Source organism: Heptranchias perlo, chromosome 25 (genome assembly GCF_035084215.1).
Source record: "Heptranchias perlo isolate sHepPer1 chromosome 25, sHepPer1.hap1, whole genome shotgun sequence".
In the NCBI taxonomy this organism is placed as follows: Eukaryota; Metazoa; Chordata; class Chondrichthyes; order Hexanchiformes; family Hexanchidae; genus Heptranchias; species Heptranchias perlo.
Window position 1 is genome coordinate 10,153,083 of NC_090349.1, and position 60,948 is coordinate 10,214,030.

The window sequence follows — 60,948 nt, forward strand, 5'->3', positions numbered from 1 at the left end:
TTCTTGGTAGACATCGGAGCAACCATGTCATCTGTCCAATCGGAGCTCAATCTCCCTGAGTCCGGGGAAAAACAGAGTCTGTCTGGTTTTCAGGGACAAGTGAGCCAATACCCGATATCTGAACCAGTGGAAGTACAATTTGGAAATGAGTCAGTAAAACACCAATTTGTAATTACAAGTGGATTAGACTGTAACCTCATGGCTAGAGACTTGCTATGTGCATTCCGCCTGAGCATTGAATGCGGGGACGAGGGACTGACTGTGAAACCATGGGCCCCCAAAATGCAGTGTTATGTTTCCATCACCCCACAATGGTGGTCTCTAGACTTCAAAGATGAGGGTTCCCTTCATGTAACCTTGGCTTACGATATGAGTGGGAGAAATAAGGAATTGGAGGACTTTTACCGAAGCTATGTAGGAACGGAATGGGAAGTTATCCGTCGGGCTATGGTTACAGGTCCAGAAGGGAGAGCAGAGTATGTTGAGATCCCCTCAGAGTTATGGAAGGAAGCACCTACTACAGGTCACATCACTCGGGGTGCTGTGAAGACAATGGGATGGGATCCAGGATACTTTGAAATAAAGGGAGCCCCACATATCACCCGGGAGGTGAATTACACGTATCATGCGAAAGATTTAGGACCCATGGTAAAACAGACAGTCGAACAAGCTGATCCAAATAACCGACAGAAACAGACCCTGTCATGCAGCCAGACTATTCTGTTTTACCAGACACCAAGGGTTAACAGGGCACAATTGCGCCACCATGTGGGCAATGAAAAACCAGAATATGTTAATCCGCAAGTGTGGGCAGAGGATCCCACACAGGTAGGATGCGTTAAAATGACTCCTATTCATATTGCCCTGCAGGAAAATGTTGTATTACCCTCTATTTGACAATATCCACTAAAGCAACAGGCGATACCAAGCATTGACAAACTGATCGCTGGGTTGTTAAAGCAAGGGATCTTGATCAAATGTCAGTCCCCGTGTAACACGCCCATACTGGCAGTTCCAAAGCCAGGCAAGCCAAACCAGTACAGATTAGTACAGGATTTGCGATCAATCAATGCCATTGTACAGCCGCTGCATGCGCTAGTGCCCAATCCAGCTCACATTCTGGCTCAAGTTCCTGCAGTAGCCAAAGTCTTTGCAGTAGTCGATCTCCAACACGCCTTTTTCACCTTACCGCTAGACCCATCAAGCCAGTACCTTTTTGCCTTCACTTACAAGGGACAGCAATATACGTGGACTCGACTGCCACAAGGCTTCGTTAACCCCCCAACGTTATTTTCTAGATGCTTACAGGAGCAATTACAGACATTGACTTTAAAGCAAGGGGCTGCTCTAGTCCAATATGTGGATGATCTGTTGATAGCCAGCCCTGATGAGCAGAGTAACCGAAAAGACACTGCTCAACTGCTAAATCACTTATCCTCGCTAGGGTACATAGTATTCCAATCGAAAGTACTGGTGGGCCAACATAGGGTTAAGTTTCTTGGAGTCATGCTCTCAGCAACCGAGCGAAGCTTAGAAAGAAGCAGGATTGAACCAATCTGTCAATTCCCTGTACCTCGCACTGCAAAGGAGGTACGGCAGTGGATGGGAATGGTGAACTATTGCAGACAGTGGATCGCTAACATTGCCTTGGACACTAAATTATTAACGCCATACACCAGCATAGAGGGCGAATTTCAACTAGATTACGACGCCTTGGGAGCATTTAAGAGATTAAAGGAAGCTTTGTCACAAGCACCCGCATTGGGGAGACCCCTGTATGACAGACCATTTCAGTTGTACTGTACTATCCTCACTGATTGCTCATCTGCTGTTTTAACTCAAAAACATGGAGACAAGCATAGACCGGTAGCATACTACTCTTCGAAGCTAGATCCGGTAGCACTAGGACATACAGTTTGTACTCAGATTTTAACGGCCATTTACAATAGCCTACAGTCGGCTGCTAATCTGACTTCACAACAGGACATTACAGTATACAGTTCTCACTCAGTAACTGCATTATTGGGCCAGCTGCAGACTCAACGTCTTACCATGGCTCGACAAAATAAGTATGAGATATATCTGCTGAATAATCCTAAGCTGCGATTTAAACATTGTACTACCATCAACCCAGCATGTTTTCTCACAGAGCCACCCCTTGAACAGACTGATCCAGGACACGATTGTTTATCTTTAATTAAGGACGACACTTCTGTCAGAGACGATCTGTCTGATGTCCCAATAAAGGATCCGGACATAACTATGTACGTGGATGGGAGTGCCTCTATTGGTTCCTTTGGAGAGAAACTTTCTGGATATGCAATACTGGACCAGGACGGTAAAACTGTCGAATCTGCAGCTATTGAATTTCCATATTCTGCCCAACAGGCGGAGCTGTTTGCACTGATAAGAGCTTGTGTCCTCGGAAAAGACCAAAGGGTTAATGTGTATACAGATTCGAGATACGCTTTCAGGGTAGTTCACGATTTTGGACAGTTATGGAAAGACAGAGGGTTTCTGACCTCTGCAGGTACTCAGATTTCCCATCAGAAGTTAGTCTCAGATTTGTTACAAGCCCTTATGCTACCAAGACAGATCTCAGTTATAAAATGCTCCGCCCACACGACAGGACAGACCCCAGTAGATATAGGGAATAGATATGCTGATCAGGAAGCTAAGGAAGCGTCCCAGACACAGAGGGTGGTTGTCCCTAGAATGATGAGTCAGACTAAAAGCTCAAACCAGAGCAAGTCTCCCTCTGAAAAGCCAATGCCAACCATCCAAGACGTCATTAAATTACAGGAGGACGCTCCTGACTGTGATAAACAATTGTGGAAACAACTTGGTTGTACTTATGACTGTGTATCTAAATTGTGGGTTACCCCTGCGGGGCAGACCTGTATGTCAGATGAATTAGCAGTATGGGTTATTGAATGTGTACACTTTGCAACTCATTGTGGTGCCAAAGCTGCTAGTGATACGCTGCTGGCCACTTGGTGGCATCCTAGGTTGCAAGTATTAGCCCAGGGCATCAGCAGTCATTGTCTCGTTTGTCAACAACACAACACTGGGAAGGGAGTGCCTTGCGAATGGGGAAAAACCCCTTTGCCGGAAGGTCCCTTTGAGACCCTCCAGATGGACTACATTGAGTTGGAAAGATGTCAGGGTTATAAATATGTTCTAGTTATTGTTGATGTATTTAGTAAATGGATAGAGGCCTATCCGACTACGGATAACAAAGCCTCCACTGTTGTAAAGGTTCTGATGAAAGAGATCATCCCTAGATACAGAATCCCAAATCAAGTGAGTTCAGATAACGGCCCTCATTTTGTGGGTCAGGTGAACAAGGAATTCTGCAACCAGATGGGCATTAAACAGCAGCTACATTGTGCTTACAGACCACAGGCCGCTGGATTGGTTGAGCGTGCTAATCAGACTTTAAATAATAAACTGGCTAAACTGCAGGCAGAGGCTGGTACTACTTGGCTCAAACTTCTTCCTATAGCCTTATTTCAGATACGTACTACTCCGGCTGGGGTAGCACGATTAAGTCCTGCTGAAATTATATATGGTAGACCCCTCAAGACCCCGTGGAATCAAAACGTTCCGAAAACTGTCCACTTTCACCACATGACGACAGAAATGACTAACTATATTTTGTCATTAACTAAGGCATTGAGAAGCCTCCACTCTTGGGTACGAGCTGCCTACGTCGAACTTCCTCCTATAGCCAGTCCATCTAAAATCGAACCGGGAACGTAAGTGTTAATCAGGAATTGGACAAGGAAAGGACTGGAACCTCGTTGGGAGAGGCCCTATCAAGTCTTACTCACCACCCCTACCGCTGTGAAGGTAGAGGGGAAGAGTGCTTGGGTTCACCTCCACCACTGTAAAACTATCAGTCCCACGTCTCAAATTTAAAATGCTAACTTCTCTCTTCTTCCAAGAAATCTTCCCTATACAGGGATCGTGACCAGCCATGAAAGTCTTCCCTTGGATCTTCTGCCTTGAACTCTTGCTGACTCCGGGAGTAACCAAAAGGAGAACATGTCGACAGGACCAGCCTAAGCGCATGCACCACCTATGCAGAGGAGACGTACTTCGGTGCAACGATAATGACCCAGATGGATTCGGAAGGTGGAACATCACCCGGATAGACGGATGTGCCGGGCTCCTGAGGCAGCCCCACCGCTCGATGGAGTTAGGAATATCGCATGGAGGAATACCTTGTTATTGGACTGAGTGTAAATATGATTATGTTTGTAAACGTGAAGGGGAAAAGACCCCTGAGCTGTGTCAACAAGAGAGAGATACACAGAGGCACGAGCGGTACCTGAGATTTAATCAAGAGAGACAGCGTAATAGGTTAGCCCCCATGGATATTTTTGACTATCTAAGATTAGAGGGTTCTCTGCCACAGAAAGGTAAGAGAGATCTCCAACTCCAAAAGCGTGAACTGCACGTTAACACCTTCCTGTACATGAGTTATGTGTATGCCAAACGGCAGGGTATCTCTAGCTGCTGGGTGTGTTCCCACATTTCTATCCATTCCAAGGGAGGTATCCCTTTAAAGCCGATTCCCTTTATGTCCCATGAATCCGCGGAATGGGTCATAAGACGAAACAATTCGGGAAATGCGATAAGAACCCCGGAAACAATAGAATGGGCATCAGCGGGGTATAGCCTTAATGAGTTTAGAGGATGGTACCAGCCTAATTACAATCGAGCCCATAAGCTCCCGTTCCTGCTCTTGACCAACACGTCTAGACCAAACGGGACGGTATGTTGGAATAAGAATGCCCCAAATAATGGCCCTTTTATGGGACAAAGTAATTGTAGCACCACCCACTATTGGCTACCACCAATAGTCAACCTGACTACCCAGGGCATGTTCCAGGGCCAGTGGGCCCCAACGCTTAATAAAACCAGTGGGTTGCCGTGTAATCACCTTGACTCTCGGCCTTTTATATATATGGCTAAAGAGGGAAATTTAACTGCATATAATGGTACGTATTTCATATGCGGCCATAAGGCATACCCATGGTTGCCTCAGAACTGGATCGGGTCCTGCTATTTAGGATATGTAGTACCATATGTTCATCACTTGCCTTCCCTAGTGGATCACCACCATTATAGGCCAAAAAGGGCAATTACAGAAACGGAGCAATATTTTGCTATTTTGTTCCCCGGGTATGGGGTAGCCAGGACAATCAAGGAAATTCGGCAGGTGGCTTCGGTATTAGAAGAAGTAGCCAATGACACCGCAGTAGGATATTAATGCAGAAATGATAGCCATTCGGACAGTGGCCTTGCAGAATCGCATGGCTCTAGACTACCTGTTAGCCGCAAAAGGGGGAACATGTGCACTGATTGGATCAGAATGCTGCACCTACATACCAGATAACTCAGAAAATATAACTAATCTGGCTGAGCATATACAGAAAGCCGTAACAAAACTACACCAAACCCCGGGAGAAGGTTGGTTAGAATGGCTTCTCAGTGGCTCATGGGGATCGTACTTGATGCACGGATTAGTTATTCTAATTGTAGCAATACTTACTTTTGGTCTGATCGTTGCTTGCATCAAAATCTGCTGTAAGGTAGCAATGGAACAAATTCGAGTATGAGACTCTGCTCAGTCAGAACTGCTGAGTGAGCAAAAATTAGTTATCATGGAATGATAAAAGGGGGGGATGAGAATGCCTACGTAGTCCCCTTTAATGAAATGCCTATATAGTCAGTTTTCAGTAAAGTATTAAAATGCCTACGTGGCAAAGGAGCAGAATGCAAAATGGTTAGGCAAGGGTTAATTAGTTGGTAGCTGAGGTTGGTACAGGGGCCCCCCTTCTAGGCCATATATTTGCGTAGTCAGCAGGCCTGCATTGTCTTATCAACGTAGGAGTCTTTGATGTGATTCAGGGTCTGGTCTGAGTGTCTCCATGCAGCGAGCTAATCAATATCGGTAACAGCTTAGCAAGACCAAAAGGACATTCCAAGTTGGAAGATAAGGAGGTATCCCCTTTGATGTCTAATTGCAGCATGATCAGCACATGGACTATCTATGATTGGCCGGCAACCTATGCCCAGCTTATGATTGGTGTTGACCTTTGTGTTAACGATGTTCCAACCCCTATATAAAGGTATGAATTTCTGTATGTGTTTTTGTCTTCTTACTCTGTCAGAATCGACCGGACTCCCTCAGGAGTCTGAATCGAAGCTGCAGACTAAGTCCTGCTATTAAAGTTGTGTTGAACTTTAAAGGTGTATTCGACTCAGTGTTTGCTGAACCAGACTGAGGGGAAAAAAAGAATCCAGTTCATCAAAACCACAAGCAGGGACACTCTTCTGGGTGACATCACACCGACACATCCACGTGCCCTTGATTAGGGTACTGCAAGATAAATGGCGACTGGTCTCTCTCTCTCTCTTCCGTCCTGTGCTTCTCAAAAATTGTTATTCACATTGCTGGACTCCTTATGAGACATGACCAAGGTGTACATATTCTCAACACAGAAGACGTTGCCCTTGTCTCGAAACCTGCAATGCAAACAGCTTTCGGCATTACGTTGCTCAGCCTGTCGTTCTGCATTCTGGGTGGTTTTAACTTGGCTATTTTGTGATCCTTAGCTGCTCTCCTACAATACCTAGCTATCTCCTGTTTATAAGCATGTGCTGTTTCTGCATTAAGATGCCTAACCTAAACGTGAATAGTTTATATAGTTTATGTGTTAAAAAACACTTAATCTAAACGTAAATTTATATGCCAAAGGAACTAGTTCCTGACCCCTTATCCTTTAATCGAAGCAGCCAATTCCAAGTTCAGGGCTTTCTGTGGCAGTCTCTTAATTAATAATTTGAACCAACACACTGTACCAATTAGAATTATGCGGACAATTATCTGGGCTATGACTAAAATTATTGATAGTATTCTAGCCCATCAGTGCTTCCCTATGTTATAAACCATCTCCCAACATGCAGGAGTCCCAAGGTTAAATGTCACCCTATTTTAATGTCAGCATTACGTTATTTCATATGCATGTCAGTCTTTCAATATTAGGGTTTTTAAAATACAGAAGTAATCCAAGAAATGGTTTCCTTTACTACTTCTCAGTCTTAATCTTCACCGGCCTTTGGTTACCCCACATGGCCTTATCTAAGGTCCTAACCTTGTTTGCATCTCAAAAGTTTCTCCAGCCATTTGCTCTTTTAATCTAACTTTCATTTGGTCAATTTACACATCATGATACAAACAACGAAAATCATAATACAGCTACAGTGTACCATATTATCATGGAAGTAAAAGTTTCTCCAGCTCTCCTTTCACCATTATCCATCTTGTGGATAATTCCTGCTAAACATTATTTCTTCCTTGCCCTCAGTTGTCCCAATTTCATTTTTAGCTCAAAAGAAACCAACCCTGAATTTTGGAAATCCAATTTCTATGTCCCTCTTTTTAATTATTCGGTTTCTCTATGTAGCACGTGTCAATGTCTTAATTGAAAGGTTTTCTCACTCTCCTGAGCCACATTAACCACTTCATGTCACGCTGTTGTCAAGGAACTGAGCATGTCTGAGACCCGTTCATTGGTATATCTTCATCATGCATTTCTGCATGCTAATTGCCTCACATTTGAACACACCGATATCCCAAGATCATGCCACACTTGACATCAGATACAAACAATTTCTGGGCTTTCAGGTTATCTTATCAAAAGATCGGGGGGTGTCTGAACGTCTTTGCTTATCTCCCTCTGCATGGTCCCGATGTCTTGGTTCGTGGCAAGGCTATCCAATGTACTTACTTATTGTTCAGTATAGGCAAGGATACAAACATCTCCAAGTGAAAGCTATCAATTAACTACTCTCACCTACACGTTCCTGGCTTTACTCGTGGGTGCACTCACACATCTTTCATTCACCTAGGGCAATGACCCTAGACCTATTTGGTGCTGTGCTTTCTCTGCTTCTGTCACATACCTTCAATCAAGTCCTCGTACCACTTTACACATCCCATTAATTTCCATTCTACTCATTCATGAATCCTGTCCAATACAATATTATTATTAACCCTTAAAACACAGATTAAATGTAGCCAACTTGGTCCAAGTTGTACTTAACCTCTTATTGTACCTTTTATTTCCCAAAATTTCCAGCTATACGTGCTTGAGTACAATTATATCATTTCAAAATTATCCCAATTCTAGAGAGCAGTATTGTTGGACTGACAGCACTTGTTAATGTTCAATTGTATTTCCCCAAAATGCTTGCTTCCTTGATACACAGCACTGGGAAGGAACCACTTAGACGGGACTGTTGGTTCCAAGTAAAATATGATTTTCTCCTTAAATTGCAGGTGAATTATCCCCTTCAACTGCAGGTAATTTTTCCCTTCTTGAGTGCTTGAACAGAAACTCATATCAATTTATCTTATTAATTCCAATTTCAGAAACAAATTATGTCCAGGCTTGGTGGTTTTACAGTAGAGGCAGAAGTGCTTGTAATTACTTTTGGGGGTAACTCCCATATCTCCCCCGCACCCCAGCCAACTACCGCCCCACCCCCCCCCCCCCCCCATACACACACACATACCACCACCACCACCACCCCACCCCCACCAACCCCAGGGCTCTGTCTCAGAAGATAACAAATGAACTTGAATCGGTTAAATCCGAGCCATTAAGAGGCAAAGTCTTAATCCAAATCGTCACCATGCTGTAACATTTGATATCTGCCCATGTCTGCAGATAAGGTCTTAAATTCTTAACACCACTGGATCTCTGCCTGCACCAACACTTATCAAACAAAGGTTGTTCTGTAACTTTGTGAAGCCACCTTTATGTCAAAGAATTACTCTCGGTAATCCTACACCATCAACACTCATGTGGTCCTGAAAACCATGGTCCCCTGTTTTAAAAAGAAAGAAAGACAGAAAATCTATTGTGGCTCTTCTTGAGAGCCCAAGTGGTTCATTTTTCAATTGATGATTTCCTTCTGTCACTGTGGGGAAATATCCACTCAAATTAAGAAATTTAAAATTTAAAAATGCCCAATATATGTTTACATTCAACAATGTAAAGGTTGTTGCTTGGTGAAGTGATTAACTTCTTTGCAGAAAAAATTACGACGGAGCCAGCTATCATCAGACTCATGCAGCTTTCACGCAAATTTCTTTCAAAGCCCAATAAAAAAGAAACAAAAAAAGTCGTTGTGCCATTAAAATGTGCACAAAGATCCTAATACAAATAAATTCTCGATAATTCTAAACACATTCGTGTCAGGGAAGATAATATTTCAGTTTGTTCATCTCATTTTAAAAGTGTAGGTTGTGCCTGGCCTTTTTATCTACAAATTTATTAAAGCAGTGTCCAAAATTTATTAACTCTTATTTATTTAGTCCAACTACAAGATTTCTTCAGATTGTTACCATAGAGACAGCATGAGATCCATTAATCATCCTTTTTTCCTGGACACTTTATTTGACCACAGAGTGGTTTTAGTTTGCGAACAGCTGTCACGTTCCAGTATGACCAAATGATTAAGAAGTATTTCACCTCAAGCGTCCCAAAATTTTGACACATCAAAACACGCTCTCCGATACTCAACACAACTCCAAACACATCAATTACACTCGACACTAACCCCTTATCTAATTCAAATCATTAAGCATTTAAGAAATTCAAAATGTCAATTTTATAAGTGATAATCCCATGTCCGGAACTAGGGATTCCAACATAATTTACAATAACCAGAATTTCACTGTAGGCACAATAAAAGTCTGGAATTTACAATTTAATAGGTTAGATAGCCTTAATGACTCCAATTTTAATTCAGCAATATCTTAAACTAAACACAATCCAGAACAGATAAAATTATCAAAATATCACCTGCTTACTAAAACCCAGTAAATTACATCATTTTTCATTTTGATCTTTCTCCAGATGCCTTTCCAAATGACTGTAAAAATGCTGAATATAACTAAACATAACCTTAGCCTTCAGAGCTGAATAAAATCTTTGTAACATTACACGAAAGGGAAAAACACATAACAAGCATTGAAAGGGAGCGTAGCCCAGCTACAGCGAAAAGAGAGCACTCACACAGGCTTTTGAACAGACAGTACGCTGAAAACAAAGGAACTTCACTTATAACTAGAAAAAGGGCAGGATCTTTCCCTTTCTCCTTCTGTGTTCCATCATAGACTCCTTTTTTGCTTAAACCAACTTTCTATATCTGATGCTTGCTACTTAACCTCATTCTGTGTATATTCAAAACTTTAAGCTCACAGTCCATATTCTAGTTAAGTCCCTTTTGACTCTCCTCTCTGTCCTTTTTCGTAAGGTCAGCCATTGTTCTGGTGGCCGCTGTCAGTTCATGTTGTTTACCCTCGGGCTCCCTTTAATTCCTCTTTTCGTCCTCATCTTTCAACCTCCTTTCTCAACCACCCTAACCCTTGTAGTTGAAACAACAAAACTCCTCTTTCCAAACAACCTCTTTAATTTTCTTCTTTACCATGTCTTTCTTCTCAGTCTCCATTTCCCCAAAACATTTGCAGGCCTTCCATATCTAGGCGCAAGTTCTTAATTTTCCTTGTAAGTATTTCACTGTTCTCTCCACCATTGTTTAAATGGTGCTCCCACAACTAGCAATCTCATCTGCCATGGCTAAACACACTCGCATCTTTTTTAAAAACTTTTTTTTGGCAAAATCGTGAGTCCGTGTGAGGATATAATCTCTCGCCAGTTTAGCAACCCCTCTTCAAAATCGTGAGTAAACAACTCACACCGGTACAGCCCCTGGACTTTTACGCAGGTCTCTTATGACCAAAAACATATAACAACACATGTCTTCCATGGCCAAAAACGCATAATCCCCACTTTGCCCATTAAGAGGTACATCAACCGAGACACCTATACTTCATACAAAACATAACCTCCTGTCCCTCATTGGAGTGACAAATGTAAGTTGTGTGTTTGTGGTTCGGTCTTTAATCAAAAAGGTGGGGAGTGAGTCTTGGTTCAAGCATAAAGTTTTATTAAGAGTTACAATACAAGATAAGTATCAAAAGATGTTAAAATACAATAGTACAATTACAGGTACAATTATAAGGTGTTGGTATACAACCTGGCCAAAAGGTTTACACCGACAAGTTTCCTGAGATGATCAAACTCGACCTGCGATAAGATATTGAGCTGTCCAATTGTTCCAAGAATATTCTAACGAGTACATTTAAGTCTCTCTCTCTCTATATATATATATATATATGTTTACAACCACCCATTAGTTCTAACAGGACCTCGAGCCCGCTCTCCTCCCTTTTAGGCCCACACATCAATCAATCTGTTGACTCCTGCACATTCCATGCCAATACAGAAACAGGCAACTAATGGTTTCCGATGACATGATGCTCCATAAACATTAGATAATGATGGAGACATGAGGCTCAATTTTCAAATTCATAAGGGGTGTGTTGGGGGCGGGAGGGCATTGAAAATTGCCACCTTTCTGTCCCGCCAGCAACCCGCCTCCAACCCGCCCATTTTCGGTTTTCACTGGGTTGGGACGAAGAGCGGGTGACCAGCCCACTCCCAGGAGGCGGATCGGGTCTTAAAACTTCTGAAGGAGGCATTAGGCCTCCATTTTTCACCAATTCCCGATTTCAACCCTGGCGGGCAGGGAATCCCCGGACTTTTGTTTAATGCCTCGTGAAAGGAGGTGAGAAGGCCTGAGACCAACAGGTAAGTGCCTAGAAAGGCACAGCTTGTGGGCCCAGAGGAGCAGGAGTGCTTTCCCCAGACCCCCCCAACAATCACGGACACCTGACTCCCAATCATGGATCCCCCTCGATCACGGACCCCTGACCCCCAATTGTGGACCCCCCAACCCCAACCCTCCCCTGACCCCGATCCCAATCTCCTGACGCCGGACACCCATCCCCCGACCCCGATCCTTCCCCATCACTCCAATCCTCCAAACTCCGACCATCCCCCTCAATGATCGCAGACCCTCGCAATGAAGCCTGATCCCGACACCCCTCCCCCTGTGACTGACTCCGATCCCTCCCCCCATGAATTGCAACCCCCGTGCCAACCTATGCCCACCCGTGCCCACCCATGCCCCCCTGTCCCCCTCCTCACATCCATAAAAACAAAGTCTTACCTGCAGACTTTCCTGAAGACCTCCTCTCCCTGGCTGGTCTCCCGTCCGACTGAGACCAGCCTGTCTATCAGCCAGTCAGTCGGATAGGAAACCGACAAAAAAATAAAAGACATCCTTATGTCAAAATCTTACGGACATCCGGGAAACCCGTACAAATGGGTTTCCTGACCTCAATTTGACCTCCCCACTTCCCGGCTCTGTTTTAAAATCACCCCCATGGTGTCTCATGATGCACTGTTATGACAAGATTTAAGCAATCTTTAACTGAAGTTGACAATTATGGAGACACAGTTTTGTTCATGCTCTTAACAATCTTTAACGAAATGCTTCCAAACATGCTTTTCATAACTTATCTACCTGGATTCCTAATCCATTTTATGTGGAGCAGCGTATTCCCATTTAGACTGTACGCTCATCCGTTATTTTAGTATCCAATATGTCCGACTTCACACTGTTACCTTAAACAGCATCTGTCATGGTTCCACCAATTCTTTCTATTTACATCATTTTGCAAACTACTGCTCTCTTCTTCACAATTCACCATAGATTGTAGCTGAATATCATATGTAAACCGGGTTGTAGTTCCTTCTTTTAATACAAGTCATTTATAATGTGGTCAAAAGCTGGGGCCTCAGCTCTAATCGCTGTGGAACACAATTTGCCTCTGTTCACCAATGCCAGGACCATTTCCATTGTAGCAGAGAAAGTAACAGGGAGATTTACAAAAGTTTTTTTTTAATTTATAATTTTGAAGGGTTTTGATAGAATAAATGGGGAAACATTATTTCCACTGGTTGGGGAATGAGTGACAAGGGGCATCAATTTTATATTGTCACAGGGAATAAGGAGAGAGGTTCTTTCTGCAGAGGATTATTGAAGTATGCATAGCTTTGGCCATCAAGAGTGGTTGAGAAAGAAACCATTGCATCTCTAAAGCGAAAATTGGAAAAATATTTGAAATGCGAGAGATACAACGCGGTGTGGGAAGAAAGAGTAGTGGGATCAGTTGTTGAATTGGACTGGCAAAGAGCTAATTACGCCCTAAACCTCTAAATAAATCCAGAAAATTACGAGTAGGACAAGGGGACACCGATTTAAACCAATACAAGGGAAATTCAGGATTGATATCAAGACGGTTTCCTTCAGAGGAAGAGACTTTCAGATAGAATAACAAAGATGATAACTCTGGAATATTTTAAGGAACAATTGGATCGGAGCAAGAATTTAGACTCTTCAATCCTAAAAGGATAGTAAAAGAGGTCCTTTCCATTTATGTAAGATGATGTGGAGATGCCGGTGATGGACTGGGGTTGACAAATGTAAAGAATCTTACAACACCAGGTTATAGTCCAACAATTTTATTTGAAAATTTGGTTATAGTCCAACAATTTTATTTGAAAATCAAATTTTCAAATAAAATTGTTGGACTATAACCTGGTGTTGTAAGATACTAGCATTAAAGTTTCAACTACAGCACGACTTCAAGTTAAACCATCACTGCAGAGCAAAGGGAAATGACTGAGTCTAAGGTTGTCAGGAAGAGATTGTTCACGCAAAGAGTAACTAATGCCAGTAATGATCTTTTGGCTAATGGATGGCAAACATCTGGAATCATTCAAAAGGCAGTTAGAGGCTGTGAGAGTGGGACAGTTAGTTCGTATGAAAGAATGAGCTAGACTGGTTCAATGGCCTCTCTCATCTTTATTTATCTTTGTGAGAAAAAACATGGAGATGGAGAGGGGGAGAGTCTGAGAATTGTAATATGAACATATATTTGGGTTCGAAGAGAAAAAAAGCATTGGCTAAAGTGTAGGAATGGTTTAAGAAGTGAATGATGAGATGAGTTGGAGAAACTTGGATGACACCAAACACGTGAATGGAGAGAGGGTCTAGAGAATGAAAGAAAGGGTGGGCTTGGGCATATAATTAGGCAAGAAAAGAAGAAATTGAAGTCGATATAGGCAACAGATTGGGAAACAGGTGGTTAAGGATGAAAAGAAGTTTTTATATTCGGTAAAGACATAGGAAAGATTTTGCATTTATATAACGTCTTTGACGACCTCAGGACGTGCCAAAGCGCTTCACAATGAAATATTTTCGAAATGTAGTCACTGTTGTAATGTAGACAATTATTATATAGGTGTAAAAAGAGAGAGCAGGTTGAAAAGAAATTAAGGCACAGAGAATAGGGATGAAGGCTGCGCAATACGAATGTAGGAAAACTTGATGAGCTAGAAAGAAAGTATGAAGTACTGGTGAACACAAGAGACGGTGAGAAGTAAAACATTAGCGCTTGCATTATGAAGAACTTTGTTGAAGAGATTAAGGACAGAGGTGGATCGGCATAGAATAGAAAGATAGATGCGAAAGATTGGATTAGGGAGATGATGGTTGGTCTGGCTAGAGAGCTGACATAAAACGAAAGCAATGATAGAGTGGGATAATGGAAAAGCACAAGTTACGAAACAGATCAGACAAGACTGGAAAAAGTACAGGGATGTGTGAAGATAGGAGGTGGTAGCTGGCGAAAATAACAGGGCGTGGTGCCAACTGTTATCCACCCCTGAGAAATCTAACTTGTGGACTTTCACTGAGATGGTAAAGGTGTTTCCGTATGGTCTGTGAGGTGTTATAATTACAGAACGGATTGCTTGTTCATTCTAAAGCAAGGCTTCCACAGCTTTACCGTTTTATTGTCCAGCCTTTGTTTGGTAGAGTTACTTGCAAATCCAAAATTTTCAACCGAAACTCTGAAATGCCAAATATTAACAGTTCTGGTCTAACTACATGCTAATATTTCCCTTCTAGAAAAATACAGGCAAGTTTTAATAAATTGTCACCATGCCATTGCCCCATCGGAATGTCGAAAATATTGACATCCCAGTAATGCATAACCTGTGTACGTTAGTAGGTTATTTTGTCAGATTCTGGGATTTTGCTGCAACGTATGAGATAGAGTAGAATTTCTTAAGCTTTTCTCTCTGTGGGCCACATAAGTGCGTCGATGGAGCTTGAAGGAGAACAAAGTTTAAATGGATGTTCCCATTAATTTGCATATATCGCAAGTTACTGATAGTAACAGAGCTTGGTGTTCTCATTAGGATTTCTTCACTAATCAAGCAACAGTTCCACAAACTTCCAGATCCACAACATCCAAACAAGACAAAACAATAAATAAGAAAATAATCACAAATAAGATTGGATTGCCTGAGCTTCAGAGGCCTAATTACGACCTTGACAATGTTAAGCGAGGGAAAGAGAACGGGAGACAGAGGAGGGAGAGTTACAGGGATGGACAGAGAGAGCACAGAATAAAGGACATGTGCGAATACAGGAATGATATATTGGTGCAACGAAAGTTGCCAGACGTTTGCGTAAGAGGGGTAAGTCATCAAACAAGAATGGGAAGGAAAATACTCGTGTGGCCATGTAGGATAATAACAAGAAACTGCTGCATTTCATGACTATCCATTCATGTTGTTTAAGCATCGTTGCCTAATTCAAAATGCCGCCAGAGTCGATATTCAAGCCAGTTTCCGCTGTGTGACGTTTACGTGCCTACTGGGTCAACGCCTCTCCTGGCAGATTTACCAGCTACAGCCGTTGTGAAAACCATTTCCGCTCGGTCAGGCCTTCTTACAATGCATCACTCATTTCCTCGTGGGGTACAACTATGGATAGTTTTTTTTGTCATTTGGTCGGTTGATTTGTCTGTTGTGTTATGTTTACTGCTTCCTGTAGCTTATGTGAGCTCTTCACAAACGAAAAGTACAGCACAGCGATCTTACAATAATCAATAACGCAATAAGATAAGGGGATCGAGGCAGTAATACTGTATTCCACCACAATGTATCCTTACCTTGAGGGTGATTGTACTGGAGTAGAATCCATGTGTAAAGCAGGGCAACAAAACTACCACAGTAAAATGCAAAAAATGCCATAATTGCATTTCATTTGATTATATGATAAAGGTTGTAAGGTGTAACGTTTATTAATTTTTCTTCAAGTTGTTCGAAAAATAATTCTTATTTTTCAAAGTACGGATTGCGCAGCTGAAATAACTGACATCAACGGAACAACGTTAGAGTAACTGCATATATATATTATTTGATTACTTCTGCATTCACAGTGAAAATTGGATGTCTATTTGTTAAATATAACTACAGTATTTGCCTATCCTCTTGATCCGCTGTTTTACCAGAAGCTCACGGCAATGCTTATCTCTGAACAGATGCTGTCCAGGGTGTTCCCCTAACCTCAAAATGGATACAGTTGCAGCAAATGGACTGCAGTAGGTTCGGAACCGAAACATCAAACATTCGCAGATGTCATTCGTTTTAAAATAATAATATTATTAGTAATTTTTATGTATCCAAATTCTCCGTTTTATTCAATGTTCATATATATATATATACATATGAGAAGAACCTCGTCAGTGTTAATAAATTGGAAACTATAACTTGGAGAAGTTATACAGTGAATCACTTAAACGATGGTTTGTTCAATTCAAAAGCCAGATTTTTTGTGTGTGATGACCAATACACGATTTACAGCAATTATAACATTTGTGTCGCATGGATTATTTTCGAGTTTGCACTAAACATCTAACCTAAACGTGTCACTTCTCTACCCTTTCTCTCCATCAGCGGAAGATCTGTGTTGATCTATAATACCTTGTGAATGTTACATCAGGACATCTGTGAAACGGGATCAGATAGTATGAGGATTATCATTTCTGAGATTATTAATGCCTGAAAGCCCAGAAATTCTGCAACTCATTTTTTGGTGGTAATATATAAATTCAAGCAAAGTCCAGCATTGTCACAGCAAGGGAATATTTAGGGAAAGCTAACATAGTACATACTCATAACATCATCTGTGTTTCTTATCTATCCAGTCATAACCAGAGAATCACCTACAATGGCTCTTCTTCTGGTTTCCCCACTGTTACCTCTGGAGTCCCCCAAGGATCATCTACATTTTGCCCCTCAGTGACATCATCCAAAAACACAATGTCAGATTCCATATGTACACTGACGACACCCTGCGCTACCTCACTATCACCTCTTTTGACCCCTCCACTATCTCTCATTTGCCACACTGCTTGTACAACATCCAGTACTGGATGAGCAAAAATTCCCTCCTCCGAAATATTGGGAAGACCGAAGCTGTTGTCTTTGGTCCCCACCGCAAATTCTGTTCTCTAGCCACCGACTCCATCCCTCTCCCTCACCACTGTCTGCAGCTGAACAAGACCATTCGCAACCTTGGCATTCTAATTGACCCTAAGATTAGATTCTGACCACATATCCACTCCATCACCAAGACCATCTACTTCCACCTCTGTAACATTGCCCATCTCTGCCCGTGCCTCAGCTCATCTGCTGCTAAAACCCTCATCCATGCCTTTGTTACCTCTAGACTCAACTATTACAATGCTTTCCTGGCTGGCTTCCCATCTTCCACCCTCTGTAAACTTGAACTCATCCAAACCTCTCCTGCCCCTATCCTAACTTGCACCAAGTCCCATTCTCCCATCACCCCTGTGCTCGCTGACCTTCATTGGCTCCAGGTCCAGGCACGCCTGGATTTTAAAATTCTCATCCTTGTTTTCAACTCCCTTCATGGCCTCGCCTCTCTCTATTTCTGTAACCTCCTCCAGCCCTACAACCCTCCGAGATCTCTGCCCTACTCGAATTCTTGCCTCTTGTGCAACCCCGATGTTAATCTCTCCACCACTGGGGGAAATGCCTTCAGCTGTCTAGGCCCTAAGCTCTGGAATTCCCTCCCTAAACCTCTCCGCCTCTTTACCTCTCTCTCCTCCTTTAGGACGCTGCTTAGAACCATCTCTTTGACCAAGCTTTTGGTCACCTGTCCTAATGTCTCCTTTTGTGGCTCGGTAACGCTCATGTGAAGCGCCTTGGGACGTTTTACTACGTTAAGGGAGCAAGTTGTTGTTGAGTACATTCCATCCGTTGACCATTCTACAGCAGAAACACCGGAGCGTCTAAATGAGAAAATAATTCCCTCGCGTGCGTGACGCTTTGCTTCAAATGAGTGCCAGCTGATTTAACAGAAACTTTATATTTTGGAGTTTATTTAATTTCAAATGAAGACTATATGCATTGATTTACACTTCCGCAAAACGGAAATAACACACTTAATTGTGTTTACTGAAAAATGAGTAGTTTAAATGTGCGTTAAAGACAGCTAACATTTATGTATATTTTTTCTTAAAGACAACGATCAGCATGAATGAATTAAATGATTAAAGTTTCTAAATACACTGTGCGGCTGCAGTTACAAATTCAGAGCAAAGAATCGTCTGAGATAGTTGATGTAAGTGGCCACTCTGTAAAATACATTTGGTCCAAATTTCAATAAATATGCTTTCTACAATATTAAACTATTTGGTTTTAACTGAATGCAGCATCGATACCTAAACTAGAAATATCTCATGCAGTTTAAAAGGCCAATTCTGTGATCTGAATTGTCCTTACTTCCTGCTTTGAAACGTTGTGGCTGACGTAATTGGTTACTAGTTATCGGTGGTAGTCCAGTCGTCCAATGGGCACTTTCAGGAGGAAAGCAAGTTTGCATATCTAATGAGAAGGCGACATTTCATTTGTCTAGCCTTCGATATAAAGGACATCGAACAATCTGAAAGATAGCATTTCCTCCTTTCATCGGGACCTTTACGATGGCAGCTGTTGCTCTTGTTCTCCTCCTGCTAATGATTGATCTGACGTGTAAGTGTCTTGGAGATATTTGTAATCGTTTTTACCATAAAGAATTGTTAAAGTGGATAAAAATTATGAAGCAAAAGCTTGATCCAAACCTTTTCTGATCTGAACGAAATGTTCTGTATCAGTGCTAAATTGTGTAAGCCCTCGTTGATAGGTTGATTTTTAATAACAACATATTTTTTTTTAAAGATACGAGCGCGCAGGTCAAATTGATACAACCAGATTCAGACTCCACTACACCAGGACGAACCGTTATCCTAAACTGTACAGTCCAAGGAATCAGCCTCTCAAGCAGCTATGTGTACTGGTACCAACAGAGGCGTGACAGTGCCCCAAGGTTTGTCCTGAGAGGCACCGATACAAGAGGCGACGGCATCCCAGACAGATTTACTGGCCGGGAAGATGAAAGTACCAACGTTGGATATTTGACTATCTCGAACGTGGAATCGAAGGACGCCGCTGATTATTACTGTGCAGCATATGACAGCAGCAGCAGCAGCCTCACACGGTGGCAGATCCACTGGCTCCTTCAATACCAAAATTCTCCACAGAACGACCTCTAGGATTTACATGGACTACTGACATTGTGGTCAGCAGCTGACCCAGTTACTTTACCTTTATGATTCTCTCTTGTTATTACTATTTTTTTTAAGCTGGTATAAGAATGTTTGTACCCACCAAGTATGAATTCGTCCTTCCATGGACCTCCCCTGAGTTGCACAGTTGGAACGGTTTTATACGGCGCTGTACCACCGTGGGTGGTACTTCGGTAGCGGGACCAGGCTGAATGTTCTGGGTAAGTGACATATTTATCCTTCATAAAGTAAATTGCTTGTAAGATGGCGAATTTAAATGCGGAGTTTACATTACTTTGTTCTTTTTTCAACTAAGTTATTCTTTCCGAGACCCGACCAGACCCCGAATGGCCTAATTTAGCTGCTTTCAAACACGAATCAAACTATACTCAGACACTTCCGTTGGTCTTTTCAATGAAAAGTGCCAAATTGAAATTCTATAAAAAAGAATAAGTCCATATCCAATATACTTTCGATGTAACCGTTCCCCTTTGTTAGCTGTGCCCTGTGACAGAATCAGGGTGTAAAAGCGGCTTATCAGTGGAGGACGCAATACTAAGCAATCTTAGCCACTTTCCAAAACCCCTTCTTCGTGCTCCCCAATACGCAATGTACATATTTGGACTATAACCTGGTGTTGTAAGATTCCTTACATTTGTCCACCCCAGTCCATCACCGGCATAGATAGACCCGAACTGTTGTGAACCGAAACGTAACTTACAGCGTGAAATGAATGGGCTGTAGTGTACATAGGGGCTAACAATCTATCCTTTTATCACCAACAAATGGCATGGTAATGCCACTGTACATTCGGGTCTCTTCCCTAGGCAGAAAAGCACCATGCTATCGGACTATGTGGTTCAGGCTAAAACTCTTCATTGATTTTAAGACAGACAGGTATTGCAGAAGGAACAATTAACCTGCAGATAAAATATCAGTGCAGGACTTAACTTTCCCTGATACTTTTAACCATTTCCAATACTAAATTCTTACGAAGTCCCTTTTTGGAGTCCTTACAACTGTTTCCCAGAAATCAATAACGTGGGCAAGTCTAGCTCCAAGGAGTTCCATCTGACCGTGGGAGGCTGGAAAATGTTAATTCGAGAAATGGCCAATGGCTTTTGTAATTGTACTGGGTCCAGGCAACTTCTGATACGTCAGTTCAAACCAGTCTTTTACTCGTATTACAAGGCTCTTTCAATTAGCCCAGATCTTTTCTCAGCAGGCGGTTAATCATTAGCATTTATTTCTATCACGGGCTGAATGGAAATTGGTAAATTGGCTGTTTGATGAGTTTTTTTTACATCAAAATGCAACCAAACCCCATTGGAATGTCACGTCAGGGCAGCCTTTTATGAATCAATATCCTCAACCACCCGCCCCACTTCATCCTATTGCCCACAGACCGTATAGAATTTCTGTGGCAATTGGGGTAGAATTTCCGCGGAGTTTGTCCGATCTCCGCCTTAACCTCGGCGGAAGTTCAACGGAAAAGCCGTAAACGTTTCTCCGGCACTTATGCCGATCCTGCACCGACGTTAAGGCGGGAGATCGGGGCAATTCCAGGTGAATGACTCCAGACAAACGCTAATAATTGTGCCACAAGCGAAAAGGACAAAGGAACGTGTAACAGAAGCAGCAACTATCACTGTTTTGAATACAAGAGGCCTGGCCTAGCTACAATTTAAATAAAAGGATATAACAGACATTTTATAATTGAAACAGAATAAACCTCATTCCGTCACTGTTCCTCTCGGGCAAAACGTGCAGATTTCTTTTTCTTAATGCAAGATCAATCTGACATAGCCAATCAGTTAAAGCTCGAGGAAAGCTTCACACTGTCGCCCTTTTTTTCCTGAATGGCAAAAAATTTCCTAACTTTTTTCCTGCTTCTCAGACACATACCGGTGAGAGGCAGTTTTGTTATTTATCTATTGAGGTAGCTGTCAGCTCATAAAGATACCTCATTGCTGAAACCAATGTATCCAGCTTTCTCGGTTCTCTCAGCTCCTCTGCAAAGTTTCTTTTAATGCGAATTATAATAACCGTGTTTGAAAAGTGTTGGCGAATCCCACCGTTCAAAAGCATTGCATTGCTCGTACAAGGCTGATCGTTGGCGTAACCAAAATCCGCCACTAAAGCAATACGGGCTGTGTGGCAGCGGGAAAGATTTGAAGCTTCATCCACAGGTTAATCTTCCTGCGACAGCACAGGGGCTTTTTAAAATCTGTAATGTTGATGGGGCAAAACCGATTCTTGGATTCTCTTCTACGGTAGGTGTCGAGTTTCCGCCGGAATTGTCGCCGTTTCAGCGGCACTTTCGCAGGACGAACGGGGACAACCCCAGCGAAAATTCACCCCTACACCCCAGTAACTTATGCGAAGGTTCTCCTGATCTCCCGCTGTGATTTCGGTCGAAATTAGGGCGAGAGACTTGGGCAACCGCCAGGAAATTCAACCCTTAGCAGAATTTGACAGTAGTTGTATGATTCGAATGGATAGTGTCCCATGCAGCTTGCTTAGGAATTTTCTACATTTCCTGGCCAGTAGGTTGCATTTGAACATATTACTGTGCGGGTACTGAGTTAAAGAGCTTGGCCCTGAAATTACACCATGGGATATTAGCAGTAGAAAATCTCTGCGCTATTTTAGCGGAGGTGTTAACCCAAATATTTTTAAAAGGCGAGCGACTCCGCTAAAGCAACCGATGGAGGAATTTCAAACGAACGCATTAAAAGCATTTCTCCTGGACCTGCGAGAGACAGAGGCAGCCATACATAATTGAAAAATCCGCTCTAGGTAACTATTGCAAACATTTTACAGAGATTGCTGCCAGTAATCTTAGTGGACATTCATCAAACTCATCTTAGCGAACTGAACAATGCATAGAAAATTCAGTCTAGAACACATAATAATGATAATAACTTAAAAGATTTCAGACCCTTAAAGGATACGATATTTATAGTATTCTTTGATCAAAACCACTAAGAACACATTTGTTACAATTTACGTTATGTTTTTGCCGAAGCCTTTGGAAAACTGGAAACCAACGCTCAGGACAATTCTGAATTGGTGTCTATGATTATATCACATGCTGAAGCAATCCTTGAGTTAATTGTTCATTCAACGTCAGACTGATGAAGAATTCTATATAATGCGCAATTAATAATGATTGCAGATGTCTATAAAAGTCTGGCCATACAATAAAATTAATTAAAGGATATATAACAAGGTTAACAGGAATAATACAGTAAAGCACAAAGGATTTCCCTCATGTCAGTTTAAACTGCCTGGACTAAATGTATATTAAATGAGCAATGTAGAGGGAATTTGCATCAGTTTTCAAACAATGCTAGGCCTGAGGAAAGTAAAATGAAACACACCTTCAGAAACGGGACAGACATGTTTAAAATAACATCGCTGCGGTAGAAACGAATTTTCTGCTTGAAATGTTTCACAGAAATAATCAAAGTGTTCATCGGGAAACTGGCAGGGGTTGAGTTTCCGCAGGAATTGTCGCCGTTTCAGCGGCACTTTCGCAGGACGAACTGGGAGAACCCCAGGGAAAATTCACCCCTAAACCCCAGTAACTTATGTGAAGGTTCTCCTGATCTCCCGCTGTGATTTCGGTCGAAATTAGGGCGGGAGACTTGGGCAACCGCCAGGCAGCATGGGCCCCGGGTGTAATAATCTTTTTCCTATTCATATTCCTATGTTCTGCTTGCACACGCTGTCAGTTGTATCAAAGAACCATCTATGCGTCCAGGTGCAATTACTTGGAAAGGTAATGACGCGTAGGTACAGGACCCACACACCGCAACACGTTGAATCACACACATTCCGTATTTAAATGGTGTAGTTAAAACATAATTCAAATACACTGGTCTTTGTAAATCAACCCAGAATTAATGCGATCCTTTCTCTTTTAGGTCGTCAGCCAGCCAGTCCCACTATGTCGCTTCTTCCTCCAGCAAAGGATCAGATCGCAGCCAACGCGGCGACCCTGGTGTGCTTGGTGAATAATTTTTACCCGGATTCTGTGAAACTTGTGTGGAGTGTTGACGGCAAAGTCAGAGACGCGGGCGTCCAGACCAGTCCGACCTTACAGGACTCTGACCAGACGTTCAGTGTGAGCAGTTATCTGACCCTTTCTGCCTCCGAGTGGAACTCACACGAGCTTTACTCTTGCGGGGTTAAACACGAAGCTCTCGGATCCAAACTTGAACAAAGTATCAGGCGATCAAGCTGCCTGTGATTAAGAAATGAAATGTATTTAAAATAATCTTCTAACGCATCTGTATTACTGTTTAAAAGAACTAGTGGGTTTTTCTTGTTTTGAAACTCATCCAATGAAATATCCATTTTGATGTTGATTCTTTTTTTTAAAATAGTGATACCCTTTTTGCTTTTTGCATGTACGTTTTACCAATACATTTGTGTGAAATGTATCAGTGATGTCTTACTTTTAGTCCTGAAGAAATAATAAAATATCAAATACAATATGTTGCAATCCATTATAACGTGATGGCCAAATTCATGATGAAAAATACTCACCTGTCTATCTCAGTACTGACCTGATGTATATCTCCAGTGCTTTCTGTTTTTATTTCAAAGATATACAATAGTTTTATACATTGGGTTCCCGATGTTATCCTACACGTTCTTCTCTCCCCCGACTGGGAGAAAGGGTTCACCGGTACTAGTGAAAATACATAAAAACTTCATCAAACATTTAATAGACATTTTTGGCTTTTACACAACAAAAATTAATTTTTGGGTCTCTTGGTGGAAGTCAGGCAGATCCATGAGAGGAAGAGCTGGCAGAGGATTAGAGCTTTTATACTGCTGGCAATTCCGGGGAATTCCGTGCTCCCTGAGCTGGGATTACTTTTTAAATATTGCAGTTCATGCTGTAATACTGCAAGGTCCCCCATATTACAGTAATGATATTTCTCAGAAGTTGAGTACTTTATTACTGGAATATTAAATATATATATATTTAATATTCCAGTAATAAAGTACTCAACTTCCAATATATATATATATATATATTTAAAGTTCCTGCTTTAAAAAAAACTTTCTATTTTTGCTGTTTGAACATTGACATTCTGTGTTAATAATGCTCTATAAATTGACTTGTTTGTATCAATGGAGCAACTGCGTCAACACTCTTGCCTCTGAGTCAGAATGTTGTGGGTTCCAGCTCCCCGGAACAGTTTGAACACATATTCTCGGCTGACACATCAGTGCAGTACTGGGGGAGTGCTACACTGTTGGAGGTGTACTTTTTCAGATGAGATTTTAAACTGAGATCCCGTCTGCCCCCTCAGCTGGATGTAAAAGATCCAACAGCACTTTTCAAAGAAGAACAGAGTTCTTCCAGATTCCTGGCCAACATTTCGCCCTCAACCAACATCATTAAAAGCAGATTATCTGGTCGTTTATCTCATTTATCTCATTGCTGTTTCTGGGCGTTGGCTGTGTGGAAATTGGCTGCCAGGTTTCCCTACATTACAACAGTGCCTACTGTTCAAAAGTACTTAATTGGCCAGGAGGCAGACATAGAGCAGTGGGTCAGTGGAGCCTGACATGCCCTCGGCTGAATTGAGGAGGCACATGGTGATGGAGCACCAGAGGGGGATGATTTCCCTGTCCTCCATCAAGGACATATTGAACAACCTTGCTGGCCTAGTCTCAGAATCTGCTGTGCAGATCTGTGACATCATTGGACAGGCGGCAGTTGTAGCCCAGGAGCCCATCCAGCAGTTGACTCACCAAATGACTGCTGCCTTGGGCCATCCAGCAGGTCCCTGCAAGAGGACAATGAAATAGAAGCCACGGCTCCCAACTCGATGTAGGTTCAGGCTTCTGCGGTTCAGGCCTAAAGAGACAGACTGGAGTTCATCATAAGAGATGGCTTACAGTCCAACAATGAGACCTTACGGGCATCGGAGCTGCCATCATTCCACCCATCGCGCAGTTGGTGAGCTTGTTGATGAACTCCGCATTGGTGGGTTGGCACGTAGGGTCCATGTGGCTGATGCTTCCATCTCCATGGGTGGCAGCATCACCCTGGACTCCAGCCTTACAGCAGCAGGCATGTTGCCAGCTGTACATGGTAGGCCACATGAAGCAGCTCAGATTTGCAATCATGGCATGCAGGCAGCAGCATCTTTGCTCCAGGAGCAGACGATTATAAGAGTCGGTGCGTTACAGGCACATGGCTCATTTCTTCACCACACCACAGGTAGACGTGCCATCCACAGTGGCTGATGGACAGCATAGGGGGGCAGCAGGTAGACGAGCTTGTCTGGGAATGGCGGCCAAGCAAGGTGCCTTGAAAGAGCAAGGGGATTTTATTTCCTGTGTCTACCACCTCCACTTTCTCCTTCTTATCGTCCAGGTGGGGAGTTGAGAGAGAGTTGTTTGCACGTTTTTAAATTTATAGAATTTTTGAATAGTTATTTGTTTATTTGCACTTTTCTTGTTTTTGAATAATTATTGAATTTTCATTTTGCACTTTCTTAAAGTTGAATAAATTTTGAACATTTTTGTACTTCTCCATGTGTACATTTCTGAATAAATATACCCATGTTAATTTTTTTAATACATATATGATGTAACAAATATGAGCAAGAAACAAATTTAACTATATTTTTGAACTGCAAAATTCTATTAATTTAATGTTAACAGTTAACAATTGAAGATTGTAATAAATCTCTTTTGATTTTTAAAATGACAGTCTTCCTCTATTCTCAGTACGGGGAAGGGGGCATTTGGTGGGGCTCATTATGCAAAGAAATGTTGTATAAGCTGAGCTCTGACAGCCCTGCCCTGTTGCGCATTTGCCTCTTGTGCAGACTCAGCACCCCTCGCCTCCAATTCCTGAGGCACAACATTTAGCTCGACCAGCTCCTCTTCTGGGATGTCCAGGTCCAGACCTTGTTCGAGAGTGAAATTATGCTCGGCATACTAAAATGATCCTGGCCACTCTCCCTCTCCCTCTCACGCCCCCAGATATGTCCAAGCACCTGAAGCAGCTCTTCAGCACCCCAACAGCTCTCTCCACGACCTGTCCAGTGGCGACATGGGCGAAATTGAATTTCACATCTGCCTCAGTGTGTTGTGTCCCAAATGGTGTCATCAGCCATGGGAGTAGGGGATATGCTTTGTCCCGCATTAGATCACCTTCCCTGACTATGTAGGCAATATAAGAGTTCCTCACGATAAAGGAATTGTGAGTTGAACCAGCGTCCATGGCATTCACGTGTAGGATTCATAAACGAGCATCACAAACTACCTGGACATTAAGCGAGAGGAATCCCTTCCTATTTAGTTGGCTGTGTGAGTCCTCACGCGTAACCTTCAATGCCACATGCCATTGATTGCTCTAAGCACCTTTGGGAAGCCAGCTATGTGCTAAAACTCCAGTGACCTCTGCCATTGTACTCTGGGAGTGTTAAATCAAATCTAATGAAGTCATTCATCTTGGGGAACAGGGCATCTGTCACCTGCCGGATGCTGGCCTTCTCTGCCTCTTGGCTGATCCAGTACAGCTGTCCCGTTGAAGACTAGAATGAGCCACTCCCGTAGAAATTTAAAGCCATTGTGAGCTTCATTTCAAAAGTGATCGCTGTGGTGGGTGATGATCGAGACATGATGTCCTCCCTCAGTAAATCGCAGAGCTGACTGATTGCTGCTTTGGTGAAGCATAGACGGTGCATGACTAGCTCCTCCAACATCTCCTTGTAACTCAAGTGGGGCCTGTAAACACTAGAGTAGAGAAACTACGGATGGCATGAACTCTCTGCCTGTGCGACCTCCCCCATTGAACCTCAAGTCTATGTGTTTCGAGCCTCCACAGCTCTTTCTCCTCCTCCTCCTTTTTCTTCTCCTCATCTTCCTCCTCCAGCATTATAAAGAAGGGAGGGATAGCGAGAAAATGCACCATTTTAAACTCGATCATAACACAAACAAATGGTCAAAGTTGAAAGTCCTAGCACTACAATAAGCTTATAATAATGTAAATAAAAACTATATTTAACTGTTTAACTATTTCTCCAATGTATATGGTTCAACTTAAGTAAACTATTTGCTGCAGGCCTATACCTTGTTGAAATGATTGCTGGTCACTGCAGGAAGGCTGAAAATGACATGACATTGAGTGCATGCTGGTGCCTATGCACCGAAAGAAATGAGCGCAATTTTATGACCCTTTTCAACCGGCTGAAAATGCCCGCAATCGACAGATACTCGCCATCCTCATTATTTTGATCTGGGGGCATGGCTAGTTTTGTGGGTGGGGCCGGCTTCGAGCGCAATGATTTTTAAACCAGTTTTAAAGATCATGGAAACAAGGTTTATACTTGACATAACTTATGCTTGAGTTTCCACAATCTTTTGCACTGGTTTGTCCAGATTGCATTGATAAAACAAATGGAAACTAGTGGAAACTCTAGGACATTATTTTTAGCACAATAAAGAACTTTGAATTCACAGGAGCAGACCATACATTGACCACTTTGCCTCCAAGGGGCCTGGAAAAAATAACATAAGTCTGAAGATAAAGAAATAGAAGATGAGAGTACGGTCAAGATAAGGAACAGGGATAACATAAACGGTCAGGCTATTAAAAATAAAGTGAGAGGAACAATAATTAAAAACAAATTAAATTGCCTGTACAGCAATGTGCACAGCATCCAAAACCTACCGGGGGAACTGGAAGCAGTAATTTGTAGCGAGGAGTCAGATGTAGTAGGGATAACTAAAGAACAGGACTGGTAGTTAAATATTGCAGGATATAACATATTTAGAAAAGATAGGGAAGGAAGAAGAAGGGATGGAGTAGCAGTATTAATTAGACACAACATAGTGGCAACAGAAAAAAGGGACATAAGAAATATTAAGGTAGAAACATAATCCATATGGACTGAGACAAAGAATAACAAGGGATCGATCACATTAATAAACATATTCTACAGACAACCTAATAGTGGAAGGGAAGTAAAGGAAGAAATATGTAGGTAAATCTATGAAATTAGTTTTAAAAAATCAAATTATAATCATGGGAGATTTCAACTATCCAAATAAACGGGCAAGAAGAGGTAGCAAAAGTGGAAAGGGGGAATAGAGTTTTTACAGTGCGTATATGATTCCTTTCTTACCCAGTATGTGAGAAGCCCAGCTAAAGAGGAATCACAGCTGGATCTAGTAATGGGAAATGAACCAGAGCAGATAAGAGAAATAAGCGTAGAGGAACATCTAGGCACTAGTGATCATAACATAATAAGGTTTAAAATACTGATTGAGAAAGATATATGTAAGACAAAGACCAAAGTAATAGATTGGGGAAAAAAACTAATTTTGAGGGGATGAGAATGGATCTAGGGAAAGCAATCTGGAAGAAAATGTTGACAGACAAAGAGATAGAACAGCAGTGGGAAATATTTAAAATGATGACCAATAGAGTTTGGGAGAAATATATTCCCTAAAAAACAAGAACAAACTAGCCAATAATGAAACACCATGGATGAATAAAGAGATAAGGGTAAAATTCAAACTAAAGAAAGAGGCATACTCTAAGTACATAGACAATAAAGGAAAGGATGAAAAAGGGGAATATGAAGAGGTTAGGAAGAATGTGAAAAAAACAATTAGGAAAGCAAAGAGGAACTACAAAACTAAATTATCAAGGAATATAAAAAGAAATAGTAAACCATTCTACAGACACATAAATAACAAAAGAAAAGTTAGGATAGGGATAGGGCCACTCGGGGATGCACAAGATAAACTCACAGGTAATGACAGCGAAATGGCAGAAATATTGAATAGATATTTTGCCTCAGTATTTACCAGGGAGAATAACAAGGTGAGTATGACATTAGGAGAGGAGATCAAAAAAGGCATGAAGACATTTAAGATAGAAAGGGGGAAGATAATTGACAAACTAATCAAACTTAGAGGTGATAAAACCCCTGGTCTGGATGGATTGCATCCACGCATATTAAAAGAAGTTAGGGAAGAGATAGCAGAAGCACTATTACACATATATAAAAATTCATTAGATAAGGAAATAGTGCCAGAGGACTGGCAGACAGCTAATGTTATTCCTATATTTAAAAAGGGGGCTAGAACAAGTCCAGGAAACTATAGACCAATTAGCTTAACGTCAGTGGTAGACAAGATAATGGAACCTTTACTCAAGGATGTAATAGAGAAACATATAGAAAACGAGAACATAATGATGCTGAGTCATTGAGTCTATTCAAGACAGAGATGGATAGATTTTTGGAATCTAGGGGAATCGAGGGATATGGGGATCAAGCGGGAAAGTGGAGTTGAGGGTGAAGATCAGCCATGGTCTGACTGAATGGCGGAACAGGCTCAAGGAGTCATGTGGCCAACTCCTGCTCCTATTTCTTATGTTCTTATGTTCTTATAATAGAGTAGTGTTGACCAGAAGTCACCGGTTAACGGTTTTAGCTTAGTACACAGAGGAAGAGTCAATTCTCTCTTAATTCTCAATTCGCTTTATTAACGTTATTAGATCATGTACATACTGCTTATACGTCTAGTTAGATATAGGCATGTAGTTTACAGCAGGTTATACAGGTTTATACTCAAACTAGGATTTAAACGCACACCCACTAGGTTTCTCTAGTAATACTCCCCGAGTATCAGGCTTTAAACGCACACCCACTAGGTTTCCTGACGACACTCCCAGAGTGGTCCCAGAATAGAAAGGATATTATATTACCCGGAAAAGAGAGATGCTGCTGGCCAGGCAATTCTCCCTCTTACTCCCGACGTCGTCTCCACGTCCTCGACGCAGTCTTTACGTCCCTGACGTAAGGTTCCCACTTCCACGAGGGTTAGTTTCCAGAGTCTCCCAGAGTCTCCTTCACAAACAAAGACGCACCAACAAAAACACACACACACACACACTCTCTCTCTCTCTTGCTCACAAACAAACAAAGACACACACTGAGCCCAAGCCAGCAACTCTTCAGCTTTTATTCCCCAAGTCTGTCTTTTCGAACGATGCTGTCTTCTCCGGTTGGCTCAAAGTTGCTGGAGTGACCGATGTCATCCCCTGATTGGCTCTGTTCCAAGGGCTCAGGTAGCATCACCGTTTCTTTGTCTCTGTAAGAAGCGGAACGAATTCAAACCGGTTCTGGCCAGTTCAGACCAGTGACTGAACTCCAGGTCACCTCAGTTCAAAAGGTCAGTGTCTTTGTTAGCACTTTGAATTCAGCTCAGCAGTCTTCTGCAGCCTCTGGCCAACAGTAGCCAACACAGATTTCAGAAGGGAAAGTCATGCTTGACCAACCCTTGAAGAAGCAACAGAAAGAATGCAGTAGATGTATATATTTGGATTTTCAAAAGGCTTTCAATAAGGTACCACATTGTAGCCTCATGACCAAGGCCAGAGCATGTGGAGTCATGGGACAGGTAGCAGAATGGATAGCAAGCTGGCTGCAAAACAGAAAACAGAGAGTAGGGATTAAGGGTAGCTACTCAGACTGGCAAAAGGTGGGAAGTGTGTTCCGCAGGGATTGGTGCTTGAACCACTGTTGTTCACAATTTACATCAACAATTGGACTCGGGAATAGGAAGTACAATTTCAAAGTTTGCAAACGGCACAAAATTGTGGGATATAGTTAATACAAAGGAAGAATGTGTTAAAATGCAAGAAGACATTAATAAACTTGTAGAATGGATTTGTTATTGGCAAATGAATTTCAATATAGATAAGTGTGAGGTGGTGCATTTTGGTAGAAGGAATAAGGAGGCCACATATCACTTGGCTAATAAGAGTCAAAATTGGATAGAGGAACAAAGGGATCTAGGGGAATAGATACATAAATCACTACAACTAGCGATGCAGGTTATTTAGGCCATAAAAAAGCAAACCAGGCACTGGGGTTCATTCCTAGAGGGATAGAATTGAAAAGCAGAGAAGTTATGTTAAACCTGTCTAGAACCTTGGTTAAACCACACTTGGAGTACTGTGCACAGTTCTGTTCTCCATAATATGAAAACGATACAGAGGCATTGGAGAAGGTGCAAAAAAGATTCACAAGGACGTTACCAGAACTGAGAGCATATTCGTATCAGGAAAGACGAAACAGGCTGGGGCACTTTTCTCCAGAAATGAGAAAGCTGACGGGTAACCTGAAAGAGATCTTTAAGGTAATGAAAGGGTTTGATAGGGTAGAAATAGAGAAAAAATTTCCACTTGTGGGGGTGTCCAAAACTAGAGGTCATCAATGTAAGATGGTCACTAATAAATCCAATAGGGAATTCAGGATAAAAGTCTTTACCCAAAGAGTGATAAGAATGTGGAATGCACTACCACAAGGAGTAGTTGAGGCAAATAGCATTGATGCATTTAAGGGGCAGCAAGATAAGCAGGCAAGGGAGAAAGAAATAGACGGGTATGTTGATAGGGGTAGATAAAGTAGGGAAGGAGGAGGCTCGTGTGGAGCATAAACGCTGACATAGACCAGTTGGGCCGAAAGGCCTGTTTCTGTGCTGCCGACTCAATGTAACTCATTGTTTTATTTTTATTCGTTCATGGAATGTGGACGTAGCTGGCAAGGCCGGCATTTATTGCCCATCCTTAATTGCCCTTGAGAAGGTGGTGGTGAGCTGCCTTCTTGAACCACTGCAGTCCATGTGGTGAAGGTTCTCCCACAGTGCTGTTAGGAAGGGAGTTCCAGGATTTTGACCCAGCGACGATGAAGGAATGGCAATATATTTCCAAGTCAGGATGGTGTGTGACTTGGAGGGGAACGTGCAGGTGGTGTTGTTCCCATGTACCTGCTGCTATTGTCCTTCTAGGTGGTAGAGATCGCGGGTTTGGGAGGTACTATCGAAGAGGCCTTGGTGAGTTGCTGCACTGCATCCTGTGGATGGTACACACTGCAGCCACTTGCGCCGGTGGTGAAGGGAGTGAATGTTTAGGGTGGTGGATGGGGTGCCAATCAATTGGGCTGCTTTTGTCCTGGATCGTGTCGAGCATCTTGAGTGTTGTTGGAGCTGCACTCATCCAGGCAAGTGGAGAGTATTCCATCACACTCCTGACTTGTGCCTTGTAGATGGTGGAACGGCTTTGGGGAGTCAGGAGTGAGTCACTCGCCGCAGAATGCCCAGCCTCTGACCTGCTCTTGTAGCCACAGTATTTATATGGCTGGTCCAGTTAAGTTTCTGGTCAATGGTGACCCCCAGGATGTTGATGGTGGGGGATTCGGCGATGGTAATGCCATTGAATGTCAAGGGGAGGTGGTTAGACTCTCTTGTTGGAGACAGTCATTGCCTGGCACTTGTCTGGCGCGAATGTTACTTGCCACGTATCAGCCCAAGCCTGGATGTTGTCCAGGTCTTGCTGCATTCGGGCTCGGACTGCTTCATTATCTGAGGGGTTGCGAATGGAACTGAACACTGTGCAATCATCAGCGAACATCCCCATTTCTGACCTTATGATGGAGGGAAGGTCATTGATGAAGCAGCTGAAGATGATTGGGCCTAGGACACTGCCCTAAGGAACTCCTGCAACAATGTCCTGGGGCTGAGATGATTGGCCTCCAACAACCACTACCATCTTCCTTTGTGCTAGGTATGACTCCAGCCACTGGAGAGTTTTCCCCCTGATTCCCATTGACTTCAATTTTACTAGGGCTCCTTGGTGCCACACTTGGTCAAATGCTGCCTTGATGTCAAGGGCAGTCACTCTCACCTCACCTCTGGAATTCAGCTCTTTTGTCCATGTTTGGACCAAGGCTGGAATGAGGTCTGAAGCCGAGTGGTCCTGGCGGAACCCAAACTGAGCATCGATGAGCAGGTTATTGATGAGTTAGTGCCGCTTGATAGCACTGTCGACGACACCTTCCATCATTTGGCTGATGATTGAGAGTAGACTGATGGGGCGGTAATTGGCCGGATTCGATTTGTCCTGCTTTTTGTAGACAGGACATACCTGGGCAATTTTCCACATTGTCTAGATGCCAGTGTTGTAGCTGTACTGGAACAGCTTGGCTAGAGGCGCAGCTAGTTCTGGAGCACAAGTCTTCAGCACTACAGCCGAGATGTTGTCAGGGCCCATAGCCTCTGCTGTATCCAGTGCACTCAGCCGTTTCTTGATATCACGTGGAGTGAATCGAATTGGCTCAAGACTGGCTTCTGTGATGGTGGGGACATCGGGAGGAGGCCGAGATGGATCATCCACTCGACACTTCTGGCTGAAGATGGTTGCAAACACTTCAGCCTTGTCTTTTGCACTCACGTGCTGGACTCTGCCATCATTGAGGATGGGGATGTTTACAGAGTCTTCTCTTCCCGTTAGTTGTTCAATTGTCCACCACCATTCACGACTGGATGTGGCAGGACTGCAGAGCTTTGATCTGATCCGTTGGTTGTGGAATCGCTTCACCCTGTCTATAGCATGTTGCTTCCGCTGATTAGCATGCATGTAGTCCTGTGTTGTAGCTTCACCAGGTTGGCACCTCACTTTTAGGTATGCCGGGTGCTGCTCCTGACATGCTCTTCTACACTCCTCATTGAACCAGGGTTGATCCCCTGGCTTGTTGGTAATCATAGAGTGAGGAATATGCCGGGCCATGAGGTTACAGGTTGTGCTGGAATACAATTCTGCTGCTGCTGATGGCCCACAGTGCCTCATGGAGGCCCAGTTTTGAGCTACTAGATCTGTTCTGAATCTATCTAGCACGGTGGTAGTGCCACACAACATATTGGATGGTGTCCTCACTACGAGGACGGGACTTTATATCCCCAAGGACTGTACGGTGGTCACTCCTACCAATACTGTCATGGACAGATGCATTTGCGACAGGTAGATTGGTGAGGACGAGGTCAAGTAAGTTTTTCCCTCATGTTAGTTCGCTCACCACCTGCTGCACGCCCAGTCTAGCAGCTATGTCCTTTAGGACTCGGCCAGCTCGGTCAGTAGTGGTGCTACCGAGCCACTCTTGGTGATGGACATTGAAGTCCCCCACCCAGAGTACATTCTGTGCCCTTGCAACCCTCAGTGCTTCCTCCAAGTGGTGGTCAACATGGAGGAGGACTGATTCATCAGCTGAGGGAGGGCGGTAGGTGGTAATCAGCAGGAGGTTTCCTTGCTCATGTTTGACCTGATGCCATGAGATTTCATGGGGTCCAGAGTCAATGTTGAGGACTCCCTCCTGACTGTATATCACTGCACCGCCACCTCTGGTGGGTCTGTCCTGCCGGTGGGACAGGACATACCCAGGGATGTTGATGGAAGAGTCTGGGACATTAGCTGAAAGGTATGATTCTGTGAGTATGGCTATGTCAGGCTGTTGCTTGACTAGTCTGTGGGACAGCTCTCCCAATTTTGGCACAAGTCCCCAGATGTTAGTGAGGAGGACTTTGCAGGGTTGACTGGGCTGGGCTTGGTTTGGTTTGCCTTTGTCGTGTCTGGTGCCTAGTGGTCCATCGGGTTTTATATTTATTGTGAATTTTTTTATCGAGATTTTACAACTGAGTGGCTTGCTAGGCCATTTCAGAGGGCAATTAAGAATCAACCACATTGCTGTCTGGAGTCACATGTAGGCCAGACCGGGTAAAGACGGCAGGTTTCTTTCCCTCAACAACATTAGTGAACCAGATGGGTTTTTACGACAATCCGGTAGTTTCATGGCCACCATTACTGATACTAGTATTTTAATTCCAGATTTTTTTATTTAATTAATTGAATTTAAATTCCCCAGCTGCTGTGGCGGGATTTGAACTCGTGACTCTGGATTATTAGTCTAAGCCTTTGGATTACTCGTCCAGTAACATAACCACTATGCTACCGTACCCTTGATAAACCTCAGCTAATCTCGGACTCTGGAGAAAATCGCAGAAAATGTATTTGGATTCATGCAATGCCGGCTTACCGCCACCAGAGGACGCCAGAATTCCGATAAGTCACGGTCATTGGTTCAGCAAAACGGGGCGCTGTAAAGTGTTGCCCAAAACGTTAAAATCAACACAAACATCAGACGGCTATGGGCACAGTTACCACGTATTAATTTTATGAGGAAAATAAACTAATTTTTTAAACATAATATTATTTTAAGTCTGTAATAATATTGCAGTTTTGAAGATTTTAATTACAATGGTGGATTACAGTGTTGTGGATGAATTTCAACTTCACTTATTGGTGAAGGGCAGAACCAAGGACCCCCGTGATTTGTATTTGACACACAGGAGCGCACCTCATGTGAGTTCCGCTTGGCGGCTGATAGTCAGCTCGCACGGTACATGTTCCATTCTCCATTGCAATCCTACTGGTCTGAACACCAGACTCTGGTCTTACAACCTGCACTTCACTTTCACTGAACCAAGACCAAGATAATTTCATCATTATGTTAAACCTTTAGAAAACACTGGTTATGCTCCACACTTTAGCGGGCGGAGTGTTAAGGCCTTGGAGAGGGTGCAGAGGCGATTTACTAGAATGGTACCTGAAGTGGGACTTCAGTTATGTGGAGAGACTAGAGAAGCTGGGATTGTTCTTAAAGCAGAGAAGCTTAAGGGGAGATTTGGTAGAGGTGTTCAAAATCATGAACGGTTTTGATAGAGTAAATAAGAAGAAATTGTTTCCAGTGACAGAAGGGTCAGTAACCAGAGGACAGAGATTTAAGGTAATTGGCAAAAGAACCAGAGGTGACATGACTGGAAAAAAAATTACTCAGCGAATTGTTATGATCTGGAATGCACGGCCTGAAAGGGTGGTGGAAACAGATTCAATGGTAACTTTCAAGAGGGAATTGGATAAATATTTGAAGGGGAAAAATTTGCAGGGCTATGAGGAAAGAGCAGGGGTGTGGGACTAATTGGTTAGCTCTTTCAAAGAGCGACACGGGCACGATGGGCCTCCTTCTGTGCTGTATCATTCTATGATTCTATGAAACACACCAGGGTCTGACAAAGAGCAATTTATGGCTCTGGTTACTTGATCAGGTAAAACTTTCAACGCAGTGATCATCTTCTGACCTCACGAGCACAAGTGAACCGTCGCCGGTGGGAGATCACATAGTCAGTGCTGTTCCACGGACGCAGCACTCGGTAAAACAGTTATTTAGCCAGCGCACAGACAGTCTCAGGCCAAAGAGTACAAGGGGATCAGGGTGTTCTCCCGATATTCCGGGTAATTTTGGCGGAAGATCAGCTGAAACTCCAGAGAAACGGCGTTAACGACCGTTTGTGATTTTTTTTCTGGGGTTCTGCTGATCTACCACTGAAGTTGGGGTAGGAACTCTGGAGAATCCCAGTGGAAATTCTACCACAGGTGTTTTAAGTGTGGCAAGGTGGAACACAAGGGCAATCTCTGCTAGATTTTAGAAATGGGAGAGAGGGACGGGTGTATATTTTCAACTTGCCACCAGGCGTATAATTGGCATTGCTGGTTGGCTGCCTGTTATAGAAATTGCCTGATAGATATTTCCAGCCGATCGGCAATGTCAGTTTTATGAAAAGCTACGCCCACTCACCACCCCCCCCCCCCCCCCCAAATAGAAACTAGGCGAGCAAATGAGCCGGTAATTTTGAGGTGGCGAGTTATGCAGTGGTTGCAGATGTAGACAGATTGACTCCTTACCTTCACCCAATCATGGCGGGAGCATGCAACAATAACAACAACTTGCATTTATAAGGTGAATGTCGAGCCAATGAATGAGCGGTGACCATAAGTTTGGTGAAAGAGGTGAGTTGTACGAGTTGTTAAAGGAGGAGAGGGAGGGAATTCCAGAGTGTGGAGACTAGTTGGCTGAAGGCACAGTCGCCAATAGTGGAGTGCAGAGAAGGCTATGCACAGAATGGAGTTACAGAACACCAGTTGTTGCTTCACAAGAGTACGCGCTCACTTGGTGCAGTATAACCACTGTGTGAGAGGCGAAGTTGCTCACATTCAGGAACTTTGGAAGACCACAAGGTTACTCATGGCTAGAGTTTGGCTGCAGTGTTTAAAATATGCAGATGTGACAAAGTGAATTCTATTGATCCATGTCAGTGAAGGTTTTGATTGGCTCTGATAACGATGCCGAAAGATTACCGACATGCAGCTCAGGGAAGAGGAGTCCAGAGCGATACAGGCCTTCTTAGTTCACCATAGTGGGCTGCAGAACTCGCTGATCAAGTGGCACAAGGTTCGGGGCTTTACCACTTGAACAGTCGGGGGGAAATTTAATTTCAGGCAGAGGAGTTGGGTTAGCTTCAAGCACAACGGAGGAATGCGGGTGGCGGCAACCAGTACAGAAAATAAATGCAGCGATTTCACTGCACAGGGAGGTCTGGATAGTACAAGATGAAGGGTATTGAAAGAGGAGCACAAAGCGAGTCACACCTGAAGGTTTGGGGGAAGTCGAACAGAAAGCTCATATCTCCCTTCACAGTTTAAAGTTCAAAACGTACCATGTGGTGGGGGGGGGGAGGGGGTCTTTCACCATAAAGGGGAATCTAACGTGACCAGGGAGCAGTTCTGCACTACTCCTCATTCAGGACAAGATATTCTTATGTGATTTACCTGTTCAAGGGAGGGCTTCAAAGGTCAGATCCCCAGCTGGGATCGAGAAACTGTTCATCGGACATGGATATAACAGCTCGGTGGATAGCGAATCGGCGGGAACAGCCTTTGATGAATCTCGTGGTTAGCACCCAGCTACTGGTTCAGGATAAAGCTGTCAGTGGTTGATGGTTTGGCTGAAGGATCCACACAGGGAATGCTGTGTCAGCTAAGTGACGTCAGCCGGGCCTGCTGCAGAATAGATGGAACCAGGGTTAGACTAAGGGATCGAGTTCCATGTCTATTGGGCAGGCCTAGCCCGTGGATCCCGTATGGTCTGGGGAGATTGGCCACCGTGGTGACAGGCCTGGTGTAGGGCATACAGTCTTTGTGAGTGAGCCGTGACGCTCACATATGATGGTCCTGTCCTGAAGGGGAGGGGGATTTCATTTTGAGATTGTTGACTGTTTTCCCTATGGGAGGGTTTCAGATTAATTTATACTAAGATTGTGCTATTGTTAAATTCAGCTGATAAGGGAAAAATCCACATGATGCCCCCTGCTTCTCGGGTATAGATTGGATCCAGTTGAAGTGTCTGTCCAGGATGGTGTTTCTCGCAAACCACATCAGTTTGAGACAATGGATTCTGTGAAGATACTCTAGTAAAATATCACACTAATATTTTGGAATGGATTCATTGATTTGACCCCAGCAGCGGGTAACTGCCAGGAGTACACGTCTAGGAAGACCTTAGCAGACTTGATTGGCAGCTCAACTGACCAATCTCTGGTCACGTCTTTGGCTTCCTATCGACCTGACCACAAGACCAGACTGCAAAACTTTGGAGTGGAAACAGTGACAGAGGTTCTCTCGTCCCAAGCTTAGGGCCAGTCAGTACAACGAATAAGTGACCTGTGAAAATTAAGCTTGGACTGTATCAGGGTCTAGGATTCTGCAATTTGTGATATTTTATGTGTATGAGGACCATCGGGATTAGATTTAATTTCAGTCGAAACTGTACTTTGTTCATTCATATGTTACATGTTAAATAAACCAACTTGTTGGTTTACAATTGGCCTCGTCTCACTAGAGTGTTTATCAGCCCGGCTTCTGTAACATAATAAATGCACGACCCGAGGTATGTGTGAGATTACAGTATCCACGACACACAACCTGGGTTTTCATTGTTACTGTGCCGACACAGACTAGTACAATTAGATATTGAGCAGTAAAGGTAAACTCTTGATCCTAGAGAATATATTCGGCCTGTTTATCTGAATGCCCGGTGACGCTGAACGCAGCTGGTGCAGGAAATGTGTAACAGGAAGTATCATACTGATGCTGCAGGGATCTGAAGTTCCAACTATGCAGATTACTGAAGAACAGTAGATGGAGTTGTACTCTGAAACTGGAGGTGCTATACCTGACCTGGGAGTGCTTGACATTGACATGAGATGCCTGAAATGGGAGGTCTTTATCCCCCACTGCTTACATTCCTTACATTCATAAGAAGAAAATTTCGCAGAAACGTGACTCGGACATAACAACATTCAAAGCAAAAAATATATATTTCAGCTAACCATCATTAAAACGTATATTTCAAAAATAAGAATTAAGTTTATATCCCAGATTATATCACCGTTACTGCACTTCTTTGTTCGCGTGGCAGCTATAATGGCCAAGTTGAATATCTCATTCAAAAAGGTTACTTAAACGAAAGAGAAGGTTACTTAATTGAAGAGTCCTCCCGCGGAGTTTCTATTTTATATTTTTTTAATCATTCTCGGGATGTCGCTGACAAGACCAGTATTTATTGCCCATCCCTGGTTGCCCAAATAGCGATTTGTTACAACTGAGTCACTTGCTAGGCCACTTCAGAGGATAGTTAATTATCAACCACGTTGTTATGGTGACTGAAATCACATATAGGCCAGGCCGGGTAAGAGCGGCAAGTTTCTTCCCTACAGGACATTAATGAACCAGTTGGGTTTTTAAAACAATTCCACTGCTTTATCATAGAATCACAGAATCATAGAATGGTTACAGCATGGAAGGAGGCCATTCTGCCCATTGAGTCTGTGCCCGCTCTTCGCAGGAGCAATCCAGCTAGTCCCACTACCCCGCCCTTTCCCTGTAGCCCTGCAATTTTTTTCCCTTCAAGTACTTATCCAATTCCCTTTTGAAAGCCATGATTGAATCTGTCTCTACCATCCCCTCAGGCAGTGCATTCCAGAACATAATCCTTTGCTGTGTAAAGAAGCTTTTCCTCATGTTGCCTTTGCTTCTTTTGCCAATCACCTTAAATCTATGTCCTCTGGTTCTTGACCCTTCCGCCAATGGGAACAGTTTCTCTTTGTATAGACCCTTCATGATTTTGAATACCTCTATCAAATCTCCTCTCAACCTTCTCTGCTCTAAGGAGAACAACCCCAGCTTCTCCAGTCTATCCACACAACTCAAGTCCTTCATCCCTGGAACCATTCTAGTAAATCTCTTCTGCACCCTCCCTAAGGTCTTCACATCGTTCCTAAAGTGCGGTGCCCAGACCAGAATTGGACATAATACTCCAGTTGTGGCCAAAAAAATGTTTTAAAAACGTTCATCATAACTTCCTGGCTTTTCTACTTTATGCCTCTATTTATAAAGCCCAGGATCCCATATACTTTTTTAACCGCTTTCTCAAGCTGCCAGTTTATATCCCAGATTATATCACCGTTACTGCACTTCTTTGATTTGTGCACATATAGCCCCAGGTCTCTCTGTTCCTGTACCACTTTTAGAATTGTACCCTTTAGTTTATATTGCCTCTTTGCACTTTTCTGCGTTAAATTTCATCTGATGTGTCTGCCCATTCCACCAGCCTGCCTATGTCCTCTTGAAGTCTATCACTATCCTCCTCGTTGTTCACTACACTTCCAAGTTTTGTGTCATCTGCAAATTTTGAAATTATGCCCTGTACACCCAAGTCCAAGTCATTAATATATATCAAAAAAGCAGTGGTCCTACTACCGACCCCTGGGGAACACCAAAGTATACTCCCTCCATTCCGAAAAACAACCGTTCACCACTACTCTCTGTTTCCTGTCACTTAGCCAATTTCATATCCATGCTGCCACTGTCCCTTTTATTCCATGGACTTCAACTTTGATAACAAGCCTATCATGCGGCACTTTATCAAACGCCTTTTGGAAGTCCATATACACATCAACCGCATTGCCCTCATCAACCCTTTCTGTTACCGCATCAAAAAATTCAATCAAATAGCTAAACACTATTGCCTTTAACAAATCCGTGCTGGCTTTCCTTAATTAAGCCACACTCGTCCAAGTGTCTAAATTTTGTCCCAGATTATCGTTTCTAAAAGTTTCCCCACCATCGAGGTTAAACTGACTGGCCTGTAGTTGCCAAGTTTATCCTTACACCCTTTTTTGACCAAGGGTATAGCATTTGCAATTCTCCAGTCATCTGGCACCACCCCCATATCGAAGGATGTTTGGAAGATTATGGCCAGTACCTCCACAACTTCCACCCTTACTTCCTTCAGCAACCTAGGATGCATCCCATCTGGACTGGGTGACTTATCTATTTTAAGTACAGCCAGCCTTTCTAGTACCTCTTCTTTATCAATTTTTAGCCCATTCAGTATCTCAACTACCTCCTCTTTTACTGTGACTTTGGCAGCATTTTTTTCCTTGGTAAAGACAAATGCAAAGTACTAATTTAGTACCTCAGCCGTGCCCTCTGCCTCCATGCATAGATCTCCTTTTTGGCCCCTAATCGGTCCCACTCCTCCTCTTACTACCCGATTACTATTTATATGCCTATAGAAGTCTTTTGGATTCCCTTTTATGTTAGTCGCCAGTCTATTCTCATACTCTCTCTTTGCCCCTCTTATTTCCTTTTTCACTTCCCCTCCAAACTTTCTATATTCAGCCTGGTTCTTACTTGTGTTATCAACCTGACATCTGTCATACGCCCCCTTTTTCTGCTTCATCTTACTCTCTATCTCCTTCGTCAACCAGAGAGATCTGGCTTTAGTTGCCTTACCTTTCCCCCTTGTGGAAATGTACCTAGACTTTACCCGAACCATCTCCTCTTTAAAGGCCGCCTGTTGTTCAATTATAGTTTTGCCTGCCAATCTTTAATTCCAATTTACCCAGGCCAGATCCGTTCTTATCACACTGAAAGTGGCCCTCCTCCAATTGAGTATTTTTAATCTAGAGTGCTCCTTGTCCTTTTCCATGGCTAACATAAACCTTATGATACTATGATCACTGTTCCCTAAATGTTCCCCCACTGAAACTTGCTCCACTTGGCCCACCTCATTCCCCAGAACCAGATCCAGCAATGCCTCCTTCCTCATTGGGCCAGAAAAGTACTGATCAAGAAAGTTCTCCTGAGAACTATTACTATCCCAGTCTATATTAGGATGGTTGAAGTCCCCCATTATCACTATTCTATGGCTCTTGCACCGCTCTGTAATTTCCCTGTAAATTTGCTCCTCTATATCCTTCCCACTGTTTGGTGGCCTATAAAACACACCCATTGTTTCTTAACTCTAACCAAATAGATTCTGTCCTTGACCCCTCCAGGACATTCTCTCTCTCCAGCACTGGATGATTCTCTTTAATCAATACTGCCACCCCTCCTTTCTTTCCTTCCCTATCATTCCTAAATAGCTTGTATCCAGGAATATTTAGTACCCAATCCTGCCCTTTTTTGAGCCAGGTCTCCGTTATCACCACGACATCATGTTCCCATGTGGCTATTTTGCACCTGCAGCTCACCAACCTTATTTACTACGCTTTGTGTGTTTACACACATGCACTGTAAACCTATCTTAGACCATCTTGTATTCTTTCTTAGTCTGATCTCACCTAATACCGTACTATTTCTCACTCTAGTGCTATCTGTCTCTCCCAATCCTTTGTGCACCTTGTTTCTCCTTTCCAATGCTACATGCTGGTGCCCATCCCATTGCCAAATTAGTTTAAACCCTCCCCCACAGCACTACTGAACCTCCCCCCAGGACATTGGTCCCAGCTCTGTTGGGGTGCAACCGGTCCGGCCTGTATAAGTCCCACTTTCCCCAGAACGGGTCCCAATGTCCCAGGAAGCTAAAGTCTTCCCTCCTGCACCATCTCTCCAGCCACGAATTCATCTGCTCTATACTCCCATTTCTCTACTCACTAGTGCGTGACACCCGAAGTTATCCGGAGATTACTACCTTTGAGGTCCTGCTTATTAATCTCTTTCCTAGCTCCCTAAAATCTGCCTGCAAGACCTCATCCCTCTTTCTATCGATGTTGTTGGTGCCCATATGGACCACAACCTCTGGCTGTTCACCCTCCCCTTTCAGAATGTTCTGCAGCCGCTCAGTGACATCCTTGACCCTGGCACCAGGGAGGCAACAGACCATCCTGGTATGATAACGTTTTGCTGTTACCAGCGTTTTATCCCCAAATTTTTTAACTGAATTCAAATTCTCAAACTGCTGTAATGGAATATGAACTCACGCTCTATGGATTATTAGTCTAGGTCTCTGAATTATTAGTCAAGTAATATAACCATAACTACACTACCGTACCCTAAAATATTACAACCAGGACTGCAAAAAATAACTTAGTAATCAAGTGAAGGATTGTTCTTCATACGGCGGAGCTCCGCAGTCAGAGGAGAATTGTATACTTAGTCTTTCAGGGAGTGGAGGGACACAGAGAACCCAGCTCAGTTAAAGGTCACATTTTTCACAATCATCATTAAGACAAACACATTTTCGCAGTTCACTTCCTGTACCAGCTACTCCGTGCCCGTGCTATCGACATTAACCTTCGGTGCTGTCTGTGTGACTGGCAGGAACCGTGAGGAGAAAGGCACAGTCACTATAGTGAAAGTTTCAAACCGCCCTCACCAGGCTCACCTCTCACCAATCTTTTAGCAAGATTTGTTAATTGATCTATTTCAGCAGGTGGATTTCTATAGTTTTAACTACACGTTGAATTCGAATCTTTATTTGCCGACAATTATGGACAATTGTAACTTTAGTTACTTTTCTCCATATCTTTTCGGACCAGACACGTTTGGAGAAATTGAAACCCTCCAATCATGTGACAACAATCAAGACTAAGTGAATCGCAACAGGGAGGGGGTTAAAGCCTTAAATCGATTAATTCCGCACTGAACTCGCAAGTACTAGTTATCGCTGGGTTACAGGCGGGGACCGTTCAATGTTGCTACTTCTAGTGGGCGACAGCTATTATCAGGATACGAATCAGCAGAATCGGGCTTTGAAACCCACGCGCAACCTGCAAGCTGCGGGTGGTGTCTGCAGAGCGCCGAGCAGCTCACTCCCCACATCCGTGCCGACCTGTGTGAAAGATGAACAGCAACCGAACCATGCCTCAACTACTGGTGACTCTACTTGCAAACCTTAGGTAATCTAATACGGACGTTCTTCAGTGTTCCATCATGACTATTAACATCGTTACATTAATATTGATACAGATGTCTAATTTCTGCGCAGGCTGGGCCCTGATTGTTGCCGAAGGGGCTCGGGTTGACCAGACCCCCGATTTTCTCTCTGTGTCTGAAGGAGGGACAGCGACCCTGACCTGTACCTATTTTGCTGATAAAATTCACGACTTTGTAATCAATTGGCTTCACCAGCAAAGAAACCAAACTAATCAGACGTATATTTTTTACATGGACAAGTCCAAGGGAAACCATTCCAACCGACTGGTAAATACGAAAGACCAAGAACGAAACATCAACAAGTTATCAATAACGAGCCTTCAGCAGCGAGACAGCGGCACATATTACTGTGAACTGATGATTCTGAGTCCACCTTCCAAGGGAGGTTTGAGGGGAAACGGAAGCAGATTGATAGTAACAGGTAGGTTCTATTATTTCAGTCCCAAGGTGTGGAACTGTTTAAAGGACTCAATTTTAATTCAACTAGTCACGTTCTTGCAGTTATGACCGAGTGTTTATTCGTGATGTGAAGGTTGAAACTGCTGCACACCAGGCTGAATTCGATAATCCCATCCAGGAGCTAGAGATGAGGAGCTACAATTGGCCAAGCCCACGGTCTAGGGAGGGAAAGTCAACAGGACTGCTGCTCCTGGTCATTATTCAGGGTCAGTGATTCTTGTTGGAAACTGTGGGAGGGTAGGGCCGGGATCGGGCTGGACAAAACAGCACCGCAAGGCTCGCTGAGAATCCTCGCTATCGGTCAAACCCGACTCCCAGCCCCACACAAGGCCTTCGGGGGAGTAGGAAGGGAGAAAATGGGTACATAATATGGATATGTTCAACATGGTTTCAGTGAATCAGTGTGGATAACCTGAATACAATTTTACATCTGATCCGCTTGGTAATTGGCACTGATGTGGATGTAGACCGGAGTTAGCGTGATAGCGACATTTTATTCTAAACGTTATTTTTTGTGAATTGATAGCTAGCATCTTTCCAACTATGATATTATAGTTTTTCTCAATATTACTTCGCAACCAGAATTTGCATCATCTCCTTGATCCATGTGAGAACTTTCAATGTCAAGACTGCTGCGGATAAACTTCATGTTATATGCTTGTATTGGTGAATGCTGTACAATCTAATTCATCTGTGACTTGGGTCGACATCGTCAGGAGGATGTAGTGAAGTCTAGTTTTAAACTCTTACTTATGGTGGAGAAGAATGCTGAGTTTTTTATGTGCAGATCTATGATTGGAAACAAACAGAAAATATAATTAACCCGTAATTTTGTTGACTTTTCCTAACTTCTCTCTGAATGTTGGGTTTTACGGGTCACTTTTGACTTTATGTCTTCTGCTTGTTGCTTCACAACCTATTTCAAGCTTACTCAAGGAAAGCAGCACAACCGGCACAGGCAAGTAATGCCGAAAACCAACTAGGCTTAACGTTTCGACTAAATTATACCACAGGTGCCCTGCACAGTAACGTTAATCTCAACCCTGTGTGTAATGATGCCGAACAGTCGGCAGCCAACATGTCAACGGCTGAAAATCGGGACTTTAAACACTGACCGTCGAATCAAGTGGTGGGATATTAGATGACCAACTCTTAGCTTTCGGTAAATTCCTTTTTGGGCTGTTTTAGAGGACACGTTAACCTTTCTGTTTTAAATGGGATAACATTTTCTCTAAAACAGCCGAGAGAGCAATTTCAGACCAAAGCCTCGGCGTAATATTGGGGCTCTGGCGTTTTAATCCGTGCTTTCATCATTTGATTAAAGATTAAGTGAAGGGAACCCATAACAACATATACAGCGTGGGGTAATCTCACAGTGAAAGCTACAATAATAGTGATTTCTCTTTTACTTGTTTTCAGTTAAACGTTTACTAATTGAAGAACACGGAGGTTGATAGAGATTTATATTTTTAATTGTGATAAATGTGTGCACATTTCCTTTAAAGAACCTGATTCCTGGAAAAACAAAAGTTCCTGGCTTTATTTGCTGCTGTGTCCATTCATTATTTTACTGTTAGCTGTATGCAGCTGGAAAGCGAAACGTGAGTATTATACTTTCATTACCAGTGATAGATGCATATACTCTACTTTCACTGTCTGCATCAGATGTTCTCATAAATTAATATAATGATGCATTTTAACAAATGTTTGAGGTCAAACGGAAACTCTGTTGCTGTTCGTGTTATATGTGCTTAAATATGGTAACTAGAATATGTTATAGCTTGTAATAGTTGTAAAGTTTTTGTAACATTTATCTACAAGAGAAAATCTATTTACCACATCAAGTCCGCCATTTCCACAATCCCTGAGATAAAGTTTTATAAAATTTCTCCTTGGACTCTCACCCAAACTTAATCTACCCAAACTCCAATTATCAATTCATCCAATTTGCAACAAATATATATTCCTTTAAGGCACAAAAACCCAACAGGAAAAGTGGTCCAACCGTGGCTAACAAGAGAAATTAAAGATAGTATTAAATCAAAGGAGGGGGCATATAACGTTGCCAGAAAAAACAGTAAGCCTGAGGATTGGGAACCTTTTAGAATTCAGCAAAGGAAGACCAAGAAATTGATTTTAAAAAAAGGGAAAATAGAATGAGAGTAAAATAGTGAGAAACATAAAAACGGATTGTAAAAGCTTCTATAGGTATGTAAAAAGGAAAAGACTGGTGAAGGCAAACGTGGGTCCCTTACAGACGAGACAGGAAAATTTATAATGGGGAATAAGGAAATGCCAGAGAAATTAAACAAAGACTTTGTGTCTGTCTTCATGGCAGAAGACACAAAAAATCTCTCAGAAATACTAGAGAACCAAGGGTCTGGTGAGAATGAGGAACTGAAAGAAATTAGTATTAGAAAAAAAATAGTACTAGAGAAATTAATGGGACTAAATCCCAAGGACCTGATGAGTTACATCCCAGGGTTTTGAAAGAGGTGGCTATAGAGATAATGGATGCATTGGTTGTCATCTTCCAAAATTCTATAGATTCTGGAACGGTTCCTGCAGATTGGAGGGTAGCAAATGTAACCCCACTATTTAAGAAAGGAGGGAGAGAGAAAACAGGGAAATACAGACCTGTTAGCCTGACATCAGTAATAGGGAAAATGCTAGAATCCATTAAAATGGATGTGATAACAGGACACTTAGAAAATAATAATAGGATTTGGCAGAGTCAACATGAATTTATGAAAGGGAAATCATGTTTGACAAACCTATTGGAGTTCTTTGAGGATGTAACTAGTAGAATAGATAAGGGGGAACCAGTGGATGTGGTGTATTTGGATTTTCAGAAGGCTTTTGATAAGGTCCCACTCAGGAGGTTGGTGAATAAAGTTAGAGCACATGAAATTGGGGTAATATACTGGCATGGATTGAGAATTGGTTAACAGGCAGAAAATAGAGAGTAGGAATAAACGGGTCTTTTTCAGGTTGGCAGACTGTGACTAGTGGGGTACCACATGGATAGGTGCTTGGGCCCCAGCTATTCACAATCTGTATCAATGATTTGGATGAGGGGACCAAATGTAATATTTCCAAGTTTGCTGATGACACAAAACTGGGTGGGAATGTGAGTTGTGAGCACGATGCAAGGAGGCTTCAAGGGGATATAGACAGGCTAAGTGAGTGGGCAAGAACATGGCAGATGGAATATAATGTGGAAAAATGTGACGTTTTCCACTTTGGTAGGAAAAACAGAAATGCAGAGTATTTTTTAAATGGTGAGAGATTGGGAAATGTTGATGTTCAAAGGGACCTGGGTGTCCTTGTACATGAGTCACTGAAAGCTAACATGCAGGTGCAGCAAGCAATTAGGAAGGCAAATGTGTACCACGGGATAATGGTTATCTATGTCCTCACTCGGTGTCCCTTCAACCCCTATCGTAAGCAGATATTTGTCCTATTTAATTTTGGAAGTTAGCTGGGGGGGTTTCTGGGAGTCTGTTCAGCTAGTCTGCAGTAGAAATTATTCTGGCATCTTTCTAATTCTGGGCTCACAGCCCAAGCCCGCTTACATTTACATTATACGTGTCTCTCCGAGGTTTAAGTTTTAGATTTTGGCCCAATGTACTTTTTCTAATTTAAAATATGTTCAGCTTTGCAAAACGTAACACATTGCGACTGGGAATCATCAGCAAAGTGGTCTCAACTCTGGAGGTACTATGCATTGACTCTATACGGTGATCTACACAGGGTTAGCAATTGTAAACAATTTTACAACACCAAGTTATAGTCCAGCAATTTTATTTTAAATTCACAAACTTTCGGAGGCTTCCTCCTTCGTCAGGTGAACGATGTGAAAATGAAATCCTCGAAATGAAGGGTTAGAACAGCGTGTTAGAACACAGGGTTAGAACAGCGTGTTCTTCCAGATTATAAAACTCCTCTAGACGTAACCTAGTACTGGCTTCGCCTTGTTAATGACTGGAAACTTTAATTGAAATAATCACACTCAAGCACTTTTCTTTTTCAACCTTTGTAGATGGGCGTCCTTTTGTGACGTATCTCATTTACCATGTTTATAATTATGTTATTTTAATATAATTTGTTAAAATTAGACCCGGTGGCCTATCACTCCCCGGAAGTCCAGTTTGTCGTCCCCATCTGGGGAGACACTTGTATCCCGGTGGGGTTGTGCATACCTGGCCCCACGATTTTCACTGTCCTAGTAAAATTGGATCGATTTGTGATGTGCACGTTTCATGTTTCCTGTTCCAATGTTGATTACTTCACATTTATTCACGTTGAAATCCGTCTGGTGTCCTTAGGCTATCTGCTCCAATGGTTCACAGCTGTATGAATTCTCAATTTCCCATATCCTCAAGTTATGCATAATATTGTAGCATATAGTACAGTTAGGCAGTGTTACGTCTCTCGGTGTGAATAGAATTACAGAATATATAGTTAACCTCTGCTATATCTCTCCTGTATATAATACTAGGCTATATGGTGTGGTTAGGTTCCATTAGCTCTATTGTTGTATCTAATGTTATGCGTGTGGTGTAACTTAGCTGTTCTATCCATTTGTGTGTGTATTGTAGTCTATGATGCAGTTAGACTTATGCCCCAAATATAAAAGCCTGATAAATACATTTCAGTAGAATTATTATAAGAATCTGATGAGTTGTTGTATTTCCTGCAACGATTTATTGAAAATATTGAACCTTAACGTCTTGTAAATTTCATTGATCCTCATACAGCTATAAGACAAATCTAGAATCATTGGGTGCAATATGTCCTTCCCCGGGCTGCAGTCCAGTACTAATACTCCCGTTTTTCTGTAAAGTTGATCTGTTATTCTGCTTTCTGTTTTTTCACCTATTTTGTATGAAATCTTTTAGCTTTTCCAGTGTAAAAGATTCTGCTGGCAATAATACTTCAGAATCTAAGACTGGCAGAATGCACTTTCTCACACTGCAGGCTGGTATAATAATAATTATAGAATCATACAGCACAGTAGGAGGCCATTTGGCCCATCGTGACTGTGCCAGCTCTTTGAAACAGCTATCTAATTAGTCCCATTCCCCTGCTCTTTCTTCGGAGCCATGCCATTTTTTCCTCTTCCAATATTTATCTAATTCCCTCTTGAAATTTGCTATTGAATCTGCTTCCACCGTCCTTTGCGTCAGGGCATTCCAGTTTATAACAAAAATAAGGTGTAAAACAAATTCTCTTCATCTCCCCTCCGGTTCTTTTCCCAAATATCTTAAATCTGTGTCCTTTGGTTACCGACCCATCTGCCAATGCAAACAGTTTCTCCCTATTTACTCTATGAAAAGTCCTCATAATTTTGAACATCTCTATTAACCTTCTCTGTTCTAAGGAGAACAACCCCAGCTTCTCCAGTCTCTCCACATAACTGAAGTCCCTCATCCCTGGTACCATTCCAATAAACCTCCTCTGCATCATCTCAAAGGCCTTGACGTCCTTCCTAAAGTGTGGTGCCCAGAATTGGACACAATACTCCAGCTGAGGCCTATGCTGTGTTTTATAAAAGTTTAGCATAACTTCCTTGCTATTGTACTCTATGCCTCTATTTATAAAGCCACGGATCCCGTATGTTTATTTTTAACAGCCTTATTAACTTGTCCTGCCAACGTCAAAGATGTCTGTGCCTAAACCCAAAGGTCTCTCTGTTCCTGCACCCCCTTTAAAATTGTACCATTTCGTTTATATTGCCTCTCCTCATTCTTCCTACCAAAATATATCACTTCACAGATCTTTGCGTTAAATTTCATCTGCCATGTGTCTGCCCATTTCACCAGTCTGTCTATGTCCTCCTGAAGTCTGTTACTATCCTTCACATTGTTTACTACATTTCCGAGTTTCCTGTCATTTGCAAACTTCGAAATTATACCCGCTATACCCGAGCCTCCTGTTTCTCCTGAAAGTTAATTTAATTACAGTTACAGTTTTGACACAACGCAAATGTTTCGCTTGTAATGATACTGAGTCGCTTTGTGATTCCAGAGAAACAGTTAGTTGAATGCAACGCTTCGTCTACTAGGACCGTCCCAGAGGTACTGTAAGAAAAGATAACTCTATGTTTAAGGCAAAGGTGAAATGTCCTGCACTTTGCACAGCTTAGGTTTTAGTCTAATGTACAATCAAAATAACACATATTATGCAACAGAATGTTTCTGTTAAGATTTAGCAGTAGTTACTGATTTGTCCTTCCATTCTTCGGTAGTTTTCAAGCATACCATTTTGCTTTGAAACGCGACATATTAAGCAGAGCCCTGTTAGGATCACGCCTCGAAATTTTTTTTTCAGTTATTATCACTGAAAAGCATTGTAACGGATCAAGGAGCATGGCGCAAAGCAGAACCTAGAATACAAAAAGCAAATTGTAAAACGAGATAAAACAGTAAATAGCAGTAGGTGACACCAACAAGAACGCAATAGCGTTCATTTATATAGCACTTTTCGCAACCTCAGAATTTCACATAGCGCTTCAGGAGCAATGGGTTTACTTTTTAAACACGTGGGGTAATTTTAACCTAACTCGCCAGGTGGGAAACTGACGCGATCAAGTGGTCACTGTCTTTAGATAAACAAACGTGTTGTAATGTGGAGTTAAGGAGTTCTTCTACAGTAATTTACAGTAATTATCCCGATCTCCAGCCGTAACTTCGGCAGATATCCCGGAGAAACGGCGTAAACAGACGTTTAGGGTAAGGCACTACTGTGTATTTTGATGTAAACGTATGGACTAAGCAGGAAGGAGCAAGCGTTTGTGGACAGAGTATTGGCAGTTGACAGGATACAAGACATGAAACTTCAGAGCAGCTTTGATCTAGTGGTATGGATAAAATAGAATGGGAAAAGAAAGGATGAGGCAGAGAGGGAAAGGGAGAGGCTTGAGGCCACAAGTGCACTGTTCATATCTTAATTGTTAGCCAGGCATTGAATGTCACTTCACAATATTTTAATTATAGGAGCTGCCTTGTTCACTGCAGACCAAACCTCCTAATGGTAGCGTTTCCAATATTTTCATTATTTTATCTGCAATTTTTTTGTTATATTTTAATTATGCAAAAAATTCCTACACCGTTATCATTACAATATCTTGCAGAGACATTAACATCAGGCAAGGCCACGATTTTAAAATTCTCATTCTTGTGTTCAAATCCCTCTGTAGCCTTGCCCCTCTCGAGCTCTGTAATCTCTTCCAACCCTACAACCCTCCACAATCTCTGCGCTCCTCCAATTCTGGCCTCCTGTGCATTCCCAATTTCCTTCCCTCCACCATTGGCGGCGGTGCCTCTAGCTGCCTAGGCTCTAATCTCTGGAATTCATAAGAATATAAGAAAAAGGAGCAGGAGTAGGCCATATGGCCCTTCGAGCCTGCTCCGCATTCAGTAAGATCAAGGCTGATCTTCAACCTCAACTCCACTTTCTTGCCCGATCCCCATATCCCTTGAGTCCCCAAGAGTCCAAAAATCTATCATTCTCAGCCTTGAATATACTCAATGACTCAGCATCCACAGCCCTCTGGGGTAGAGAATTCCAAAGATTCACAACCCTCTGAGTGAAGAAATTCCTCCTTGTCTCTGTCCTAAATGGCCAACCCCTTATCTTGAGACTATGACCCCTAGTTATAGACTCTCCGGCAATGGAAACAGCCTCTCAGCACCTACCCTATCAAGCCTTCTAAGAATTTCATACGTTTCAATGAGACCCCCTCTCACTCTTCTAAACTCCAGAGAATATAGGCGCATTTCATTCAATCTCTCCTCATAGAACAATCCCCTCATCCCAGAAATCAGTCTAGTGAACCTTCCTTGCACCTCCTCCAAGGCAAGTTTATCCTTCCTTAGGTAAGGAGACAAAAACTGTACACAGCACTCCAGGTGTGGTCGCACCAAAGCCCAGTACAATTGTAACAAGATTCCCTCCCTAAATCTCTTTACCCCTCTCTCCTCCTTTATGTCGCTCCTTAAAACCTATCTCTTTGACTAAGCTTTTGGTTACCTGAACTAATATCTCTATATGTGGCTCCGTGTTAAATTTTGTCTGATAACGCTCCTGTGAAGCGCCTTGGGACGTTTTACTATATTAAAGGCGATATATAAATGCAAGTTTCTGTTGTTGTAGTACCTAAGAAATTTTCTGTGACCAAGACAGTAGGTCTAGATAACACGTGCACTGCTAACGTTCGTTCTTTCCAGGCCACTTCAGGACCGGATGGATCAACATATGCGACCTTGTTTTCTTCAAGAATAGAGGAAACTCCGCAGAATGTAAACTTGGAGGTCGTTTATTCCGATCCGCTGAAAGAAAGGAATGCGCCCAATCCGTCGACGGATGAGGTACATTGATTTAAACAGTAAGGGTAGACTTAGAATTAAACGATAGAACATTCCGCCGGACATCCAGATACACAGCCCTCACTGGGTGTTATAAATTAATGTAGCAACCACCATTTTTTTCAAAACTCAGTACTTATTTAGTGAGCTACTGACAGATATATTTCAAAAGTGAATTAACGTCGTGTGAAATGTATCTACCGCTGCATTACGGTCAGTTCAAAGTCACACCCACTGCTAATTCATTCTAATTTGTGCAAACTACTATCATTAAAAATGTAAATACCTGTTCGCTACATTCTCCATATCGCAAAATGTAGACAATAATTGAGTTGTCTGTATGCCCTACATTTACAGATGGAATATTCAGCTGTGAAGACCTGCAAAGCAGAGGCCAAGGCACAAAGTGGGAATGGACAGCAGATGATTTACTCCCAACTGCAGTTTAAAGAGAATAACAAAGCTCAGCTTCTGACACCCCGCTTGCAGTAAGCTGCAACCTACAGATCCATTACTGTTTCCGACAAAACTTTTATGTTTAGACGAAAGCAAAATATTGCAGATGCTGGAAATCTGAAATAAAATCAGAAAATGCTGAAAACTATCAGCAAGTCAGGCAGCGTCTGTGGAGCCAGAAACAGAGTCTCGTTATCACCTCCTTTTGCCTTTTTTTGTCATTTAATATCTCCTGGCCGCCACCCTATCACGCTTTTGTCACCTCTCGCTTTTGTCTTTCACTACCCCCCCCCCCCCCCTTTCCCCTGGCTCTGTACTTGCTTAAAAACTGTCCATCTCTAACATCTCCCAGTACTGATGAAGCGTAACTCTGTTTCTCTCTCCATAGATGCTGCCTGACCTGCTGAGTGTTTCCAGCATTTTCTGTTTTTATTGTTAAAGCCTTTACGTGACCGTTTAACGCTGAAATGGGAATTATTCGCCACTATCTGTTTCTGTCATTCCACGTGCTATCCTTACTGGCACTAGCGACGTTCAGGTATTTCGTCAATCATATGTAAAACGTGAGGCGTTGAGTTTGAAGTTGAGTGGAAAGTAAGGTTATTACTTGCTGTAGATTGGAGACACTTCGTTATCTGTTGTACTAGTGAACAAAGGACAATAGTTTATTGATATCTTCCAATTAGTTTCATGGTTTCACTTAGGATGGAGTTTGCATTAAAGACCAACGACAGTGATATAAATTAACCACCACCATGTATGCAGGGAGTAAGTATGTTAGAGCTGGCTCCGCAGTCTGGCGCTCCCGGCGTGGAGTGAGACCTACAGGGAGCTCGTCGGGAAATGGTGGCTGATTTTCCGTCTGTTTAAATTAATGGATGTAAAAAGCAGGGAGGCAGTGACCAACGCCGGCTGCTATGAGAGCCCGACCGCAGAATAAGCTCCAATGGTGGTGCAATACCTGTGGGGGTCTCTTTACAAACACTTTACATTGTGCGCCTGTCTACCGCCACCGAGTCACGATTTACACCGAAACGTTAATCAACAACATTATAGCTTCCGAACCCAAGACGCGGAGTCAGAAAGCCGCCGGTACTTACTCGGAAAGGTGAAGCTAATAAGCCTGTTCCCGACGAGGCACCAATTCCATCGTTAAACTGCTGCAGATCTAAATGCGTTTCGCTATTAAAGTGTTTCAGGTCGCAATCGCTACCTTCTCCTCGCTCCCTTTCAAAAGTTTAACTTTCCCATTTTTTAATATTAATACCGCCCTCTCACGCTGAAACGCAACTTTTGCCCCATCTCTGTGGCACGCTTGGGACAAGGGCAACATGCAGTAGAAAGGAAAACTGTGTAAAGAGAAAGGAAGAATTTAAATAGAGTTCCAGGTCACACACTACATCGGCACTTTCGTGCAGACAGCAGCACTCGGCGCAGCCGCAAGCGTCTGGGTAAAACACCCACATATACTATCAGATGAGGAATGAAACTGATAAAATCGCCAACACAGTCTGTCAAATACCACCTACAGCTGGTTTCTCTGTCTACACAGTAATAGCAATACTGATCATTGTTAATTACTTTTCAGTAGGACGGGTAGATAAGGTGGTTAAAAATGCATACCGGATACTTTCCTTTATTAGCCGAGGCATAAAGGATAAGAGTAGAGAGGTTATGCTAGAACTGTATAAAACATTGGTTAGGCCACAGCTTGAGTTCTGGTCACCTCATTACAGGAAAGATGTGATTGTACTAGAGAGGGTACAGAGGAGATTTACGAGGATGTTGCCAGGGCTGGAGAATTTTAGCTATGAGAAAAGATTGGACAGGCTGGGGTTGTTTTCTTTGTAACAAAGGAGTTTGAGGGGAGATTTAATTGAGATATATAAAATTATGACGGGACGAGATAGAGTGGATAGGGAGGACCTATTTCCCTTAGCAGTGGGATCAGTGGCCAGGGGGCATAGATTTAAAGTAATTGGTAGAAGGATTAGAGGGGAGCTGAGGAGAACTTTTTTTCACCCTGGTGGTGGTGGGGGTCTGGAACTCACTGCCTGAAAGGGTGGTAGAGGCAGAAACCTTCAACTCATTTAAAAAGTACTTGGATGTGCACTTGAAGTGCCCTAACGTAGAGTGCTACGGACCAAGTGCTGGAAAGTGGTATTAAGCTGGATAGCTCTTTTTCGGCCGGCAAGGACACGATGGGCCGAATGGCCTCCTTCCGTGCCGTAACTTTCTATGATTCCATGATTCTATCCAAGGAAGCAACACGGACAGTGTATCAAATGAATGGCTTCAACCAATTATTGACTGCTGTGTATGTTCTGAATAGAATATTAGCATTCTATTATGATATATATAAAAGCAGCATTATTCTGGATTCACACAGAGAACTAACAAATACATTTTGCGGATGCTACCGATAAACAATTGATTGCAATACGTTGAAAAATAAAATTAAATCAATTTATTTTTGCATCCCATCTAATTCACTAGTTTAATACTAAAACGTATCGACATTTGTTTACTATTTATGTTCTCCAAAATCCCAGTTCCATAAATTTTAAAAATGGATATCTGGTTACTTCCACTGATACTTTGTATTGTAAATGTGCAGCTAGGTAATTAAATCTGATCTCTGATTAGAGAGACGGAGACAGAAAAAAAAGAAATAGCGTCCGATTTAGAGAAGCAGACACAAAGCTAGACAGAGAGATGAAAGAGATGCATGATTACTCCAAGTAATGCATGAGTTTAAAATAATTATGCAATACATAGATAGATGTGTTGGCCCGTGGTGGGAAACTCTGCTGTTGTGCATTTTTGCGAAGCTAAGAGTTTAGCAAGTTTAGTTCGTTTATAAAACTCACAGACTCACCGCAACACTCCTACTTATTGTAGCTATCGCTGTACAGGACTTAAGTGCATTTGTGCCATCAAAAGGAATTTAGTAATAGCAAGACAGATCTTAAAGGTCACGATCACCAAGCTAGATTTTAAATTACATCCTCTGATTGCAAAAGATAAAACCGCAATGTGAGATGTACCGTGTTTTGTGACTTAATCTTTGAGGCTTGTTTAAGAAAACGAAATAAGATTAAAGGGTGAATTCTGCGAACATAAATGAAAGATACCACAGCCTTGTAATATCTAAATGTTTTTTATGTACCTAATACAATTGAGTTTTTGTTCCTATTTGATCCTGAGCTGAGCTTCGGACCACATATCCTCTGCTTCACAAAGACCCCCTACTTGCACCTCTGTAACATCGCCCATCTCTGCCCCCGACTCAGCCCATCTGTTGCCAAAACACTCATCTATGATTTTGTTATCGCCCGACTTGGCTATTCCAAAGTTCTCCTGGCGGACCTCCCATTTTCCACTATACTTAAACTTGAGCTCATCCAGTACTCTGCTGCCCGTATCCCAACTCGCACTAAGTCCCGCTCACCACTGTGCTCTCTGGCCTACATTGGCTCCCAGTCCAGAAACACCTCCTATTTAAAATTCTCATCCTTGTGTTCAAATCCCTCCGTGGCCTAGTCACTGAATATTTTTGTGGAGCCAGGAGTAGCACCCCTGCTCCTTCCCACTCCATTTTAAAAAAATATATATTTTTACAAAATTCTGGCTCTTTCCTGATCAGAACGTCAGTACACATGGGCAGAGATAAGCTACGCCCATGTGACCCTTAAAATGCAATACGGTCCGAAATATGCCATGAGGACCCCGTTTGCATGGGAAAGAGGCCTATCACTTGTTTCAGGCTGGCGCTTTGGCCGACCAGCTGTAGGTCTGTGAAAATTTACCAACCCCATTTTGTGGCCCTAATGTTCAAGTGAAAATCGAGTTTTAACAAAGCGAATTGCTATTTGGAAATTGAATTACACAAACTGCAACTGCGATTGCCTTTGGTTATTGTTTTTCATTTAATGGCAACATTAAAGCAATAATTGATGCCAGATGATTATTGTGTTGTGGACATTATAGACCATTTGTCTTCATAGCATCATAGCAGGTACAGCACAGGAGTTGGCCGTTCGGCCCATCGTGCCTGTGCCAGCTCTTTGAAGGAGTTATCCAATTAGTCCCCATTCCCCTGATCTTTCCCCATAGCCCTGTAATTTTTTTCCCTTCCAGTATTTAACCAAGTCCAGTTTGAAAGTTACTATTGAAGCTGCTTCCATGACCCTTTCAGGCAATGCATTCCAGATCATTACAACATGCTGCATAAAGAAATGTTTCCTCATGTCACCTCTGACTCTTTTGCCGATCACCTTAAATCTGTGTCCTCCGGTAATCGACCCTTCTGCCACTGGAAACAGTTTCTTCTTATTCACTCTATCAAAACCGTTCATGATTTTGGACACCTCTACCAATTCTCCCCTTAAAATTCTCTTTCCTTTTTTTTATCGTTCATGGGATGTAGGCATCACTAACAAGGCTAGCATTTATTGCCCATCCCTAATTGCCCTTGAGAAGGTGGTGGTGAGCTGCCTTCTTGAACCACTGCTGTCCATGTGGTGAAGGTTCTCCCACAGTGCTGTTGAGTAGGGAGTTCCAGGATTTGACCCAGCGATGATGAAGGAATGGTGATATATTTCCAAGTCAGGATGTTGTGTGACTTGCAGGGGAACCTGCAGATGGTGTTGTTCCCATGCACCTGCTGCCCTTGTCCTTTTAGGTGGTAGAGGTCTGGGTTTGGGAGGTGCTGTGAAGTAGATGGTACACACTGCAGTCAGTGTGCACCGGTGGTGGAGGGTGTGAATGTTTAGGGTGGTAGATGGGGTGCCAATCAAGTGGGCTGCTATGTCTTGGATGGTGTCGAGCTTCATGGGTGTTATTGGAGCTGCACTCATCCAGGCAAGTGGAGAATATTCCATCACACTCCTGACTTGTGCCTTGTAGATGGTGGAAAAGCTTTTAGGAGTCAGGAGGTGAGTCACTCACCGCAGACTACCCGGCCTCTGACTTGCTCTTGTAGCCACAGTATTTATATGGCTGGTCCAGTTAAGCTTCTGGTCAATGGTGACCCCCAGGATGTTGATAGTGGGGGATTTGGCGATGGTAATGCTGTTGAATGTCAAGGGGAGGTGGTTAGACTCTCTCTTGTTGGAGATGGTCATTGCCTGGCACTTGTCTGGCTCAAATGTTACTTGCCACTTATCAGCCCAAGTCTGGATGTTATCTAGTTCTTGCTGTCTACGGGCATGGACTGCTTCATTATTTGAGTGGTTGCGAATGGAACTGAACATGGTGCAATCATCAGCGAATATCCCCATTTCTGACCCTATGATTGAGGGAAGGTTATTGATGAAGCAGCTGAAGATGATTGGGCCTAGGACACTGACCTGAGGAACTCCTGCAACTATGTCCTAGGGCTGAGATGATTGGCCTCCAGCAACCACTACTGATCTAAGGAGAACAACTCCAGCTTCTCAATCTCTCCATACATCTGAAGTCCCTCATCCCTGGTACCATTCTAGTAAATCTGTTCTGCACCCTCTCTTAAGACCTTGACATCCTTCCTAAAGTGTGGTGCCCAGAACTGAACACAAAACTCCAGCATGAAGCCTAACTAGTGTTTTATAAAGGTCTAATATAAATTCCATTTTTTCGAATAAAGCCCAGGATCCCATATGCTTTTTTATCAGCCTTCTCAACTGTCCTGCAACCTTCAAAGATTTGTGTGTGTACACCCCCAGATCTCCCTGTTCCTGCACCCCTTTAAAATTGTATCATTTAGTTTATATTGCCTCTCCTCATTCTTCATACCAAAATGTATCACTTCACACTTCTCGGCATTAAATTCCATCTACCATGTGTCTACCCATTTCACCAGTCTGTCTATGTCCTCCTGAGGTCTGTTACTATCCTCCATATTGTTTACTACATTTCCAAGTTTAATTTCGTCTGCAAACTTTGAAATGATACCCTCTATATCCAAGTCCAGGTCATTAATATATACCAAAAAGAACAGTGGTGCTAATACTGACTCCTGGTTGACACCACTATATGCTTCCCTCCAGTCTGAAAAGTAACGGTTCACCACTACTCTCTGTTTCCTGACCCTTAGCCAATTTTGTATCCAAGCTGCCACTGTCCTTTTAATCCCATGGGCTTTAATTTTGCTAACAAGTCTATTATGTGGTACTTTATCAAATGCCTTTTGAAAGTCCATATACACAACATCAACCACACTACCCTCATCAACCTTCCCCGTTACTTCATCAAAGAACTCAATCTTGACTAAGGACACCTAGAATGAACAAGACTTTAGCCCAGTAATTTCAGTAATACTGCAGCAGATACAGTCCTTGCTCTTAGAACATGCAAAATTGCACGTTTCTTATTTTAAAAATTACCTCAATTAAAAGTTGATTCATTATTTTGTATGTGCTAATGCCATAAAATGCAAGTATGTTAAATAGCTAAATGTACGTCAGAAAATTCCAGGTCATAATTATGCTGGAAATCAGCAGAAATACATTTTAGATGTCTTGGATAACAAAGCAGAATATAGTCAATAAACATGATAGTTCATGATTTGAGCATCGCACTAAAGGTGTTTAAGTTAGACAATAATCTAAATTTAACAGTATGCAACGCATTAATACTTTACAGTGAAATGTATTATTGATCCACTCTCCCTCTTATGCTGGTTACCTCCCAATTTTACATTCTTTCTTATAATAAAAAATGTATTCATCCTCCTCACAATTCCCGCTGTGTTGAAGTCCCAATAGTATCTGATCTAAATCAGGGGCCAATAAGGGAGCAGAGTATTTGAACAATAAAATGTGTTCTTTTCCAATCAGGTTTCCAGCCTGAGGTTTGCGTTTCCGTTTCCCTTCAGTTGGTTTCATTCCCTTTTCAAAATTCCGAAGAATGTCCAATACTGGAAGTTTCAAACAGATTTTCCGTGCGCTATGTTTCCTCACAACGAAGTCTGAATGTAAGTGTATATAGTTCATATTCATCGATTTCACGCCACATGACAGCCCTAAGCAAGGGTTTCCTCTTTGCTCCTGGTGTGGCGAAATCATAAACCCGTTCTTTATAAATGTACGTACAATTTTGCTACACCGAGAGTACAATGGCAACTTCACTCCAAGTAGGCTTAATTTCCTCTGTGCGCTATTTTTAGCGCACCAGTCAATCCCTTTCTGCGCTATTGTAGCCAATTT

At 42.6% G+C, this 60,948-nt stretch overlaps 2 protein-coding genes across 3 annotated transcripts; both read left to right on the forward strand.

Moving 5' to 3' along the window:
• The first annotated feature begins 18,796 nt into the window (after nt 1–18,796).
• On the forward strand, nt 18,797–23,991 carry LOC137341999 (immunoglobulin lambda-1 light chain-like). The gene is made up of 4 exons (XM_068005569.1): nt 18,797–18,905; nt 19,092–19,402; nt 19,665–19,698; nt 23,407–23,991. Exons 1-4 carry the CDS (start codon nt 18,857–18,859, stop codon nt 23,730–23,732), a joined length of 720 nt encoding a protein of 239 aa, XP_067861670.1. The 5' UTR covers nt 18,797–18,856; the 3' UTR covers nt 23,733–23,991.
• A 20,128-nt stretch (nt 23,992–44,119) lies between these two features.
• Nucleotides 44,120–60,566, forward strand: LOC137342000 (uncharacterized). 2 transcript variants are annotated; one of them, XM_068005571.1, is made up of 6 exons: nt 44,120–44,440; nt 44,530–44,898; nt 46,442–46,537; nt 50,967–51,016; nt 53,168–53,308; nt 53,663–60,566. In XM_068005571.1, the coding sequence occupies exons 2-6, from the start codon at nt 44,709–44,711 to the stop codon at nt 53,795–53,797; spliced, it is 612 nt and encodes a 203-aa protein (XP_067861672.1). In that variant the 5' UTR covers nt 44,120–44,440; nt 44,530–44,708; the 3' UTR covers nt 53,798–60,566. The 2 variants fall into 2 exon arrangements, with proteins under 2 accessions (XP_067861672.1, XP_067861671.1); XM_068005570.1 differs by having other exon boundaries at nt 44,120–44,898.
• Nucleotides 60,567–60,948: the final 382 nt, after the last annotated feature.

Excerpts from the sequence above, each read along its gene's own strand:
- LOC137341999 (XM_068005569.1), top strand. The coding sequence starts at position 18,857 with ATGGCAGCTGTTGCTCTTGTTCTCCTCCTGCTAATGATTGATCTGACG. Across the intron at positions 18,906-19,091 it reads GCTAATGATTGATCTGACGT|ATACGAGCGCGCAGGTCAAA; the intron begins GTAAGTGTCTTG and ends TTTTTTTTAAAG. Across the intron at positions 19,403-19,664 it reads ATGACAGCAGCAGCAGCAGC|TACTTCGGTAGCGGGACCAG; the intron begins CTCACACGGTGG and ends CACCGTGGGTGG.
- LOC137342000 (XM_068005570.1), top strand. The coding sequence starts at position 44,475 with ATGACTATTAACATCGTTACATTAATATTGATACAGATGTCTAATTTC. Across the intron at positions 44,899-46,441 it reads AAGCAGATTGATAGTAACAG|AACCTGATTCCTGGAAAAAC; the intron begins GTAGGTTCTATT and ends TTTCCTTTAAAG. Across the intron at positions 51,017-53,167 it reads CTACTAGGACCGTCCCAGAG|GCCACTTCAGGACCGGATGG; the intron begins GTACTGTAAGAA and ends CGTTCTTTCCAG.